The 72089-nt window shown below is 43.4% G+C and overlaps 2 protein-coding genes across 3 annotated transcripts in view; both read right to left on the bottom strand.

The window, feature by feature from the left end:
* SRPRB (SRP receptor subunit beta) overlaps positions 1-7248 on the bottom strand; it is a 31400-nt gene extending 24152 nt beyond the window's left edge. Inside the window, exons 1-4 of one of the 2 annotated variants that reach the window (XM_082460998.1) lie at positions 7016-7248; positions 6376-6470; positions 5449-5526; positions 2516-2598 (exon numbers count right to left, since the gene is read on the bottom strand). In XM_082460998.1, the coding sequence (XP_082317124.1) occupies positions 2516-2598; positions 5449-5526; positions 6376-6470; positions 7016-7184 (425 nt within the window). In that variant the 5' untranslated portion in view covers positions 7185-7248. The remainder of the gene's footprint in view (positions 1-2515; positions 2599-5448; positions 5527-6375; positions 6471-7015) is intronic. The other variant, XM_082460999.1, reaches the window with a different exon arrangement.
* A 4535-nt stretch (positions 7249-11783) lies between these two features.
* LOC309660416 (serotransferrin-like) lies at positions 11784-42830 on the bottom strand. The gene is made up of 17 exons (XM_082460997.1): positions 42723-42830; positions 40587-40756; positions 34647-34755; positions 33692-33868; positions 32805-32952; positions 31951-32006; positions 31246-31424; positions 30340-30517; positions 28970-29124; positions 26920-27010; positions 26282-26320; positions 24792-24950; positions 21994-22138; positions 20762-20826; positions 17031-17215; positions 15639-15828; positions 11784-11971 (listed from the first exon to the last, which is right to left on the bottom strand). Exons 1-17 carry the CDS (start codon positions 42763-42765, stop codon positions 11937-11939), a joined length of 2124 nt encoding a protein of 707 aa, XP_082317123.1. The 5' UTR covers positions 42766-42830; the 3' UTR covers positions 11784-11936.
* Positions 42831-72089: the final 29259 nt, after the last annotated feature.

Here is a 72089-nt window from a genome sequence, read left to right as displayed (position 1 = left end):
TAGAGTCAAGATGTCAGTTCTTCCCAACTTCATTTATAGACTCGATGCAATCCCAATCAAAATCTTGGCAACTTATTTGTGGATATTGACAAACTGATTCTGAAGTTTATACAGAGAGGCAAAAGACCCAGAATAGCCAACACAATACTGAAGAAGAACAAAGTTGGAGAACTGATGTTACCAACTTACTATGAAACTATAGTAACAAAGATAGCATGGTATTGGTGAGAGAACAGATCAATAGAACAGAGTCCGGAAAGAGACCCTCATATATACAGTCAAGTGATCTTTGATGGAGGAGCAAAGGCAACAAATGAAGCAAAGATAGTGTTTTCAACAAATAGTGCTGGAACAGCTAGACATCCACATGCAAAAAAATGAATCTAGATACAGAACTTACACCTTTCACAAAAATTAACTTAAAATGGATCACACACCTAAACATAAACCAAAACTACAAAACTCCTAGGAGATAACACTGGAGAAAACCTAGATGATCTTGGGTTTGACAATGACTTTTTAGATACAATACAATCCATGAAAAGAATCCATGGTAAACTGGACTTCAGTAAAGATAAAAATTTCTGCTCTACAAAAATCAACATCAAGAGAATGAGAAAACAAGCCACAGACTGGGAGAAAATATCTGCAAAAGATATATCTGATAAGGACTGTTACCCAAAATATATAAAAGAACTCTTGAAACTCAACAGTAAGAAAACAAACAACCTAATTAAAAAATGGGTCAAAGATCTTTACAGACACCTCACCAAACAAGATTTAAATAACTTATAAATAGAAAATATAAAAAGATGCTCCACATCATATGTCATCAGGGAAATGCAAATTAAAACAACAATTAGCTACCACTACATACCCATTAGAATGGCAAAACCCAGAACACTGACAACACTAAATGCTGGTCAGGATGCAGAGTGACTGAACTCTCATTCATCGCTGGTGGGAATGCAAAATGGTACAGCCGCTTTGGAAGAGAGTTTGGCAATTTCTCACAAAACTAAACATACTCTTACTATATGATTCTGCTATTGTGCTCCTTGATATTTACCCCAAAACTTATGGGTACACAAAAACCAGCTTTATTCAGAACTGCCAAAATTTGGAGGCAACCGAGATGTCCTTCAATAGGTAAATGGATAAATAAACTGTGGTACATCTAAACAATGGCATATTATTCAGTACTACAAAGAAATAAGCTATCAAACAATGAAAACACATGGAAGAAACTTAAATGCATATTACTAAGTGAAAGAAGCCAACATGAAAAGGCTACATACTGTATGTTTCCAACTATATGAAATTCTGAAAAAGGCAAAACTATGGAGACAATAAAAAGATGAGTGGTTGTGAGGGGTTAGGGGAGAGAAGGATGAACTGGCAGAGAATTTTTAGGGCAGTGAAACTACTCTCTAAGATACTATAATGGTGAATACATATCATTGTACATTTCTTCAGATTCCTAGAATGTACAACACCAAGAGTGAATCTTAATGTAAAATACAGACTGAGCAATTATGATGTGTCAATTTAGGTACATCAATTGTAACAAATGAACCACTGGGGTGAAGGATGCTGATAGTAGGGGAGGTTAGACATGTGTAGGGGCAGGGTTATATGGGAAATCTCTGTACCTTCTGTTCAATTTTGCTGTGAACCTAAAACTCTCTAAAAATAGTCTTTTTTTTTTTAAAATCAAGTAACAGTCTCAACTATGACAGATTGCTCATCACCACCACCTTGTGGGCCAAGAAGCAACAACAAAATACAAAACAAGATACCTTCAAAAATAAGGAAAGAAAACAACTACCTCATTCCATCAACCCAGATTCCATCAATTAAAACACACATTATTTCAGGTTCAACTAAGAAAGAAAATACTGCCAATTAAACTATGACACCATTAACTATAAGTGGCATTTCAACTTCATAGATATTAAAATGTGTCTTAAAATAAATGAAATGTGGTATTTTGATTTTCCTCAAGCTCCTACCAGTGTTAGAGACTAAACAAGAATAAAGCATCTTAAGCTGAAGCACAAGAAATTTAGGAAATAAGAGTCAGTAATACTAGGACAATACTAAAAGAAATATGAAAATATTCTTCTGTACTTTTCAGGAGTCAATTTTAGATAATTTAAGGATAGAAATATATAATGTTGGATTTTAATATCTTCTCAGATGCCACCTAGCTTTAAAATTCTTTCTTCAGATTTTAATAGTTCTACACATTATTAAATTTGTCCTCAGAGTAAATGAAAAATTTACTGACATCATAATAAGGGTAAACACTTTCTGAACACTCTGAGAAATATTTTCAAATATTATCTCATATAATCCAAGTGAAGGTGGGCTTGCAACCCAGAAATGCTGACCCCAGGGTCCATGCTCTTTCCACTCCAGGATATCAGGCTGCCTCCAGAATACCACGAGAGCAAACAACATGGTTGGCCTTGATATACAGATTTCAGACAAGCCCTTCCCACTTCCTACTTACCTGGCTGAAGCCTTAAACCGCTCTAAGAACTGAAGTCTCAAGCTCTCATGGCCAGGGAGGTCAATCAAGGTCAGGCTAGTGCCCTAAGGATGCCAGCAATAATATTAATGTTTCAGTCCAGATTCATATTTACAACATAAATCTTTCATATCAGATCGCAGATATCAGAATGGTACCCAATTAATGAATCAAAAAAGGTCACTGTAACTGATTAATGAATCAAACAAATGTTCACAGAGCATCCTCTATTTATAAATCATGGAGTGAAGGCTCTGGAGATTTAACAATGGACAAAAACATGGTCCTGCCCTAACAGAGCTTATAATATAATCAGAAAGGTCAACACAATGTAAAATTACATGTAAATGTAAAATTACAACTTTGATCAATGTTTTGAGGGTATGTGAGGAACCTGACCCTGTATGGGGAAGTCAGGAAAGTCCACCTGAGGCTGGGAAATATACCAGTATGAATAAAAGCAAAAACATGTGAAAAACAGTAATAAATATTCACAAACTAAATAATATAAGAACCTACATTTTATCATATAACATGTTACCACTGCAGGGATCCCCAACCTTTATAAAAACAAAACATTCTTTTATATTTCTACTGCAATCTAATTTTAAAATATACGTCCACTAGACACACCATTTATTTGTTCCAACTCTGTCAATATTTTTTGTCAATTCTTGATCCAGGTGACAATCACTGAACAGGGCGGGGTTGTGCCGCTACGGAGCAGACTGATTAAGTGCCCACTTACATGCTATTCATGCCAGGCCTTCATTCTTGAGCTCAGGCTCAATGCAGATGTGGTTATGCTCAATCCTAAGACTCTTGGGTATAGCCCCGGTACATTTATCAGACCCGTGGATCATTTCTCATATGTTCTACCTTCTCCACAGCCAGCCTCAACCACTATTCAGCAGGAGGGAGTCAGCATCATGCACAGATCTGACATAATTACAGCTGGATACACTGTGACCCGTCACTTAGTCTGTTTAATCTTTTATAGGTAATATACAAAGTATATTAGCCTTTTTTCTATTTTTATACTGGTAGTGTAGGTAGGGACCTCAGGTTGGGACCCCCTATCACATTTCATAATCAGCACCACAACACATACTATAAACAATCCATAAGGTACATTACTAAATACGTTACTATTTTGAGAGACTAAATGTAAAACATAAGGAGGGTGGGAAAAGAAGTAAAAAAGAAGGGAGGGATGTTTTACATATTCAATAGAAACATGCAAGTCTTATTTGTAATGTTAAGTTTTCTGATAGCTGTATTAAAAAAGTAAAAAGAAATAGGTAAAATTTTTAAAATATGTATTACATGACCCAATATATCTAAATTAGCTTTTTAACATATAAAAAAAATTGAAGAAATTGATATTTTACATTCTTTTTTTCATCCCAAGTCTTCAAGATCTGATGTATATTTTATACTTATAGCATCCCTCAATTTGGACTGGTCACATTTCAGGTGCTCAACAGTCACACACGATCAGTGGCTACTCTGTTGGAAAGTACAGGTCTAAAGCATACCCTGGAATACCCCACTTAAAATATCTAGTACAAGTGCCCCAAGAATTAAAGATCTCCCAAATCTGAAATTTCAAAATCTGAATCCTTGGGAGTTTAAAAAGGTCTGAGTCAGAAACAGTGCCATTATTGAAAAAAGAAAAAAATACCTCTAAGACATTTAAAAGGATGTCTCTTTATCTTTGCTTACAATGTTTAATAATGGAGGTACCAGAAAAGGGCAGGGTGGGGGTGGAGAAGACCCAAGGAGAAGGAGAAAAAGTCTCTAAAATCACCATTCTAATTCATCCATCTATACATCTAATGCCTCCAACCAGTCACCCACCCACCTTCCTTCCACTCACTCACTCACTCACTCACTACTTATTAAGCATTATAATTGGCTTGGCAGTCACTATCTACATTCTGGGGCCATACAGGTACATAAAAAGTCCTTCTCACGATTCCTTATTGGTGTTTAAATATACTCATGTATACTCCATAAGATATCCACTGCAACAGTTTGTAAAAGCAAGATTGTAACAACCAAAAAACTAAATGTCTGTTAATAGGGCTCTTATTAAATAAAAACTCAACATTAGTTGACAGGAGTAAAAGCCTTCTGATTATACTGTCTTCACATTCAACTGTGATCATGTACTACTTTTCCATGTGTACCTTTAAGATTTTTCTGTCATGTCTCAAAAGTAAAGGCTTTAAGAAAGGAAAAAAAAAAATGTATGGTACAGCCACATAATGGAGTACTATGCAGGTCATAAATCAACCTGGTAGTACTATGTATACAAATGAGGAAGAAAAAATGAAAACAAATCCAAGCTGTATCAGTTATATTGTTAAATTAAAACAAAAACAAAAACAAAAACAAACGGGAGGGGGGAGAACACAGTGTTAAAAAAGAAAAAAGTAAAGATATACAGATATGTTTGTATAGCATAGACAATCTGGAAGGCTATACAGGAAAATGGTAAGTTACTACCTCCAAGGAAAAGACTTGTAAGGAGGGATAGGAAAGGCAAAATTACTTTTCACCAAATATCCTTTTTAACCTTTTGAATTTTTGCCCCATATACATGTACTAAAGAAAAAGGCTTAATTCTCACTCTTAAGAACTCATGGTAAAGTTGGAATGAAGACACAGAAACAAAAACTAATAAATAATCAATCAGTGTGCATAAGGTACAACAAAGCAGGGGAGGGCATGATTAAGTCCACTGCTTGGATGGTCAAAAGAAGAATTTGTCACATGCACAATATTTATCCATAAAAATAAGCTATGAACGTACCTATGCCCTCAGACTAATTTATCCTAGAAATGTCTTTTCCTGACACACCAAAGTAAAGTAAAACTGTCAGACTCCCCACATTCTAGGAACCTCTTACCCTGTTATTGTTGACTCTGTAGACAGCAGAGCTGTCAGTGATGGAAGTCTGAGTGTCTCTGTAAAGGCCTGTTAACAACTGTAAAACAAAACAAAACAAAACACAATATGAGGGAGATCAGAGTAAACATATAAATAGCAAACCTAAAGAAAGTAACTTTGCTCTAACTCTCCTAGGTGTAAGGTCAAATAAACGAATGTTGCTTGCAATAGCTGAAAAGGACCATATTATTTTTTTTTCTTTCTTTGCCTGTAGAAAAATCTTATTAATTGCAAACTTCATTCCCCTCTCCTTAACGAGAGGAGGGGGTAACTATTATTTTTAAACTATTATTTTCAAATAATAGTTTCAAATGGTTAGTGGCCAAATTTACTGACCTTCCATAAACATTTACAATCATCAAAGTGGAAGGGAAATAATTTATACTCTCAAAAAGAAGAGTAATAAGAAGAAAATCTCTGCTACTCTCTGTAGCAAAAACCAAACATTTAAAAATACTACAGGGACTCAAAATAAATATTAGTGAAAAGAAGCCTAAGTAGCCAATAGGCAGAAGAAGAATCACCCTTTAAAAAAAGTTTCTTTGACAAAGTCTCAGAAGAATTATACACTGTATACAGATTACTGCCCTCTATCTCTTCAGCTGTTCTGGCAGCCTTAGCCATGACATGAAAGCAGTTAGTATATAAGACCCTTAAATGGGATAAGGGTTAAATGTCAGTATCTGGCAAGCACAAGAGAATAGAAATGGTCAAGAAATTCCAGTTTAAGCGTTTTTCAAGAGTCTTTTCGTCCTACCAAGTGATTCAAGAATTAACTCCCCAATTTGTCAGCACAGCTTCTTTTGCAAAGTACACCTCACAGGAATAATGGGGTGCCCTAAAATTTCCTATCAAGTTTAAGAGAGGTGTAAATCAAAGCATTTACTCTGACAAAAAGCAGTGTTTTCCCGGAGTCACAAAGGCCAACAAGAAGAACAGCTCTTTGACTGCTCCTTCTGCTCCGGATGAACTTCCAGAACACTGTGGAATAGAGAAAAACAACCAAAATTATGCCTTGATTATCAACAATATGCATGTATGGTTGGGCTATGGGAAATTAAGTCTACCACAGAACACTTCATTCACCTGGAACTTACTTCCATTGTTATTACCACCATTATAATCACTATTGTTTTAGGGACTCCGCTGAGTGCCAGCCACTATCAACTGTCAATTTTTCGGCAGCTGCACCCCCTACACCGACGGTGTACTCCTCAAGCGCAATCTTGCTTATTAGCTTTGTATCCCCAGCGCCCAGCTCGCAAACATAGGATGCTCAAACTTGGAGCGACGACCATTTGAGTCTTAGCAAGAGCAGTGGAAGGGAGAGAACGGCGCGCTCAGGCAGAACAGGGGCTAGTAACGCTGCGCTGCTCCTGCTGCTTCAGGCAGGAGGGCAGGTTGGTATAAGGGGTGAGTCCCCCTCTCTAGACGCCCCCCCGGTGCCATGTCCGTTCCGCGTCCGCGGTCTGCACAAGCCCAGTCCAAGCTCAGATCCCCGCCAGCCCTGCACCCGCCATATCTACCGGCCGCCTCTTTACCCAGCGTCAGCAGCACCGCGACGAGCGCCACCACGACTGACAGCAGCGTCGGGTCCCTCTGCCGCAGTTCCTGCCGCAAGGAGTCCAGGTAGAGCTGGAAGGCGCCCCCGACACTGCCGCCATTCCCCATCCGCCGGGAGTCCGCGGAAGCCATGGCTGAGATCTTGCTAACCGGCACCGCAAAAGCAACGTGGCCCTCGGCTCTGCGCAAGCGTGCGAAGCGGAGCATCACGGGAGTGGTAGTTCCTAAGTTATATTTCCTCCCTCGGAGGCCGGGATCCCGAAGGTCCTGATGGTAGTTGTAGTTCTCTTGGACACTGCGCTCCCGCCGGAAGACTGAGCTCTGCTAGACACAGGTATGAGTGACATGCTCATCCTTTAAGATATGAGTCAGATGTCGCCGCTTTTTTCATGGTTGTTGAAAAAATGATGGATGAATAAAATGAATGGCTCAAGAAATCTCTGCTGAGGATCTCTAGTCGCTCCCTTCGTGAGGTGAGGTGTCTTGTGAGGAACTCAAGCATTACACAAACATTTCATCGGAAAATCACGTGGCACGAGGTGTGACAGAAGATGTAAGGTGCGGTATGGGAATGCAGAAAACGACAGGAACTGAGCCATGAAGGATGAGTTAGCCTCTGCAGGCGGAACAGGACAAAAGGTGCTCTGTGCAGAAGAAAAGAGCAATTCAGTGTCCCTACACTGTAAATCGAGGTCTGCAACTGAGATACCTACGTTAAGGGAAGCAGCCAGGAAAGTCAATGGGACGGGCAGGGCCTGTTGAAAACTGTCACTCCTGCCCTAAGGGGGCAGCCACCACTCTGCTGGGCAGGTATGTGGGAGCAAGGTGGCCAGTTCTTCAGTTTTTCAAGAGAAGCCAGAAAGAAAGGTTTTTAAGGGAAATTTTCCACTTTTTAAATTTCAGCAAATAATGAAAACTTGTAGCCCAAATAAAACACCTCATCGGGTCAGAAGTAGCCGGCCTAGGGGCTGCCAGTTTTCAGTCTCTGTCATTAAGCAGGTGTCATTTCAGCAGAGGTGGCAGGAGATGAAGCAGGAAATGTTGGCAAAAACCAGACATGAAGGGACTGTGTGCTATGCTGAGGAACCTAGACTTTACCTAGCGTGCAATAAGAAGTTTCAGTTGGGAGTGAAATAGATGACTGGCAGATCAGTGGAGAACTATGGTTTGACAGAGAAAAGACTGGAGGCAGGGAGACCAGCCGGGGCTGTTGCAGTGTTTTGGCAAATGATGCACAGGGTCTGAACCAGGGAAATGTGGAAAGTGGAAAGGAGGGCACAGACATGAGAGATATTTAGAAGGAAAATATATAGGATTTAGTGATTAATTGGATAAGCTGAGTTAAGGAGAAGGAGAGCTATCAAGACTGCATCTGAAGCACTTGGTGTGTGTTGCTGGGAAGATCAAAGTGCTTAACGTGAATTAGAGAACTCAGTTGAAGGGTCTTTGGAGCTGGGGACATAGCCAGGATGAAAACTGCCTCTCTTTTGTGTATATGGAGTTTCCAGTGCCTCTGGGAGGTCTGAAATCGTATATCAAGCAGGTGATACAGTAAACAAATGTGAAGTCAGCAATAAGTGCTAGATTTTCATTTGGAAGTCATATGTAAACAAGCGGTCATTAAATTGTAGAGAGCATGAGGAATGAGGAGGAGAGGGAACTCCACAAAGAAGCCTAAGAAGGGAGGGTCAGCGACACAGGAGTAAAACGTGTCCTGGAAGTGGTCAGCAGCATCTCTGCAGCAGAGGTTGAAGGGTTGAGTGAAAAGGGAGCTCAGGAGGAACAGTGGGGAGGGGCGGGGGGAGACGAGGTAATGAGGCTAATTGCTCACATTAATGAGTGGTTGCTAGAGCCAGGCACTGTTCTAAATACTTTAAATTTATTAATTTGTTTAATCCTCACAATGACCCACTATCCCAATTTTACAGAGGGCAAACTGAGACCGGGGTTGAGTAACCTACCCACTGATTCCAGGCAGTTGGGCTCCTTTATGCTTGACTATATGCTCTAACACATTAAAATTCATTTTCCAGGCATTTCATTGATAAAGGTAGGCAACAGGGACTCCAGATTAAGGAAGGATGTTTAGGATGGGAGGTTAAAGTTAGTAAACCAACTACTATATTTTAAATTAGCATTATGAATTAAAACTGTCAGAACTGACAGTAATCTTACCACATTCTATTTCTTTTCTTTCTTATGGTCCTGATCCCTGCTCTGTATCCAGCACCCAACACACACACGCGCGCGCGCGCGCGCGCGCACACACACACACACACACACACACACAAACACACACACACACACACGGTTCCTTTATAATAACTTCTGTTGGAGACTTAAAATGCAGGGAAGGAGGAAGGGCCAGGCACGGAGAACACCTACCAGAAATGTCCTCAGTGTATAGGGATTTTTAGTCAGAGCTATGTGAGTGAACAAGTGCCGTGTTGGTGGTGAAATTTGGGAATGAGGAAGCAGGGGTTTGATAAGACATGGTCATACTGTTTTTCAGTTTGTCTCCTGGGTATTATGAAGGCAGAAGAAATGTGCACACCTTCCACCCTCGTGTTAGAAGGTGGCGCTGCCATTCTCAGTAATGAGAGCAGGAGAGAATGGCGTCGGAGGCTTCCTGTCCTCTCACGTCTCCGCCTCAGGGACTCCGCAGGCTCCCAGGAGCTCTGTGGGGATGGACGTCAAGGAAGGACGTGCAGACACTGACTGCTGCTGGCTGAAAGTGCTCTGCTCCCTGATTCTAACAGCAGATGGAGAGTTACAACAAAACCAACATAGACAATTGTTTCTTCTCTTCCATTAACTAAAATGTCTCATTCACTGGACGCATTTTTCTCTCCTGTTCCCAGCAGCTCCAAATCACAATGGAACCTATCTCAGACTCAAGGACACCAATCATGTGATTCCCTACTCGGGCTTATCTCTGTAACTCTGTTTCTTTGAAAAAATGGAGGATTTTTTTAAAAAGAATTAAAATGAGACATTTATTATATTAAAAACTCAATATAATAATGAAAGATCAAAGAAGAAAGACACAAATCACCTTAGTTTTTATACAAATAGTATCTGGTGAACATGATTTCAGACATTTCTCTGTACAGATATACTGACAAGAAGGCAGTCTAGAGGGAGGAATAAATAAAAATAGACAAATTATTTTTGTTGGCTCATTGCAATAAGACAGACCACACGCCAGAGGAATGGTGGGGCATCTCACCAAACAAAGGAAAAGAAAGAATTATTATAGGATTTGAGGTCAGGGTGGAGTTTAGGTGGATATTACATAAAGCAGAGTGTTGCTAGACTCAAAGCAAAGCAGGGCTGTATGTAAAAAGGTGAACATCAGGTCTGGTCTGCAAAGTGGACCCAGGGTCTGTTTCCTTGGTTACTAGAAAGTTGAGAGATGTGGAGTGTTGTGTTCAGAACGCCCTACCTGCAGCTGTTCCCCAGAGTGTAAATAGAGGAGTTAGTTAGGAAACAAAGGGGCAAACTGGAGAGTTGTTTAGAAGGCAAAATCAGCAGAACTTGCTGACATTGGATGTGGAATGAGGGGAAAGAGTGAATTGAAATTTGACTCCTCAGTTTATGACTCCTGTGAGTGGGTAGCAGACCATGTCTTTACCCAGTATGAAATATATGGAAACAATAGTTGGATTAGGGAAGCAGGAGAGGGAAGGAGTAAGATGATCACCTCACTTTTCTGTCTGTTGGGCTTCCAATTGCTGTGCGAACTCGACCGTATAGATGCACAGGCAGGAGGAGGTGTGAGTGTGGGATGCTGGAAGCAGGGGTGAGCACAATAGATGTAGATGCCCAGGAGTCATTCTCATTGCTTACGGAGGGCCTGGAAAAGCACTGGATCAAGAGAAGAACCCCGGGAAGATTACCTTACTTTTCAAAACTGGTAGGAGGAGCCCACAGTAAGACCACAAGAGGACAGAGAGGTAGGAAGCAAAGCGAAGAGCTGCTGTGTCAGAGAAGCTGGGAGAGGGTTCCAAGGAAGGGTGAGTGGTCAGCCATATCAAGTTAGTAAACAGACTCAAGGATGAAAGAACAAATTGGTTTTCACCAATTTGGTGGCTGGCAGGTGGGTGGTAACCTTGACCCGAGTAGCTGCAGGGATGTGAGTGGAGCAGAAGACTGATTTCTCTGTGTTCAGCCATTAATAACCAGTGAGGGGTGGGAAGAATAAGGCTCCACCTTTCAGGAGCTCCACTCAGAATGGGAGGAGACAGGGCAGTGACTGCCATGGGAGGCGGGATCAAGCGATGATTTTTAGCAAGAAGAGTTTCCAGTGATTCACTTTTCCAAGCAGTAAGAGTCAGGACCTCACGTATACCTGATGAAATTTATGAAAAATATTTTAAATGTGTAAATCGTCTATATTCTTTTTCTGTACTGCCTTGAATGCTCCATCTCAATACTTACTCTGCATCCTCCTTCCTTCCCCTTCCCCAGCAACACACACACACACACACACACACACACACACACATACGCACACACACGCACACAACACACACACAGCCTTATACACTTGATTATATTATAATGACCATGCAGACCCCTTTTAGAAAGAATTCCTACTTGGACTGTACCCAGGAGGTATGGCTATGGGAAAGAGCAAATGAATCTTGAGCTCTGAAGGAAGGGCTAGTTGCACATGTATTTAGTCCTTCCAGACCAAACATTTAGGGAAAAAATGAAGTTTTTAAAAGATAAAACCAATAATAGCTTTTATTTTTATTTTGTCCCACAGAGGTGCCACCACCAAACTGAAGGCAACCAAACCACTCAGACCAGCAAAACCAGGGGAAGCTATGGGTCCGGTGAGCTCCCATCTCCATCAGGTGGTGGCCCCACTCTTGGATTTTAAACTTTGTGGAAATTGCAGACTTCCAGGAGTTCTGTGGGGACAGAGCAGAGGGGTAGGACAGTTAATATCTACCTATATTTATTTTCTGTTAAGTGAATCAGCAGTTAAGCCTGATACAAAAGTGCTCAGACCCGTTGCCCTGCTCTTCTGATGGAGGGGCCTGGCCATCCTCCTAGTGGCCTCCTGCTCCTGCCTGCACAGCTCCTGTGCCTACAGCGGGCAGTGTCTCACACCAAGGATGGTAACAGGATTTCCCTGCCCTACATCATCCCCCATCTTGTGTCCTACGGGCAGGGCTCACACGCCTGAGTCCATGTGGCTGGAACGAGCCTGGGAGGACTGTCCTCCCTGATCCAAGTGAGGAACTAACATAACGAGATGCACTAAGCACCCAGCACGTGCCAGTTTCCGTCCTGGGAGCTGGAGATGGAGAAGGGTACAGCAGGGCCAGAGTCTCCGCCCCCTCACAGACTATGTAGGTTAGGTAAATACAACCTGGGTACTCAGAACAGTGGCCATGGATCCTTCCTTATACCAGAATTATGTGGGCAGCTGTTAAAATGCAGAAACCCTGAACCTGGCACAGACTTGCTGAATCAGTATCCCCAGGGCCTGGGAATCAGTATCTTCAGGACTGTGGCTTACGGACCTGCACTCTGCAGTTGAAGAATAACCTCCCTATAGCTACATGGTATTCTCCCACATCTTCCAAATGATTCCAAGTCATTAAATGATGTCCAACATAGCTATAGTACAAAGGTGTGTTTTACTGTATTCTAATTCTTAGAAAACTGGTGTTCTAGATAAGTACAGGCATACCTCATTTTATTGTGCTTCGCTTTATTGCATTTCACAGATGTTGTGTTTTTTACAAATTGAAGGTTTGTGGTAACCCTGCATCAAGCAAGTCTACTGGCGTCATTTTCCCAATAACATTTGCTAACTTCATGTCTCTGTGTCACATTTTGGTAATTCTTGAAATATTTCAGACTTTTTCATTATTATTATATATTTGTTACGGTGATCTGTGGTCAGTAATCTTTGGTGTTACTATTGTTAATTGTTTTGGGGCACCACAAGCCATGCCCATTAAGATGGCAAACTTAATCGATAAATGTTGTGTGTGTTCTGACTGCTCCACCAGCACAACAATATTGAAATTAGGCCAGTTAATAACCCTACACTGGCCTCTAAATGTTCAAGTGAAAGGAAGAGTTGCACATCTCTCACTTTAAATCAAAAGCTAGATGTGATTAAGCTTAGTGAGGAAGGCCTCTCCAAAGCCAAGCTGGGCGTCTTGTGCCAAACACTTAGCCAAGTTGTGGACACAAAGGAAAAGTTCTTGAAGGAAGTTAAAATGCTGCTCCAGTGGACACAGAAATGATAAGAAACAGCCTTATTCCTGATATGGAGAAAGTTTTAGTGGCCTAGATAAAGGATCAAACCAGCCACAACATTCCCTTAAGCTAAAGCCTAATCCAGAGCAAGACCCTAACTCTCTTCAGTTCTGTGAAGGCTGAGAGAGGTGAGGAAGCTGCAGGAGAAATGTCTGAAGCCAGCAGAGGTTGGTTCATGAGGTTTAAGGAAAGAAGCCATCTCCATAACATAAAAGTGCAAAGTGAAGCAGCAAGTGCTGATGTAGAAGCTACAGCAGGTTACACAGAAGACCTACCTAAGATAGTTAATGAAGGTGGCTACACTAAACAACAGATTTTCCATGTAGACAAAACAGCCTTCTATTGGAAGAAGATGCCATCTAGGACTTTCATAGCTAGAGAGGAGAAGTCAATGCCTGGCTTCAAAGGTTCAAAGGACAGGCTGACTCTCTTGTTAGGGGCTAATGACTTGAAGTTGAAGCCAATGCTCATTTACCATTTCAAAAATCCTAGGGCCCTTAAGAATTATGCTCAGTCTCCTCTCATGTGCTCTATAAAGGGAACAACAAAGCCTGGATGACAGCACATCTGTTTACAATATGGTTTACTGAATATTTTAAGCCCACTATTGAGACCTACTGCTCAGAAAAAAAGATTCCTTTCAAAATAGGACTGCTCACTGACAATGTACCTGGTAACCCAAGAGCTCTGATGGAGATGTACAAGATTAGTGTTGTTTTCATGCCTGCTAACACAACATCCATTCTGCAGCCCATGGATCAAGGAGTCATTCTGACTCTCAAGTCTCATTATGAAAGAAATATATTCCATAAGGCTATAGCTGCCATAGATAGTGATTCCTCTGATGGGTCTGGGCAAAGTCAAATGAAAACCTTCTGGAAAGGATTCCTCATTCTAGATGCCATTAAGAACATTTGTGATTCATGGAGAAAGGTCAAAATATCATCATGAACAGGAGTTTGAAAGAAGTTGATTCCAACCCTCATAGGTGACTATAAGGGGTTCAAAACTTCAGTGGAGGAAGTAACTGCAGATGTGGTGGAAATAGCAAGAGACCTAGAATTAGAAGAGGAGCCTGAAGATGTGACTGACTTGCTGCAATCTCATGATAAAACTTTAATGAATAAGGAGTTGCTTCTCATGGATGAGCAAAGAGAGTGGTTTCTTGGGATGAAGTCTACTCATGGTGAAGATGCTGTGAAGATTGTTGAAATGACAACAAAGGATTTAGAATAAACTTAGTTGACAAACTAATGGCAGGGCTTGAGAGGATGGAACTCCAATTTTGAAAGAAGTTCTGCTGTGGGTAAAATGCTATCAAACAGCATTGCATTCTACAGAGAAATCGTTCATAAAAGAAGAGTCAGTTGATGGGGCAAACTTAATTGTCATCTTATTTTAAGAAATTGCCAGTCACCTCAGCCTTCAGCAACCACCACCCTGATCAGTCAGCAGCCATCACCATCGAGGTAAGACCCTCCACCAGCAAAGAGATTATGACTTGCTGAAGGCTCAGATGATGGTTAGCATTTTTTAGCAATAAAGTATTTTTTAACAAAGGTACGTACATTGTTAGACACTTTTTAGACATAATGCTATTGCACACTTTATACTGTAGTATAAACATAACTTTTATATGCTCTGGAAAACCAAAACCTTCATATGTCTTGCTTTATTGCAATATTCCTTTATTGCAATAGTCTGAAACTGAACCTGCAATCTCTCTGAGGTATGCCTGTGGTGTGCATGGCAACTTGAGAGTTACTGGAACTTACCATCGTTCAAGCTCTCAAGAGCAGCACCATGTAAAAGAACTCTCTGCGATGCTGGAAATGTTCTCTTTGCTCATCTATGTGGAGACACGTGTATCTATTGAGTGCTTGAATTATGGCTGGTATGACTGAGGAACTAAATTTAAAATTTTGTTTAATACTAATACAAATTTAAATACCCACATGTAGCTACAGGCTACCATTTTGAGCAAGGCAGCACTGTATAAAAAGGTGTTTAGAGCAGAGCAATTGGCATGGGCACATAACTCTCTTCCTCTTCTTAGTAATAGCATGGAATTCTACATGTCCAGGCAGTCACTACCTCAGTGCCTTCAGCCCGTGTCCCCTTACGATCTGCCCATGCAAGTTAGCCTTTCATTCATGCTGGGATTGCATTGTTCCCTCAGCATTTCATCTGTCCGTTGGTCATCTCCTGGGGACTGCAGCCCGCTCCTCCTTTTGTATCCAGCACCCAGAACCCCGCACATGTTCGCTTTGCAGATTCCCCAATGCTGTTCCTCTTACTCACTTGAGGTTGAGCATTGTCTCAGGTTAGCCACAGCTGTGACATACGCATTTCCTAAGTAGGTTTCATACGTTTTTGCGTTCTGAAGTGGAGCCAAACATTTAGTGTCACTCCTGAACAGAAGGTCCTTGGTTTCTGAGTGGAACAAACAAAAACTGCTCGAGCAGTCACTTCCATGTTTTCCAAATTCATCCTGTCAAATGGACAGAAAGTGCATGAGGACCTGTGGCAAAGAGCTGCTGGGAACACATGGATGGGATGGAGGAGACTGGAAGCTGGGAACCAGCCCTGGGAAGAAAGGGAAGCTGCAGAGGATGCCTCAGGATCTTTCCACATCCATCACCTGGCATTCATACAATTATGGACCACAAATCTATGCTTGCATGAGGCCTCAAAGTCCTCTGTAGGGTCCATCCTGTTCCCATCTCCTTGGGGAAGTCCCTGCCTCCCGCCCACTGCTGAATTCTCTGATCTCTCTTCCTCACTTCATTGGCCATGGTCTTGGGGGCGGCTTCCAGGAAATGAGAGGGCAGAAGCATGTCCCTTTTAAGTATTATAGTCAAAGAAAATATTAAATATGAGCAACCCAGTGAGGAGTGGTACAGATAGCTGTTAAAAGTTCATATTTGACTGCATCTTTGATCCTATCTTGATAAGAGGCTCAACTCCTCCAGGCCTTCTAAGATTATAAGTGAAATAATGATTACAGAAAGTTTAGCATTCCATCCAGCACTTAGGAAATGTTCATTAAATACTAATTATTAGTACCATTTACCTTCAGAGGACTCACAAAGGTATGCTATCTTAATTTTTAAAAGAAGAAAACCAATGGTGGATCAACAGACAGGAAGCTGTCCCTGAGGGGAGGGTGGTGTTTGTGGGTGGAGGGGTCTTTAGGATTAAAATACTCAGGCAGTCTCTCTCCCCACAAGGCCAGCCCTGGGTTGGTTATTTTCCGCAGAGGACAAGTTCCCTCAGGGTAGGTTCCTGGGTTCTTCTGCCTGTTGGAATGGTTCTTAGTCTGCCTAAGCAAGAGAAACACAGTCCACATTTCATGACTTGTATCTAGAACGGCTGGGAAATAGGATCAGTCACCTTCATTTTAAAAAAGGCAGAAGTGGGGAAAATGAGGGTACCACAGAGCAAGGTCAGAGTCGAGCTGGAAGGCAGGTACTTGGACCCTGGGACACGTGCATCAGATGGGGTCTGATCTCTAGTGAGCAGAAGATATAAGCAGAGCGAGGCCTGGGAGATCCAGTTCCACAATCCATGCCCTCCCAGTTCTAACTTCCAGGAAAAGAATGCTGGGGTACGGGCTGGGACTCAGCTGGGAAATCCCCAAATAATCCACACGCACCCAAGAAGAAAGGGTTGGAGGCCCTGTCTGTGCCATACCTGCTGTGCGTCTAATATTTCGCGAACACAGGCTGCCTTATCTTCCCGTGAGACCACAGCATGATTCGGGGCTTGGGCCAGGAAGCAATCACTAGCCTCCTCCACAGACTTCCTGGTTCCGTCGGTGCACAGCAGCTCAAAATCATCCTCCTGCAGTGTTTTTGCCCACTCTTCAGGGTTATTTCCTGGGTACAGAAAAGGTGGGTCAGCCACAGTTTTGATCAAGGCACACCTCACTGGGGAGATGTGACCAACCCACTGGCGTGTGGAGGGCCTGGACCCAGTGGCCAGCAGGGGTTACAGTAATGTGGAGAGGAAGAGAGTTACCAGGAATTCCCAGAGACCACTCCTTTCAATCTGCCCACCCAGCCAGGGGAGGGTGAACCACATTCTACGGATGCTGTTCAAAATGATCTTCATTTCTACTAAATTCCAAAGCATTTGGATCTCCTGCTCCAGTGTAGAAAGAACGTGACCCTCTAAGCAGGTTTGTGCTATACCATCTGGCACTAGCAAGCAAAAGAACTTTCCCCAGAGGCCCTTTTGGAAGGGCCAAAGGTTTCACTTTTATGAGTGAAATCTGGCTCACTCATACTAGTTCTATGTGGAATGCACGCATGCCTCTGTGCATACAGGTCCATATCCTGTTCTCAGCCCCTTGCTTCATCTTTTCTGTATTCTCTCTGAAAAAAGAACATCTCACCCATTCTCAAGGTTTAAGGTCCTTCCTCCTAAGGCAATTCTCAGATAAGTTTTCCCAGTTTTTGCTTCTCTCCTAAAATACAGGATTGCAGTCTTTTTCTTAATTTAATTTTCTCATTTAATTGAAAAACTAATATATGAATGCAGTATTTTAAAAGTTTAAATTTATATATAGAGTAAAAATATCCCTTTTCCTACACTCTCCAAAGGTACACTTTCGGTTTTTATAGAAAACTCCAAATTGCCTGCCTTTCCTCCCACCAGTACCTGCACATATCTTTGCTCACATGTTAACATTTCTCCTTTCTTTTCTTACCCATCCCTCCAACTCAACACCTTCCAAGTGAAATCCATCCTTATTCTCTCCAAACCCATTCTGTTCTACTTAGTACTTTAAGCATTTATTCAGTACCATGTTCTCAGCCTTCTGCAAGACACAATCTTATTGGAGGGGGGAAATAGCACACATACCAAAATCAAAAATGCAGGGCACAGATAATAACATTTTGTATTTTGTGTAACACTCTCTAAACGCTGTGTGAGCTAGGGAACCAGCACAGTGAGAGCACATTAACTCAGGAAGGCTAGCTGGAGAAGGCAAGGTTTCAGGTGTGTCCTGTAACATGTGTAGGCCTGAGAGGAGGAGAGAGGAACGCTTCTCTGTGAGGGGATGGAGGGCTCCGGCAAGACTCACGGACAGGTACGTGCCCGGTGTTCCTATTGGGTGGAGGAGAACAGCCCCACTGGAACAGAGTCTTGGGGAGTCAGGCTAAACTTGCTCAGATCCTCAAGGCCCTGAGTGTGGGATGGAGTGTGGTACTTAGGTAGGAAGAAAAGTGGGTCTATGAGAACTTATGAATGGAAATCAATGTTAATGTGTGAGCCTGAAATAGGACAACTAGGAAAAATGAGATGGGAGGTGATTTGGTCTGGGTTAGGAGCAGTGGGCATCCAGAAGGGCATGATAAAAAATTTTCTTTCCACTACAAATAATGCTTGTTTACTGCAGCTGATTTGTAAAATGCTACATAGTTTAAGGAAGAAGACTTTGAAACCCAGTATAATCCCACAGCATTCACCTTCAACATTGGTGCATTACTTCTAGTCTCTTTTCTAGACTCATATGATGTGCAGACACATATCTACATAATTAGATCATACAGTCTCTATGCCTTTGTATCCTGGTTCTTCCATATCACAACATACCATAGAATTTAATGAAGACATACATATTCCGAAGAAACAAAAAACATACTGACTGAGAAATGAATCTAGGCTCGACTGGCAGGGCATATAATAAAGACCTCCATGGGGACAGAGGCTGTGTGAAGAGGACTGGGTTTTGAGAGAAGGATGAGGAGTTTGGTTTTATACAGGTTGAGGTTGCAGTGCCAGTGTACTTTGTACATAAAAATGACCACAGGGCAAACAGAGATCCTGGGATGTTATTTAGATGGGAGGTGGGCCTCCTCTATAAATTCCCCTCAGGAGGTAAGGCTTTTGGAGTCTTTGCAAAGAGAGTTGCGGCCTCGAGAGGGGAGCCCTACTTGGAAGGGTACAAAGAGAAATCAAGGGATGACAAAGAACCAGCCTAGGGTAACACTCAGGTAGCAGGAAAAAGGACAGCCCTTAAAGGAAAAAGCAAAAGTAACAGGAGGGAAGAAAGAAAAATTAGCCAAACCAATTATTCCTTCAAGTAAGTACTTAGCAACTTCTGTGTGCCATGTACTGTGGTTGGTGTTGGGATGTAAGAAGAGGAAAAAAGAGCTCCCTGTGGCCACAGTTTATTACAGAATGTGATGAATTCAATAATAAGAGCAATATGGACAGAGGATTCTGTTGTGGGATGGAGGTGTGCCATTGGGGAAGGCGTCTTAGAGGAGTTGGTCCTGCACTAGTTCATTCTAAATGAGTTGTTGGAAAAATCTGAGGTTGGGTAAAGGGACATGACGGAGGGAGGGAAGTAATAGCTGCCTGGACTCTAGGTGGGGATTATAAGCAGTTAGTGATAGAGATTGGGCAGGTAGAATACTCATTCTTGCTGACATTTTTTAAATTTTTGTCTTGTTTGTTAATGTCATGGCCATCTAATATTCACCCACTAGTTTTAATACCCATTGATGATCCTTGCTTGAATCGATTATTACTATCTTGGTTGCCAAATGATAGTTTTTTAACTTCATAATTATTTCTGCATCTGTAATTAGCATTCTACAATAAGGAAGATGTTCCCCTTATACTCATTTGTTTAATCAGGATGGACTTATGCGTTCCTATTTTATTCAATGGGTTATTATTTCTTACTACTATTATTATTTCTTTTAAAGCTCAAAATGTCCCAGATTTGGCCAGAGGAGGGCTTTCGCAATGGTTCCTATGTGCTTTGATACGTCCCATCTCTCTGAGCTCTTCAGCATGATGTTCCAGGTTCACCTTATACCTTTCCTGCCCCAGCCACAGAATCAGCTATTTTTCCAAGGAGCCTTGGTTCCTTCTATTGGGGAATGGTTCTAGAAGCCAAGGTCTTGGTGCTCATTCCTACAGGGGTGCCACTGTCTGTATGTTTTTTCCAGTGGACCTATAATATATTTAAATATATATTGGACCTAGAAATATGAGAAATAGTTATAAAGGACCTTTTGGGGATAACTCACAGAATTTGAATAGGGACTGTGGACGTGATGTGTATTAAATCCATGTTAGTATAAATTTCCTGATCTTGCTAATTGTAATGTAGGTATGTGAGAGAAAGTCCTGGTTCTTAGGAAATGTGCACTGAAGTATTTAGGGGAAAGGAGGCACAGTGCCTGCACCTGTAGGAAGGTTCCTGGGAGAGACTCAGGGCCACTGGGAAGCCCATGGTCCTTACCATTCTGCCTATCCAAGCGAACACTTCTCTCTTCACCGAACAAACAGGTTGAGAATCAGAGCTCTGGACCCTGACAGAGTCCATAACACTTCCACAAAGACATCCTGAACACAAGTGAACCAGCGACCCTGATTTATGGGGACAAAGGTTATGCACGTACCACCAGTGTTCTCTTTGACAGTCTGGTCCTTCACAAAGGCCACGTCTCCCTTCTCAACCAGACACCTGCAGAGTCCCAGACAGGGAGAGAGAAGAAAAGAGGTCAGAGACACATCTGTCATTCAGAAAGGCCACCTTATAGATCCAGGGCTGGCCATCTGATATCAGCAATTGTGATTCCCATTTGATCACTAATCTATTGTCACTGATCTTACATATTACTAATGCAAGTAATAAAAAGAAAACAAAACCTCTGATATGCTTTGTAGTTATACAATCTCACTTCTACACACTAAATTCTAAATTCTGGCCCAGTTTCTCCAACAGAGCTACGTCTGTTTCCTAGCTTCAACACAGATATTAGAGGGGCAGTTTTCCCGCAGGGTGATTCCTTACTCACAGTCTCCTTGTAAAATTGGAAACTTGTGGGCTGTGAATTGTTCTTACTCTAACTCACAAGCTGGTTATACCTGGAAAATTGGCATAATCTTTGTTTTTCCTTCCCTAGTGAGAATTTTAGTTACAATACCACCATCATTGTGAAGTTGAGGGATTCATGAACTACTAAGTGACACAGGCCCAAGTCAGACAGGATAGTTAAAAACTAATAAGGTCGTAAAGTGCACAGGTGTCTCTTTAAAAATGATAAAGACTCCATGAGCTAGAAATGTAACCAAAGATGTAGAAATCATGTACTTTACTTTTGTATTGATATATTTCCATGGTTGTAGGTTCCCCCAGAGGTGAATGGAAGAGCGTGAGCCAGATGCTTGACTCCTGTGTTTATTCAATTATGGTAGGGTTTCCTCACCTGGCACTAGTGACATTAGGGGCCGGATAATTCTTTGTTATAGGGTGCTGTCCTACGCATGTAGGATGTTTAGCAGCCTCTCCCAGTTAGATGCCAGTAGCACTCCCCAACTCCACTGATAATCAAAAACATCTCCAGACACTGCCAAATGTCCCCTGAGGGGCAAATCACCCCCCGCTGAGAACTTCTGACCTGTACCATACTGCCAGTCTTTGCTGTCTATGACAGCCAGGTCTGGAGACCATGTCCTGGAGGGACCTGGATGCCTCTTCTCACAGGTTTCTACTTATGTTTGTAAATGTGACACCCTAACATGCAGGACTAATGGGATAGGAATGTAAGAATCTCACCTGCGTTCCTAAAAAGGAATCTCGTCAGGGCTGGGATTACTATTATTTTTGTATCAGGATTATAATACTCACCTGAAAGCCCCTGAATAGCCATAGTATCTCTCATAGTTATTGGGAAGACACTCCCTTCCCGGAAAACCTTCTGAGCCAATGCACAGAGCACAGAGACTGGAATTTCGTGGAGACCCAGGGGCACAGCCTTCACTGAAAAATTTATCTGTGCAGAAGGATAAGAGAAAGTCAGCTTTTCCTGAGTCAATGTCAGTGGCCTTTACCTAACACATCACAGGTGTGTATGGCCCAGGATAGGTAGAACATACTCGTTATGTGACCTGCCATCAACTCAGGACCTGCCAGGGTATAGGCTTTGAAAGGAAACTTAATTGAGGCTGGGAACCATTACAAGTCAGGTGGAGGGGATTCCATCAGCATCCCAATAGTGTCTCACTCACCTAAAGAGAGAGATGGGATGGAGATGATATGAAAGTTGACTAAAAGGGGTAAAATTGAAGGTCTCACTCCCTGAGTTGTGCCACTTGTTTTTGGTGTTTCTTTTCTCTGATATTTATTAGAAGAGCCTTTAACAGAACTTAGAACTCCAAGCTTGAGAAAGTGCTGGGGAATTTCACACACAGTTCAGCTGCTCTCCCATAGCTGTAAAACTGCCAGGAGCCTCAGGAGAGCAGAAGTGCTGCCCTTGCTGGTGGGCAACAGGACTCCTGAATGTCACCTCAGCCACACCTTGCTTCCTGTCAAACTGGTGGCGCAGAACATGGCAGTGCAGAAATGTGATTGCATCTCCAAATCCGCCCCCCTCACACACACACACACACACACACACACACACACACACACACACACACACACACACAAGACTTGCCTGGTTCATAACTGTCTTTAGAGGCCCTCCTAGAAGTAGCTACACATATTTGGAGGTGGCACGGAGGAAGTACTCAGGAAGTTAAAGAAAATAAGAACCATGGGAAAACATGTCCATGGTGAAATTACACACAGATTTTAGGAGGTAGAACTAAGCTCACACCTGAAGATATTCAGGGGACACAGAGAATAAACTGATTTCCACCCCTTTGAAGGGGCCTAGGAGCTGAGCCGTCACTTGGTGAGACTGCCAAGATCTTAAAGAGACCCGAGGACCCCTCATACCACGTTGCCCAGAAAGCCCCATGGCAGGGCTTGTAGCTGTCTACCCAATGGCCATTTCCCCTTGCTTCTTCACAACTAAGATCAAGGTTTTTTTTCTTTTAATTTTTTCTTCATTAATTTTTTATTGAGATATAATTGACATATAACATTATATTAATTTCAGGAGTACAACATGTTTCGCTACTGTGACTATATTGTGAAATGATCACCACAATAGGTCTAGTTAACATCCATCACCATACAGGGTTAAAAGAATTTTTTTCTTTTGGCTAGGACTTCCAAACTATGTTGCATAAAAGTGGCAACAGTGGGAGTCCTTGTCTTGTGCCTGACCTTAGAGGGAATGCTTTCAGCTTTTCACTGTTGCGTATGATGTTAGCTGTGGGTTTGTCATATGTGGCCTTTATTATGTTGAGGTATATTCCCTCTATGCCTACTTTCTGGAGAGTTGATGAATTTTATCAAAAGCTTTTTCTGTATCTATTGAGATGATCATATGATCTTTTTCTTCGATTTGTTAGTGTGGTGTATCACATTAAAAATTTTTTTTCTTGTGATGAGAACTTTTAAGAGCTACTCTCTTAGCAACTTTGAAATGTGCAGTACAGCATTAACTATAGTCACCATGATGTACATTACATCCCCATGACTTTTATTTATTTTATAACCAAAGTTCATACCTTTTGACTACATTCACCCAATTTGCCCACCCCCAACCCCTGCCTCTGGCAACCGCCGATCTGCTCTCTGTGTCTATGAGCTCGGGTTGTTTTGTTTTATTTTTGTTTAGATCCCACATATAAATGAGAACATACGGTATTTGTCTTTCTCTGCCTGACTTATTTCACATAGTGCCCTCAGGGTCCATCCATGGTGTTGCAAGTGGCAAGATTTCTTTCTTTTTTATGACTGAATGATATCCTATTGTATATATATAAACCACAATTTCTTTATCCATTCATTCATGATGGACACTTAGGTTCTTTCCGTGTCATGGCTGTTGTAAATAATGCTGCAGTGAACGTGTGGGTGCATATCTTTTTGAGTTAGTATTTTTGTTTTCTTCTCGTAAATACCCAGAAGTGAAATTGTTGGATCATATGGTAGTTCTATTTTTAATTTTTTGAACAAAAATCTAGTTTTATTTGGGACAGAAACATGCCCAAATAAACGATGACATTTTTCAGCCTCTCTTACAGCTAAATGTAACTATGTCTCTAAGTTCAGGGCAATGAGAAGTTATCTGAAGTAATTGGGCTGGAGTTCCTGAATAACTCCTTTAACAAGGTGGCACATACTTCAAGTGCCCTTTCTCCTTATTCCTTGAGGTTGCCTGGATCGTGGATATAATGGCAACCATGAGTGACCTTGAAGATGGAGGCCTCATGCTGAGAATGGTGCAGCAGGAAGAGAGAGGAGCCTGGGTTTCTAATGACAGTACCAGCCATGGACTGCTGTCTCTGGTCTTTTTCATGAGAGAGAAAAGTAAACGCATATTCACTTAAGCCATTATGTGCAACTGAAAAGAACCATTGTGATCCACCTCCCAGCCCTACCATTCCTTTTAGATATTTCCTTGAAGTTCACTAAACCAAATTGTATTATCATAGAGCCAGGGCCACAGCATCTTGTACGATACCACACTCTTCCCAGTACACCTCTTCCCACCTGGCCCTGACAACAGCACCTTCCCAGAGCTCACTCACCAAATTCACAGTGGTTAATCTTCTCGTAGAGCAGACCCATGGGGATGTTCCAGCCAGCGGTTCTGTCTACTGCAGTGTGGCAGGACTTCCAGCCTTTCAGATTGTTCCAGTTGAGATCAGGATCTGACGATTTCTTAACCACAGCCACAGCATAGTACCCTGCAAGAAAGACACCCAAAAAGGGAGTATTAACACCCCTGGGCTCTCCAGAGTGTCTAAACCTGCCATCTCCCTAAGGAGTAGAATTATCCCAAACCATTCCTTCTCTCTTTGAAAAGGTCTTCCCAATAACTGACTGAGGGGGGATACAAGTCATTCCAGGAGGTGGAGATTAATCTGAACTTAAAAAACAAAATAGTAAGAATACATAACCATCAGAGCAATGGCTGGTGTATAACCCTTCCCCAAATGCATGAAGCTACTGACATAAACCAGCAACTCACCCTCCACTGTGGAATAGTAGAGGAATGGATACTGAAGGGTACATTAGGAAAGAGTAGTAAATGAGCAATAAACCACAGGGATATTCTGGCCAGATAATTTGTGATAAGGAGAATACAGGTTTGCACCACAATAAATATGCAAAGTGGAAACTGTCAAAATCAAGTTAGCTGCCATGATTAGCAGCAAATACACGCTGATCTTTAAAACTGGTAATAGAAAGAATATCAACTCATGATTTCAGTTTTCCAATTTAATTAATTCAGGAAATTGTTTCCAACAGAAAAGACACAAATCTTATTGTTCATGGAATAAGAATGATTCTATTTTCGGCTGAAGAGCTTGGTTCCTAGTGTGATGGGGAGAGGCTGAAGGTTGTAACTGGGAAAAGTGATGAGGACAGACTTGCACACTAATGGCTGGAAATGACCTGCAGGGACTTGAGTGTGGGCCCCAGAGCCCACTTTGATAAGATTTCCTGTCTTGCTCCTGCCACATCTTTCCAGATCCACCCCAAGCCAGATCCCTGGGTGAGAGCCAGGTTGGCCTGGGTGCCTGGGCCTAGCCCTGGCTGGGAGGCTGGGCAATCACATGCCCCTAGACATCTGCCGGTATGAGCCTCTCCCTTCAGCCCTGCCAGGCACGTATCAGCAAGGCTCCTGGGCTGGTGCTAACTCTCATCTAAAACTTTACTGGCCTCATGCAATGCGAGGCAGTCAGGAGTGGTGGGGAGGGCGTGTATTTGCTTGCTGGATGTCGGAGTCTAGACAACTTGTAATCTCTCTGAGCTGTTGGTCCTCTTATGCATCCTTAGAGGACAACAAGACATACCTTATAGGATTAAATGAAAATTCCCAGGTGCAAGTCATAGCAAGTGTAAAAAAGTAATCATCATTGCCAGTTACTCTACTTCCATGATTCCTTTGCATTCCAAAAATTGGTCTCTTATCTACATTTGATTTGAATTTAAACTTACCTTACCCTTTCCCAAAAGCAATGGGAATTTATCTTAAACTCATGAGGTTACGAGGTTACCAATCTCAACTCACCACTCTCTGGTGTGACTTTACAATCTTCGCCCTCATTTTCTGTAGAGGAGAAAACGAAGAAGTCATTAAATACTCATTTATAGATTGGAAATCGTCTTTACCATGTGCAACTCAGAATTAAAAGAGCCAGGAAAACTATCTACATATCACCAGTTCCCAAAAGGTCCAGGCTGTCTGGATTATGCAAGTTCACTTTAGCTCCCTGGCCTCTGGAATTTAGTCCAAAATTGTACATTTCAAGTTTCGCACTCTATCTATCCTGTGGCCACAGTGGTCTCTGCCAACTGTACTTGAATCCCTGCACCAGGGCAACAGGAGAAGTGTGAGCTTTGGAAGCAAGAAGACCTGCCAGGAATCCCAACTGAGAATCTAGATGTCCTCTGCAGAGGGGTCACTTTTAGCTAGAACTTCCCAGTGCAAAGCCTCCAACTCCCTTGTGGAAGGTATGATAGAAGATCCCATCCTTCAAGATAACTGTTGGGGACTAGAGATGAGGGAGCCCAGAGCCTAGGAAGTAGGAGGTGCTCAGTAAGCAAGAGCTTTATGGCCCATGTGGCATAAATCAGGCTGTGATTTTCCATTTCCTTTCTCCATGGTGCAGGGGAAATGAAACACTGAGAGAAGCCCCTTCCACTTACTGTAGTTCTCTGCTAGGACAGGTACCAGACCACATTTGCCTGCTATGTAGATGTGGCCTCCATCCAAGCTCATGGCATCAGCTTCTCCTTTCTGCAAAGACAGAGCACATCACAGCAGGTGAAAAGAGACCATCTTCTGTCCCACATGCCCTTCAAGCTGTTTCCTTGAAGCAGCCTTGCCAGCACAGGTCATGAAGGCCCAGGGAGACAGAAGGTGCTGGTACTGGACTCCCAAAGGATCAGTCAGGCACACCCAACATAGAAAATAAAATGTACTCCCATTTTCACCCAAACCATGATGAGCTGATGATCAACTCTGGGTGCTTTGTTTAGTTTCTTCAGGAGGAAAGACCCACATTCAGTCCCGCTGTCCTCTCATAGGGCACACTGTCCCAGAGACGCTCTCACAACACCTTTCTGACACCAAGAATTCTCATTTGTAAGACAAATGAGTGGAGTCAGAGACTCAGGGCGGTGTCTGTGGCATAGAGTGCCTCCTGATGGGGGCCCCAGACCTGAATCTCGGCCACATTGTCTGGGTGCTACCTTGGTGCTTGGCCAATACAAGATCTTTAATGAATGAGTCAAATAAACTCAAATGATCTGTTAGATATAATGATCTAATAGAGCTAATAAGCCCCAAATTTCAGAAATGCTTAAATTCAACAAGACTGCCAAGCTTCCCATTGGGCTTAGAAATATACTTTTGAGGAACATTCCCTAAAGGAATAATCAGATATGTGGGAAAGTATTTGGGCAAAATGTGTAAGTGGGCAAAAGCATGCAAGTGTGATTCATAATATCAATAAGATAGGACCAAACTTAATGCTCAATAGCAAGGAAATGGCTCAACAAATTGTAGCACATCCACACTCTGGAATAGCTATCAACATTAAGCTATCAACATGTTTTCATGGAAACAACCTAAATGTCCATTGACAGATGAGTGGATAAAGAAGATGTGGTACATATATACAATGGAATAATACTCAGCCATAAAAGAGAATGAAATAATGCCATTTGCAGCAACATGGATTGACCTAGAGATTATCATACTAAGTGAAGTGAGTCAGAAAGAGAAAGACAGATACCATATGATATCACTTATATGTGGAATCTAAAATATGACGCAAATGAATTTATCTACGAAACAGAAGTAGACTCACAGACATAGAGAACAGACTTGTGGTTGCCAAGGTGGAGGGGGCTGGGGAAGGAATGGGTTGGGAGTTTGGGGTTAGCAGATGCAAACTATTATACATAGAATAGATAAACAACAAGGTCCCACTGTATAGCACAGGCAACTATATTCAACATCCTATAATAAACCATAAGGGAAAATAAAAATAAAAATTTAAATTTAAAAAAAAGAAAAAAGAAAAGAAAGAAATGAAAGAGAAAGTCCCCCATAAACTTGGTCCCCAGACATACCACTGTAAACAGAATAGGGTATATTCTTTCAAAAATAAACTAAAATATATTTTAAAATATATTTTTAAAAATCATGTTTTCAGAGAATGACTTGTGACAAGGGAAAAGCTCCCTAGATACGATTAGGTGAGAAAAGAGAGTAAATTGTATGTATGATATGAGCCCAGTTAACAGGATTTTCTCTGAGTTATAAGGTTACAATTAGTTTTTATGTATTTTCTTCTTTATATCCTCCAGTTTTTCAACATTATCTAAAAGCAAATATGGAATGCTCTTGTGATCAACAAGGCTAAACTTCTACCTGCTTGCACAATAACATGACCCTGTCACACTTGTCTCACTTGCCATGGCACACCATGGGTTTCAGGCACACCCACACTCAGGTCCAGCCTCCCCAAGCAGACACAGCTCAGATTGCCCTCCACCGGGTGCTAACACTAGGAGGAAAGAAGCCCTAAGGAGCCCTTCAGCTCCAGAAGCTCAAAGGTCCTGAGGCTCCGGTGGGGCTGGTCTCCCACAGTGAGGGCAAGGTTCCTTGGAACCCGGCTTTTTGTGTCATTCCCAGGAGCACTCACTCACCCTTGGGGACGGGTGGGCAACAGTGGCAGGAGTGACGTACCATTATCTTGGCGATGCATTCTTCAGTGCTCTCCGCTGATTCACACTCTATTTTCCCGTCACTGTTCACACTCCACATATCACACTTGACCCTCTCCAGGTGGTGCACTGCACACCACTTCACCTTCTTGCATTCACCCTTTGAGGTGCTCGGGCCTAGGACATAAGGAAGAGAACCAGAGATTAGAAGAGGTCCAGATGTTGCCTGCTGGTTATGCTGCTGTCTTCATGAAAATGCTGGGATTTTTCAGCAATACACAAACAGATCCCATTCAAGGAATTAATCTCTTAGAAATCAAAGGTAATAACAGTCTCTTAGTTGGCTTCTTATCATTTAGATTTAACTTAAAATTGTTTCTTATGAGAAGTCAACTTTCCTCCCAGCCCCAAGGCGCTCTATCACTTCAGGCTGGGTTTTTTTTTTTTTTGTCCCTCTTTGTTTAGAAATAGCACTTAACCATCTGAGCTGTTGTTATATATTTATTCATTATTTATTGTCTGTTCCCTGCAGGAGAACATAAGCTTGGCCAGGGCAAGGGTCATGCCTGTCTTGTTCTCCATGGCACCCTTAGTGCCTGCCTCATGGTCAGCGCAATAAATGTTGGCTGAATAAATGGACACCTACCCAACTTTCAGACCCAGCTCAAGAGGCACTTCCTCAGGGAAGCCTTACCTCAATTCCGGGACCTGTCTTTCTTTGTTTTGCACTCTTCTAGAGCCATGATATTTTGTTCTGGGTTTTTGTTTTTGTTTTCCTTCTTCTGAGGAAATCTCTCATTTTTAATTGATCATTCAATAGAGTGACTATTCCTTCAACATTTGTCTTCCCCACTGGGCTGAAGGTTCCATGACAGCAGAATTTAATATATCTTTGACTCACCATTGTATGCCCAGCACGTTGCACAGTTTATAGATAGGTGGTCAATACATGTCTGTTGAATGAATGAATGTTCAAACACATCCCCAATGACCCAAGGAAATTCAGAAGCAGGATCGACCTGTCTAAAGCTCCAGCTTCACCATGGCACATGTTGACCATAGCATTGGCTTCAGATGTGCACGTTTGTAGCAATTTCATTCTATTTGACTTACTTCGTGCCAGGCTAACTGGCTTCACTAAGTGGGTAGGGTAGCCTTGATTTATACAAGGGAAACAGTGCTGGTATCAATACAAATCATTTTAAGCATGAATTTCCTTTAATGCCCTTTGGCGATGCCATTTAGCATCCATCTAACACTGGGCTGCACAGGCAGGGCAGATAAGGGATTGTTGGGACAGGTGTTCAATACCTGGGAAGACTCTATTGCTGGTGCCCACCCTCACCAGTTTTCCAAGCTCCTAGAGCCACACAATCCTTCCTAAACACTTACGTGTATCTTCTCTTAGATTCCGAAGAGCAGTGACATACTCATATCCCAGGTACAGCCAGGAGTCCATCTTTGGGGGAATCTTTAAAAACCCATTGGCCGAGTCCTTAAACAGCAGGTCCTTCCCATGAGGGGAGCTGAAGAGCTGGAAGTCTTCAGAGGTACCTCTGCCAAAATGTTCCTGTTTGTGGTAAAAACACAGATCTGAATGGCTACCGCAACAAGGGATGCTGCAAAATGGGACTGAAGAAAATTTTAAAACTCAGGAAACTAAATTAAAAAGTGAAATTTTCAAGATGCCAGGAGAGAGGGCAGTCGGACCTGTTCTTTCCCACCCAGCAACTTCTCCATTCACAGCCCTCTTGGGCCATATAACGAACGCCCAATTTCACTGAACGTGTTTCTGTGCCTGTCTCCCTGGCTGGATGACAGCTCACTGAGCGCAAGAAACACATCTCCTTCAGAGGCTGACACTGTGTGGTTGCCTTGATGGACAGATGGACAGATGGGAGGGCCGGATAAGAGAAAGTTGGCTCAGTTCTGGCGTTCTGCTGCTCTAGGGCAGGAAAGCTGGCTGTGTGTGCAGCTCCCTTGCAGTCAGGCTGAAGGACCTTGGAAGAGAGATCATTTCCTTTCCAACGGGAGAGATATGGAATAGAGCAAGAAGGAGCAGCTTCATGTCATTGGTCCAGAATGTAAGGGTCTGACAGATGATAACGCAGGACTAGGCTCTGTGCAACTCCAAGAAGGCTTTGCTGGGTGCTTTCATACAAGTGAATGGTGTGTGGCATGGTCCCCACTGTATCCTGAACACAGAAGGGCTTCTACAGTGGCAAGAAGCGAGTGCAGGAAAATGCCCCAAATCCAAGCAGGAACTGCTAAGCAGGAAAGAGGACGGGGATTCGATACCTGGGCCAGGTTAAGAAGCTCCCAGATCAAGTCCTCCTTGCCGCCCATGCTTCGGGCCACGACGGCATGGGAAGGGACCCGGGCCAGGTGGCACCTCTCGAACTCGTCCACAGACCCCCGGGTGTTGTCCCTGCAGAGCAGCTCATACTCGTCCTTGTCAGCCTCGTCAGGCAGGTTCTCTGGGGGAGGGAAGCCCGCATGAGCCGACGGCAGGCAGAGCATGAGGTGTGGTGCCCCTTCCGCTCCCTTGCAACCCCACTGAATCATAAACTGTGTGAGCTGAGAAGCCTAGAGTAAACATTGAGAGCCAGAAGAAAACTGACTTGCTCAAGATCCCACAGCCAGTTTACAGGTAAAGCTTCTGATGTCCAGTGCAGGGGTGACTGCCCACACCCCACAAGAGGTCTCATCTCAGCAGGCTGACTACAGGCCAAGGTCAGCCAGACCTGCTCCCAATCCTTTGCTATTGCAACACTGACCAGGAGGACGGGTCCCAGTGTCTAGGAAGTTGAACGATAGGATGAGGCCCAGGAGTCCAGGCGGGGACCCCACAGGCACACGCCTCTGTGCAGGTAAACACCCCAGCAGTGAGAAAGGAGGAACACACTATGCTCACGTCTGACTACTGAGCATGAAGAAGAAGGCAGGAAGAAAAGGAAGGCCTTCTGCTTGAAGGGACCTGCAGATTCTTCTCCTACCACCTACCCAATACTGTGGTGTGCTTGACAAAGGCCACGTCCCCAGCGTCATCCATCAGACACCTGTGGGGAGGAGACACATTAGGAGGGTTCCTGCAGGGCTGGCCCTTCTCCTCAGGTTGAGGGTCTGACCACACTGTCCAGCCTTGGGAAAAGGGCAGCGCCTGGGGGAGGCCTCTACAAAGACCCACAGCTGAGGGAGCACCATGGGGCGCTGATACCCAGGGTACCATGGACATGGGGGGGTGAGCTCACAGGAGCTGGGGGACCCTCACCGTGTGCCCCAAAGCATCAAAAAGGCACTAAAGATATTTCAATGAGAAAAGCATTTTCAAACTTCTGGTGGAGGATAAAGGCATAGTGTCTCTTGAGGGAGGAAAGGTGCCCTTGGCTGGCTCTAAAACTTTAGAGTATAACCAAGGGAGAAGAGGGAGCAAGAAATCAGCCACATGAGCTGCCTGCACAGGGATGGTGAGAGGAGACAAGAGAGAGGCCAGCGCATTGAACGGCCGACGCTGCTGCAATGGAGAGCAGAGGGCCCGTCACTGAAGAGCAGCTTGGACACTAGGGCCGTGCCTGTCATTTCAGGCTCTGCCTAGTCCTGTGAGAGAACTCTGGGGAAACAGAAGGAGGAGCCCCAGGAGAGGGGCTTCCTTGTCAATGTCACGTGAAGAGAGTACGCACTGGCCTGGCCTGGCCTGGGGAGTCCCAGCTGTGTCACTGAGTCCCTGTGTCACTGAGGCGATTAGGCCCCCTGATGCCCCTTTGCAGACTGGGCTCTGCTGTGGGCCAGGGAAGATTTCCAGCCAAGGACACTGGACACTTAGGAGCCCGGATGGAGCAGGAGCCGGTCTCACTCACTTGAAGGCCCCTGAGTAGCCGAAGTACGGTTCATGGTTGGAGCAGGCGCACTTGTCCGGCCCTTTCCCCGCGCACAGTTGGCACAGTTTGGGGAAGGACGACTGATCCACACAGGGGACGCAGCTGCCCGCGAAGAAACTGGCCGCTGCTGCTCAACACGGAGACACAGAAGCACAGGGCGTGAGCCAGCCTGGCCAGAGGCACTTACAGCTCCCAGCCTAGGCTCATGATGGGACAGAGAGACCCAGACAAAACCAGCACCCCCAGACCCAGTTTGCCTTTACAAGTGTTCACTCTTCAAGATTAAGGGTTTCCAAAAAGGGGTGAGTTTAACCCCTTTCCTCCCTCCTCCCTCCCCAAGAACCAGGCTTGTGCCAGCCACCCTCCAAGGCCAGGTCACCGTCAGTCCCCCTCCCTGCCTTGTCAGACTGGAACAGCTCAGAGAGAGGTCTCTGGGATCCATGCCTGAGAGATGGAGGACCCGCCTGGAGAGGTGCATGCCAAGTTCATGGCCAGCAGATGGCCACCAGGGAAAGCTCCAGCAGAATGGGAAAAGCATCAGCCACAGACAGGAAAGCACCCCAGGGAAGTGAACAGTGGGGCCCAGCAACCTTGGCCCTGACTGAAGCCCTCTGTTCCCTTCCCCCCACTCCTCAGGACAGCCTCTGGTGGGGTGTCAGGAGCTCAGAGATAAAAGGACTTGTGACAGCCCTTAATGGCTGCTGGTGCAGCAGACCTGCCAGTTTAAAGCTGTTTAACCTCCCACCTCCACTCCCAGAGTCATCACACATCATCACCTGATCATGTCTCAGTGACGCCAGTGTGGCCCACGTGGGCATCTGACGAAGAGATGCCTCCTGAGGGCACTCACCCTCCTGCCTGCTTACCTCTCTGAAGAGATTCCTGTGGCTCAGGCAAGTCCCAGTAAAGTAAGCCCATGGGGATGTTCCACCCAGCAGATCTGCCGAGGCCTGTGTGGCAGGACTTCTTGCCTTTGAGGTCTTTCAGATAGAAGTCAGTGCTCTTCTTCACCACGGCCACAGCGTAATAGTGAGTTTTCGGATCTGCAAAGGGAGAGCGTGGATGAAAGACTCTCAAACTGGGCCCCAGGGAAGCACTGCTCATCACTACTGGGCTCCTGAGTAGGGAAGGGGAATCCAGAGGTAACATTTATGTTGGGTTGGCTTCTAAAGAGGGAAGGATCAGAAAAACCTTCCTAGGCTTACAGGGGAAAGAAAGGACCACAGAGGAGACATTTGTAATAACCCTCCAGGCAAACCCAGGAGCAAGAAGCCATGTGTACACATGCACCAATGCTCTCGCCTACCCAGGCCTTGCAGGGAGTATCTGCCTACAACTACCAAGACAAGCTCCCCTGGAAACTGGAACTGTGGCAACAGAGGCCACATTCCTGACTTTCTCTAAGTATTTTTGTCCCTCACACAGGCCCAGGGACAGTGGAGTTGCTCTCAGAAGTGATGCAAAGCTGTCAGGGCTCCAAGTTCGTGCTCCTGTGTGGTCTCTCCCCTGCGTGTGGCACCTGTGGTTCTTGGAGAACTTCTCTTTCCAGATTTAAACCCCAGTGGTTCAGCTCAGATTGCACACAGCCTGCCCAGGAGGTCAGTGTCCTGAGCACCAGTCCCCAACCAGCCCAAAGCTCCCAGAGGCCTTGAGTTGCGGCTATGGTGGTTGATAGGGCCTCTCATTCCCCACTCACTGCCCCCTGGGGAAAGCTCATCAGTAGCTAATCTCCATTACCTGCCTGAATGAGACAAGACTCAGCGTCTACCAGGAGAGAACAAGGGCCACAAACACCTTCCTGGGTCCCCGGGGAGAACTTACTATCCTTTGGGCCATAGAACTCTGCCACTACAGGCTTCAGGTTGTAGGGCTTCAGGCCTGCCTCAAATACCAAACCACCATCCAGCGTCACAGCATCTGCTTCATTATCCTGAAAGAGAGCAGACCAGAGTCTGATGAAGCCCTTATTCTGAGCAAGGCTGGGTGGTGCTCCTTGGATCTGGGGCCAGAAGAAGCCTCAGTTTGGCCAATAGCTAACTGCACAACACCACAAGCTTCAGTGAACTCTACCTCCCTGGTGAGGGGATTTGGCCACCATATTCCTTAACTCCTGCAAAGAGAAAGAATGGATCATTTTTCTCTTTTCCCTGGTGAGGCGTCCAGCTGCTTGCCCAGAAAACTGTCGTGATTTTTCAAGACTGACCTAAATTACAGAGGCTTTACCAGCAGGCCTCTTGGGGGAAAGCTGCCCCCCCAACACCAGACTGGGTGCACAGTCCATGCACCACAGGCTCTGAAGGGGCTGCAGTCAAGGACTCAGGTCCCTCTGCCTGGCCGTGCTGTTACACATATTTACATTTCAAGTTCAGGTCCTTTCATTTGGTGACCTCTTTATTTTGGGCCTTCTGCTGAGATCTTCCTCAGATGCCTCTGTGGAGAATTCTCTATGGGGAAGGGGAGCCTTGAAGACATCCTTCTCCACTCTGATTCAGTACTCACTACTTTTCCTTCCTGTCCTGGGTCCATATAACTGCAGGAGTCTTTTGTTCAGGGACCGGTGCTTTCTCTGGCTTTAACTTCTAGCTTATACTCTGAACTGAGTGTTAAATGCTAATTATTACTTCCATTATGGCTGATTGTTCATTTAATCAACTATGCAGACACCATTGTCCAACTCAGCTCCATTTTACCCATTAAAAAATAGAGGCCCGGAAAGTTTAAGTCATCTCCCCAGGCCACATAGCTAGTAAGTCATGGAGCTGGGATTTGAATCCACGTAGTGTGGGTTCATTTCTCCCATTTACTGTTACTTGCTGGGTTTTTTGTTTTCATTTTTAGTTTTTGCTTCCACTAATTCTCATCTTTCACTTGGTTCACTATAACCAATATTATAGATACCTTCCCACTAGGTCTAGAATTTATTTTCTTTTGAAGTGAGAAGCACCATCTTTTATATACACACTTCATAACATACTTTTATTGCTTTTTTTCTTGCTTCAAATATCTTTAATCAAAATGATTTTTCTTGAAGCCCTTGCTAGTACTCCATAAATAGTTCTTACGGATTAAATTACAAGGCAGGAACTATAGCTCTATGATCTGTGTCATGTTATAGATAAATAATAAGGTAATAGTATTTCTAAATGAGATAAAATAATAATGTAAGCCAAACCATATATTTGTCTAGCTGAAACTTTTCTTTCAATAGTTGGAATTGTTTTTGTTGTTTTATTGTAATTAAATAACAACATAAAATTTATCATTTAACCATTTTTAAGAGTACATTTCAGTGCCATTAAATACATTCACAATGGTGAAGGACTCTTTTATTCCACAACTAGACTCCATATATGAAACAATCTTTATGGCTTTCTTGGTATCTCAAAGGGTAGGTGACACCTCCAGAGACTGTCCCCACCCGCCCCACACACCACAGAATAAAAATAAATGAGTAAACAAATAAGAGCTTATCCTAGAGCAGTGAGGTTGGGGCTTTCTTGGCCCAGACGCCAGGATCCTGGGCAGGAATCATTGGGGCCTCAGGGACTCAGGAACCAAGGAGCCAAGGCCTAACTCATGGAGTCCACGAGAGCAACAGGGATTCTGAAGGGAAACTGAACCAGCAGGGAGGGGCAGGATTAAAGTCAAGCATGACTTCCCAGGTGCAGATAACCAAACCCAAAAGAAGGTAAGCCACAATGCATAGGCATCAGCAGGAACAGCAGACTTGGGCTCTCAAGGGTTGTGGATGTTGGAATGGTCAGAAACAATGGAGAAGAGCTATATACGTGCTTTGTGCACAAAGTGAAGGCTACAATCACAGAGATAAGCATAGAAAGGAAATTATCAGGAATAAAAAAGAAAAACTGTTTAAACTGGTACTTCTAGAAGCAAAAAATATAACTTTTGAAATTAAAAAAAAGTGAATGAATGGGCAACAAGTTGATTAGACATGTTTAACTTGAGAATTAGGAAACTGGAGGCTATACCTGAAGAATTCAGCCCGGATGCTGCCAAAAAGAGGTGCAGAGACTGAAACTATGAAAGAGAGATTAAAAGATATGGATGCTAGAATAAAGAAGGCCTAACGTGTTTTCTTGGAATCCTAGAATTAAAAAAAAAAAAAAAAAAAAGGAACTAAAGAAAAGGCAGTATTTAAAGAGATAATGGCAGCAAATTTTCCAGAACTGGTGAAAAGCATGATTCCACAGATCCAACATACTCTAAGCAAGATAAGTAACAAGATTTCTACAACTGGAAATATCATAGCGAATCTATGGAACATCATCAACCAAGGACATGAAATCTCAAAGTTTTCCAGAGAGATGATTGAAGGAATAATAGGATGATATCAGACTTCTCAACGACTACAGTGGAAGTCAGGAGACAATGGAATAGTATTTTTAAATAGTGTAAAAATATCGAACTAGAATTATACATTCAGCAAAATTACCATTCAAGAATAAGGGGGAGATTAAAGCATTTTCAGAGAAAACAAACAAGCAAGCAATGGAGAGAGTTTAACACCAAGATACTGACTCTAAAGTATCACCAAAAGAACACATTTCAAGAGGAAAACATGTCCCAGAAGGATGGTCTGAAATATAAGAAGGAATAGTAGGGAGTTCCCTGGTGGTCTAGTGGTTAGGATTCAGTGTTTTCACTGCCGCAGCCTGGATTCGATCCCTGGTTGGGGAACTGAGATCCTGCAAGCCACGTAGCTCAGCCAAAAATTTTTTTAAAACTTAAAAAAAAAAAAAAGAAGGAAGGGTAAACAGATCAAATGGCAAAAATGTAGACAAATCCAAATTTCTCTCTCTGCCTCTCTCTCTCTCTCTCTCTGTCTCCTTCCCTCTTTCTGAAATTTTGGGTGCATACACAAACTTACACATGCACACACTCACACACACACACACATATATAAATATATATTTATATAGTATTTATGTATACTGTCAACAAATATGTGAAGTATCTACATTCCAGGGTTCAGAAAAGACAGACATAAAATATCAAATAGTAATATCTACACAGGGAAGAGCGAAGTCTGAGCTACTATATTCCAGAGTTCTTTTGCTGTTTCAGAAGGACGTGAGGGTCAAGATTATTTTACTATTAACATTTTGTTAAGCTAAAATTGTACAGTAAAAATTTAAGGGAAGTCATTAAAGTATATAAATTGTTTAAATTTACTTTCAGTAGGGGGAAAGGTGGAATAAAGGGAAAACAATCCAAATGAACAAACTCAATTTTTATAAATCAGAAAAGGAAAAATCAGAAATCAGGGGGAAAGCAGGACTAAGAGAAATCAAAAAGTAAAATGGCAGAAATAATTACAAATTTATCAATAATAAAAATAATAATTTGGGTTTCCCTGGTGGCTCAGTGGTTAAGAATCCGCCTGCCAATGCAGGGGACACGGGTTCGAGCCCTGGTCCGGGAAGATCCCACATGCCGTGGAGCAACTAAGCCCACGCGCCACAACTACTGAGCCTGCACTCTAGAGCCTGCGAGCCACAACTACTGAGCCCGCGTGCCACAACTACTGAAGCCCACGTGCCTAGAGTCTGTGCTCCGCAACAAGAGAAGCCACCTCAGTGAGAAGCCCACGCACCACAATGAAGAGTAGCCCCTGCTCGCCAAAACTAGAGAGAGCCGGTGCGCAGCAATGAAGACCCAACGCGGCCAACAAAGGAAATAAATAAATAAATAAATTTATTTAAAAACAATAATTTATTAATGGTCTAAATTTACCACATAAAATAAATAAGATTGTCAGATTTCATTAATAAACAAAATCCAGCAATATACAATTTTCAAAAGACACACCTGAAAGATAAGCACACAGAAAGTTGAAAATGAAGGAACGGAAAGAGATATAGGAAGAGGATACTAACCAAAAGAAAGTTGATGTAGTATGCTAATATCAGAAAAATAGAGTTTAGTTAAGAAGCACTGCCAGAGATAGTGATTTTTTTCATAATAATAAAATATCAAATTCACCAAGAATGATATGGGTTATGCTCTCATACACTGCTGGTGAGAGTGGCAATTGGAATAACCACATTGGATTTGCTTAAAAACCAAATACATTTGGCATTGTCTTCAAAGTCAAATACTCACATATCCCATGGCACAGAAACTCTGCACCTACATGTATATTAAAGAGAAACTAGTAATTCTTGTGTCCCAGGAGATTTGTATAAAAATATTCCACAAACACTGATTAGAATAACAAAAAACTGGGAAAAATCCAAATGCCTTGTGACCAGAAAAGAAAACATAAATTGTGGTATACTAACACAATGGACTTTTGTAGCGCTCTGAAAATGAATGAACAATAGCGATATTCAACAACGTGCATGAAAACTTAGCATAATATTGAGGAGGGAAAAGCAAGTATGAGAAGACAACACATAGCGATGGCATGTTTATAAAATATTTTAAGAAGCAAAACTATACAATCATCCACACATACCTATATGTCTTAAATTAAAATAAAAGGCAAGAAAGTTTTAGGATTCTGTTTGCGCTGGATGGGGAAACACACAGTAGTTGTAAGTAGGGCCAGTGGCTTACACTACCCCAAGTGGTGTTGTTCCCATAGACTCCAATGCTGCCACACAGTAGTCCTAGAAATAAGCTATTGGCAATGATGAAGTTTTGAGAACCTCTGGTGGGTTTGTGGATAATATTACTTTATATTATTAACATATTTTAAAACAAAGAGGGGTATGCATACACCAAAGCTGAAATTATGTCATAAATCAAGAGTCATAATTAAGCAATGATAGTAACTGAGGTTCAATAAACACACACACACACACAACAGACCAGTTGTTTATACCAAATCACTGATTCCTTGAGTTAATCATGCTCCATCTGGCTGCGTCTACCTCTCCCACCTCATTCCTCCTTCCAGTCTCCTGCTTGCTCTGCTCCAGTCACCCTAGCTTCCCTACAGAAACTCAAACAAGCCCAGCTCTCCCCTGTCTCAGGCCCTTTGCACATGCTATGGTTCACTACCTGGAGTATTCTACCATAGCTTTTGTCAGGCTTACCCATGCTTATCACTGGGGTCTCAGGTTCATTGCTTCCTCTCAGGGAGATTGTCCCTGACACCCAGGCCAAAGCAAGTTTCCTCTGAAAGTTCTGTTTCTTTCCCTCCATTGTACATGACACAATTTGAAATTTCATGTCCACTTGTTTGCATGTTTTTCTTCTCTCCTGACTAGACTGTAAACTCCTCAAAAGTAAGGAGCATGTGTGTTTAAATTCACTACTGCAGCTCCATTGCCCAGCACAGGGTCTGACACACGTTCAAATGTGCAGGAACGATGTTAAAGGAGTGAAGAGTATTTTGGAAAACGTAGAAGTCAAAAGGATCAGCTATCAACTGCAATCATGACTATGTATTCCTCTTCCCTGTGTGTACCATTCATCTACTTCTTGTGATGCATCAGGAACCTCCAAGATAGTGTTACATGGTCATTTTGATAGCATGTATTCTTGTTTTCTTCTCTGAGTTCAGAGAATCTAGTGGCTCAAAATAGTCCCCTTTCAGAGCATGTTAGATTTTGCTTTAAGACTCATTAAAGGTGACTGCTCCTATTTCCATTTCTAAAGTGATTTTACTAGCACTAGGGGCTGACTGCCCCACACAGCAGCCTCCTACCTGTGAGTACAGAATGATTCCAAAACGACAGGAGAAAGAGAAAGTATGAAGTTTCTTCCGCTCTCCTTTAGGCAGCCACTACTTACCATGATGGCCTTGATGCAATCGATGTAGGAGGTCTTCTTCACACAGGAGACAAAAGGACCAGTGTCAAAGACTTTATTCATATTTTCGCGGAAACTGGAGCACTTACTGGCCTCATGACTCGAAACGGTGCACCATCTCACAGTTTTCTCAGGGGTAGCCAGACACAGCCCTAGGGGAGAGAGGCCAGAGGTCCCTGTACCAGTGGGAGAGACAGCAGCACCCTCTGGAGGGTCGTGAAGTCTACTTCCCTACATCCTGTCCACTCCCACTCCTGTCCGTGAACAACAAGGGACACAGTTTCCACTGCATTCTGAGTCTGGGGATGAGCGACAGGCACCCTAATGGCCTCTTAGTTTCCCACTGACCAGCCTGTGCTGGCCAGAGTGATGCCGACTTGACTATCAGCTCTCAGTTGGAGACAATGAGCTGCTCCTCTGTGTTCTCTGAGCCTCCTTCATTCACCTCATGACCCGTGGCCTGCCATGGAATACAAGCTTCAGGATACACAGGGGATTTTTAGCTACGTCAAGATGTTGGCTCAATGCTACAACTCTGGGAAGCCACCAGGGTAGGAATTACATCATCCAGTAATTAGTATCTTTTAGAGATGAGGGAACTGGGCTCAGAGAGTGATGCTTTACCCTAGGTTACCCAGCCTGTTAGTAGCTGAGAATTGGCCTAGAAATCAGGTCTCCAGACTTTGGTCTCTGCCCAGGGAACAAAAGAAGATAACATTCTGAGTTGTTTTCCATGTGCTTGGCCAGTACATAGGGGTACATGATTGATGAGGCAATAAGTTTGCCTGTGATGCTCATCTGTCATCCTCTGTTCCAAGAATAACTAGAAACTCCACATATTCAATGTTTCTCTCTGTTTCCAATGACCCCTCCCTCAATTTTACCATTAGGCTTTTTGGCTGCCACTACGAGAAGCTAAAGCCAGCCATGTCTGTAGCAATTAATCCATGGGGTTGCAGATGTGTTGTCCCCATGATATGAGCATTTGGCACTGTCCCCAAAGCCCTCTGTCATCTCCACTCTGTGGATCAACAGCACAGGGCTGGCTCAAGGAAGTGGATGAATATTCACAATGCACAAAGCAAGAGAGGGGGAGGGAACAGTTCTCCAGGATAGAAAAAGAGGGGCCACAGGACACCTATCCCCCAACCACCTTTTATCCCACCTCTGCCCATGGGATATCAAGGGAGGCAACAAGGAGTCAGTGGCAGACTCTCCCCAAAACCACTCCTCCAGGCCCTCCCCAAACTGCCCCTCCTGAGATCCCAAAGGCAGGAATTTGTCCTCAGTCATGCATTTACCTTTCATAGCCCTGTGAGATTCTCTGAGGTTAGGGTGGGGGGCTGGGCGGGTAGGCAAAGGCAAGTAAGGTGGGTTGACTCTCAAGGGTTAACTTTTTCAGGAACGACAAGTAACTAAACACAGAAGGCTCCAAAGGTAATATAAATGTACCACGAGTGGCCAGCAAAAGTTAGAGGACAAAGGGGGCCTAACAGTGACAGGCCCCGAAGCACAGATGTGTGCAGCAAAGTCCACTGCACTAGTGCCTGGATCCGCGGCCTCATTTACTCTCACGGGACCTTCCCAGGCCAGGCTGTAATACCCTCCTCACTGCTGGGGACCCAAAAAGTTTGGCTTCAAATCCCATGCTCCGAACCCTTCGACTGCCCTGCCTCATTAGTGGGACATGGTCAGCACCAAGGGCACCCATGGGACATCAGACTATCAGTGGAGGTGGGACCAGATCTGGGGAGGCCTCGAATGCCGTCCTAAGCAGTTCGGACTTGATTGAGACCGCAGCAGAGGGATTTGATAAACCGTGATGGAAGTGCTCTAATTTATTGTGTTCCGCTACTACAAGGTTTTCTAGACACGAGGAGGAAGCAAGGAGGGGGTGAAAAGGTGGCAGAGGCACAGGCAGGACCAGAAGGTGCGGGCAAGCGCAGAGCTGTCCCTGAGGCAGTGCTGAAGCAGGTGCAAGGGTGCGGCGGGGAGAAGCGAAGGAAAGGTCCGGGCTTCCAGCTCCAGCGCGGAGCCCAGGGATGGTGTAGCGGGCTCCGGTATGCAGGGGGCGCCCGGGCCGGCGACTCTGCGGGCCTTCCCAGCGGCTGCACTCACCCAGGACCGCGCAGGCTAGCAGAGCGCGGACGGCGAGCCTCATCCTCCCGGGTCTGCGAAGCGGAGTGCCGAGCACAGACGGACCGGCTTCTGGGCCACTTCCCTGCGCCCTGCGCCCCTTTATCCCCCGCGGGGCTGGCCAAGCACAATCTTTGACCCTCTTTGTTTGTGCAGCCCGCTTGCCCAATCGCCCCTCAGCCCTCCCCCTTCATTCCTCGCTCAGGCTGATCACCTCATTTCCTGACCTCTGGGACAGACCATGGATGGAATCCAACACAAAAATGCTGATTGGAAGGGAATTAAAGAAAAATCACCCCGTTGTTAACGCGCGCTTGCTCTGTGCCAGGAGCAGAGCTGCTGCGGAAAGAGGCGGGGGTGGCTCTGCTTCTGAATCCCAGGGTGCCACAGCTGGTCCTGAACCAACCTATGTGCTCATTCTACAGATGGAAGAAGGAAGGGAACTGCCCCAAACGCACACCAGAACAGGAGAATGACAGGTAGAGACCTTCCTGGGAGAGGGTGTGAGAGAAGAATAAGGCTGACCACAAATCAAAGACAACAGGCTCAACCTCTTTCACTTGTTCCCAGGTGTATCCAGAAGTCCTGCTCCTTCTTGGGCCCTTAAAGCCCCACGGAGGAGCTGTCCCTCCCCATATGTCCTCCTGAGCACAGGATCCTGGACTGGTATCCTTCCTTCCCTTCATGCAGCCTGCTGGACACCTAGGCTAGGGACAGAGTCACAGGAGAGACAATGTCTCTCCCACGAGAAGCTGCCCTGGAATGTGATCAAGACTCTGTGACACTCAGGACAAGTGACACATGAACACAAAGAAAGGGACCCAGGAGAGGACGTGGCCTGATCTCAATGCCCTGGGTCATCCCTGACTCCCTCCAGAAAAGTGGTCTCCAAACCATTTTGACTGCCCATCCTTATCCGGAAAAATAGTGAGGCTGTACATTGTGTATATATATATATGTATATACACTTTTAAAACTAATATTGTGTATATTTCAATCATGAAATGAATAGAAAATTTGTAAACAATGAGACAAAGATGAAACACTCATTTTTAAATGTCTCTCTATATACTCTGCCTTATACACAATGAAAAATATCTCAAGGCAAAATGTACACTTAGGGAAGGGGCAAGGTTCCTGATAGTAGATGTAAATCCATATTCCAGAGAGTCATCAAGATAATTTTAGGGTTTTCTTAAGTTACTTATCCAACCCAATCAGATTATCATTGTTTTTGGTTTTATTTACACTAATTTACACCAGACTTAGAAGATATCTCAGTAGTGCCATTTTATTTTAGTTCACCTGTGTTTGTGATATCGGAATCATCTTCTAGGTCTAGTTTCTTTGCAGGAATCTTTCTAAGGCACTCATGCATTTTGTGAGATCTGATGAGTTAAATCATGTTACTCAATATGTACATCCATTTTACTGGGCATATGCAAACCACAAAATGTGGAACCACAAAAGCCAAAAGTAAAGGACAGTTCAGGGAGTCACAGCCTTCCAGCATCCCCTTCCCCACCCCACCCCTTGTGAGGCTTTCCCCATCTTCCCTCAGGAACCTCAAAGGCCCTCCATGACGTGCGTCTGCCTGCCTTGCAAATCAGGTGGGAGGCAGTGCCAATTCTCATATGAAACAAGAGTGAGTGTTAACTTATTCATCTTTTGCATGAGGAGTAAATATAATCGGAAGCTAGCATAAACTCCCCACGCCCCAATAGATTGTCTCATGTACAAGGGGCTACACATGCCCCATTTCAGAGAGCGCTACTTTAGCAGGGACTTTCTGTTTACAGGGGGGACATAAGACAAGCCTGGCCCTCCAAATCCCTGCCTCACCGTGAAGAAAAGTGGCGGCTGCTGCCCTTGTGTCCCTGCCTTTGTGGACCCTCCGGCTCAAGCCATGGGAAACCCAGAATCTTGGCAGAAGGGGCGAATTCCTGCTGCCTACTGCAGCAGGCATTAGGGAGTGGCCTGCCCTCATGGGGCACCTTGAGGTACAGAGAGGAGGATGGAGGGGGAAAGTCAGGGGCAGGGCTGGCTGGGAGAGACTCCACAGAGCAGGATACCCACACTCAGCTCATGTCTTCTACAGGTCCTGCAGTGAGCTTGCAGAGTCTGCCCAGAAGCAGGAAGGAGAGTTGTCGAATGTTGAGCTAATCCACGAACACACAGGAGCTCAGTGGAGGGCATGCGAGGCAGATGGACCTTGATCCTCCCCCCTGGGCCCCTTCTGCACTCACACAGTGAGCCTTCCCTGAGGCAGCTCCTCCAGGGACAGACCTACAGCCTGGCCTGGGCCCTCAGAGGGAGCACTCTGGCCAGGCTGAACCCTCTCTGGGCCAGCCAAGCCCATGCCTTGCCTCAGTGGAGCCCTCTGAGTCTGAGCCCAAGACATGCATGGGAGGAAGTACAGAGCCCACGTGACCTGAAGAAGGGCCAGACGAGACATGGAGAACAGGATCCCACACCATCTACTCACAAGAGCCTTGGTTCTTGCTCAGGAGGACAGGATAGAGGCCTGTGTCTGCCACTCCTAGGAGGCAGGGGTGAGGCCAGCTGTGGGTGTACATGAGTGCATGACCCTGGTTGTATGGCTGTGCCCACATCTATAATGTGTATGGGGGTGTGTGGTGGTGAGAGGTGAAACTGTCAGTGTCCTGTGTCCTTGGTGGCCCATGACACTTGTCCCTGTGCTCTCCCTTATGGTGTTTAATTCTTTACTAGAAACACTCTGGAGTCAGGAAACTCATTGTCCCTCTTTTACAGCTTAATGATGGCTAATACTTGCTGAGAGATTCACTGGGCCCTCACCACAGCCCTCTGAGATTGGTGCATTAGAATCCTCGTTTTACAGGTGAGATGAGGACACTGAGGCCCTGAAGGGCTATTAACTTGTCCAAGGTCAGCTGGCGAGCCAGGTGCAAAATCAGGCTGTCTGGTTCCAGAGCATATGTACCCATCCACCAGGGACACTGCCTCTCCCGTGAAACAGGGACACACACAGAGGCCAAGAGCCTTGTCTGGGTTCACACTGAGAGAGAAACAGACCAGAGGCCTCCAGGACTGCCATTTCTCCACAGACACACAGCCCCTGTTTTCTGCTGCAGAGGGGCTTGTCTCTGGGAGAGGTGTGGGTGCCCCAACTGCAGCACCTCAGGCATGCACTGGCTTGTCATGCTCAGATGGAAGGAAAGGATCATGTTTTCAGCTGTTCCACATGCCAGGCACTGTTCTGTGGCAAGACCTTGTGATCTTGACTAACTGCCTAAGGAGATAAGATCAGTCCCCCATTTTTTAGATGTGAACATTACAGTAGAATGACAGGTCCTCATTCACAGAGCTCTGGGACCTGAACTCAAATCTGCTAAGTCCCAGTCTTCTCTACACCACAGCTGCCTTCTTGATATTGATCTTCTCTCCTTTTGTTTTTTTAATATTGATCTTGTCTCCTTTTTTTATATTGATCATCTCTCCTTTTTTTTCTATATTGATCTTCTCTTTGTCCAGAGAGGAGGGGAGAAAGGGAGGAAGGGATGGAGGAGAGAGAGAGAGAGAGAAGAGAACTTCCAGTTACAAATGAATCTAAGTCATGATCCAAATCTTCCACCATAAGCTGAATAAAACTCTTAAATTTCAACAGGATTGGCCCTCTTGTTGAAAGAGGTGGACTTGTGTGCACATGGAGGGAGGTTGGGTAGCTGACCTAAAGGAGATGGCATGAAGGCATTGGTCCTCTGGACCAATATTTATTTCTAAATGTTGCCTCATTTACAAAGAAGCAGAGCAAACAAAGGGCCTCTGTCTGCTTGAACCCGTCCCTCCTCCCCCTCTCCCTCAGTGCTCTCTGCCCAACACCAAGGCTTCTCCTCTGAAAGACCTGCCTGTGGTCATTGGGAAGGTGGGATCAGGTAGCCTGAGAACTACACTCGTAGACTCCTTATCCTGCAGACCTGCCAGCTCAGGCATGTGTGGCGTGATAGTTGGTAACAAAGAGCAGAGTCTTTTTAGGAAAATGCCAGGTAATTTGTAATGTCATACACCACCACCTCTGTCTCCCTCTTAGTTCTACCCCTCAGAAGTCCCTGAACAATGGATGGTTCTTGGGTTTCTATTCTTTCCCCAGGGGAGCTCATAAAAATATCCTTTTCATGAAGAATAGTCCAGGACCAGATAGCTTCACAGATCAATTCTACCAAACACTAAAGAAGAATTCTTCTTACACACACTCTTCCAGGTAACAGAAAAAGAAGGAACACTCCTTGACTAAATTTTTAAGGCAAGTACAGCAAAACCAAAAACTGTCAAGGATATCATGAGAAAGATAAAAAAAATTCTTTTTATGACTATAGATGCAAAAATCCTAAGCAATATATTAGCAAATTGAATCCAGCAACATCTAAGAGGGATACTAAATCATTACCAAGTTGAGTTTATTCCAGGAATGCAAGTTATCTTTTAAAAAAAAAAAAACAATCAGTGTAATTGATCACATTAACAGAATAAAGGAGAAAAGTTATATGACCATCAGTGGGTAGAGGAACAGCATTTGGTAAAATCCAACAACCATTCATTTTAAAACCCTCTTAGCAAACTTATTCTAGGAAGTTTGCTTAATCTGATAAAGAGTATGTACATGTGTGTGTGAAATATACATAAAAGAAATATATATGTAAATATACATAAGAAATGTATATGTGAAACCATCATATTCAGTGGTGAAATGGTGAATGAAAGTTTTCCCTTTGAGATCAAGGAAAAGATCAGAAGGTCTATTATTATCATTTCTATTCAACATTTTTACTTGCAGCCCTACCTGCTACAAGTCTGATAGGTATACCTGCAAGTCTGCTCAGGTATGAAAAAGATATAATATATAAAAGGATGGAAAAGGAAAAGATAAAACTCTTATTTTCACTAATGATATGATTGAAAATGTATAAATTCTAAAAAAAACTAGATTAAGTATTAGAAAAATAAATGTTAGGCAATGTTGCTGGATACAAGATAAATTTACAAAAATCAATTATATTTCTAGATTAAAAATTTTTTTAATGAAAATGCTATTTAAAGTAGTATAAGAATCACAAATGTCCAGGAATAAGTCTATCAAAAGATGTCTAAAATTTTTACACACCAAACTGTAAAATATTGATGAGAAATATTAAAGAAACTTTAAGTTAATGAAAGGCTATACACAGAAAATGGAGTGGTGACTCAATATTATAAAGATGTCAGTTCTCCTCAAATTATAATATATAGGTTCAATGAACTCCCAATCTAACTCCTAATAAGTTTTTAATATTTTTTAGTGGGAATTGACAATATAATTCTAAAGTTTATAAGGAAATGCAAAAGACCTTAAATAGACATTTGTTTGGTTGTGTAAGTTGTAGCATTCCAAGATTAGAACAAAATGCATTTGATTTTTCTAAACTTTTCTGCCTAACTCTAAGTACTGACATCTGAAATATAATTGTCATGTCTATCCAATTCAGGTGTTCATTATCAATAAAATTACCTAAGTGCTTTCTATAACTTGATTTTGGACTAGTACTATGAATAAAAATTATATACAGTCCACTAAATAAGTATTTGTAGACATACATCCACCACAGTTGGTATATAATTTAGTTCTTATGTTTATTCCAATTCTTTAACATTAAAAAACAAATTAAACTCTTCACTAGCTGTGGTTTAAGGTCTATTTCAGATTCCTCTTCTCTTCCAGATTCCTCTTCTCTTCCTCCTCCTTCTTTTACATAGATATATGAAATTTTCAAATATACACATAAGTAGAGAAAATGATGTAATACACTCCCATGTACACCTTACCCAACTTCATCAATTGTCAAAATTTTGTCAATATTATTTCATCCATCCTTCCACTTCCCCATTTTTTTCTGGAATAACAGACAGTGCATTACTTCACCCACAAAAGTGTGCATCTCTAACAGCTAAGGAATTTTTAATATATAACCGTAATGCATTTATCACACCTGTCAAAAATGAACAATTATTCCATATTATTATCTAATTCCCAGTTAATATGCCAGTTTACCTGGTTGTCAAAAAATTTTATTACCTCGTTCAAATTAGAACCTAAAACAAGATCCAGACATTGAATTGGTTATATATCTTAAATCTCTTCCACTCTTTTTTTTTACCCTTTATGCTATTTACTTGTTGAAGAAACTGCATCATTTGTCCTTTGGAATTTCCAACATTCTGGATTTGGCTGGTGTGATTTAACATGTTATTTTGCATTTAACAGCATTTTACAGAAAGTCCCTCAATTTGGGTCTGTCTGAAATTGCTTCATGATTTGATTCAGGGTGTGCATTTTTGACAGTAACATCACAGAAGTGAGGCTGGGTTCTCAGAGTATTGCATTAGAAGGAACACAATAGTAATTTGTCCCATTATCACTTCTGTTACCTTTATTTGTTTGGTTAAGGTGGTGTCTGACAGGTTTCTACACTGTAAATTTTCCTTTGTAATTAATGAGTAGTCTGTGCGGAGACACTTTGAGACTACTTAATATTTTGTTCCTCATTAGACTTTCATCCTCCAGTTTTAGCATCCATTGATGATTCTTGCCTGAATCATTATTACTATATTGGTTGCCAAATAGTGATTTTTCTGATTATATCATTCCTTGTGCATTTATCAATTGCCATTCTAAAATAGACAAGTACTTCTCTTTCTCCATTTATTTATTGATTTCCTTTTATTTGTTTTTATCAGCATGGGCTTGGGGGTTTCTTTTATATTCAGTGGGTTATAATACTTTACTATTATTCTTTTTTTTCCATTTTTTATTGTGGTAAAAAAACACATAACATGAAATTTATCATCTTAGCCATTTTAAAGTATACAGTTCAGTGATATTAAGTACATTCATATTGCTGTGTAAATTGTCACCACCATCCATCTCCAGAACTCTTTTCATCTTGCAAAATTGAAACTCTACACCCAGTAAACAATAATTCCTCATTTTCCCTTACCCCCAGCCCCTGGCAACCACTTCTCTACTTTCTATCTCTATGATTTTGACTACACTAAGTGCTTCATTTAAGTGGAATCATACACTATTTGCCTTTTGTGATGTCTTACTTCACTTACCATAATATCCTCGTTTCATCCATGTTGTAGCACATGTCAATAATTTCCTTCTTTTTTAAGGCTGAATAATATTCCATTGTATGTACATACCATATTTGCTTATCCATTCATCTAGCAATGGGCACTTGGGTTGCTTCCACATTTTAGCTCTTGCAAATAATACTTCTATAAACCATGGGTGTATAAATATCTCTATGAGACCCTGCTTTCAATTCTTTTGGGTATATACTAAGAAGTGAATTTCTGGATCATATGGTAACTCTACATCTAATTTTTTTTGAGAAATCTCCATACTGTTTTCCACAATGGCTGTACATTCCCACCAACAGGGTTTTAATTAATCCACATCCTCACCAACACTTACTAGTTTCTGGTTTTTAGTAGCCATTCCAATGAGTATGTGGTATCTTAATGTAGATTTAATTTGCATTTCTCTAATGATTAGTGATGTTGAGCATCTTTTCATGTGCCTATTTACCATTCATATAATTTCTTTTCAAAAAAATTCAAGTTCTTTTCCCATTTTTGAATTCGTTGTTTGTTTTTCTCTTGTTGAGTTTTAGGAATTTTCTATATATTCTAGATATTAATCCCTTAACAGATATCTAATATGGAAATGTTTTCTCCCATTCTGTGGGTTACCTTTCACTGTTCATAGTATCTTTTGATGCACAAAAGTTTTAATTTTCATAAACTTCAATCTGTCTATTTTTGTTTTGGTTACCTGTGCCTTGATGTCACATCCAAGAAATCACTGCCAAATCCAATGTCATCAAGCTTCTTCCCTATGTTTTCTTCTAAGAGTTTTATACTTTTAGGTCTTAAGTTTAGGTCTTTAAATAATGTTGAGTTAATTTTTTATGGTATTAGGTGAGCGTCCAACTTCATTCTTTTCCATGTGTATACCCAGTTTTCTTAGCACAATTTGTCAAAAAGACTATCCTTTCACCTATTGAATGATTTGAACCCCTTTGTGGATATATGTCAGTGATTATTTATGGGCTTTCTATTCTATTCCTTTGATCTATGTGTCTGTCTTTATGCCAGCACCATACTCTTTTGAAATCTGTAACATATAATGTTATGTTTGTTGGTATGTTTTGAAATCAGGAAATGTCAGTCCTCCAGCTTTGTTTTTATTCAAAAGTGTTTTGCCTATTCAGGATCACTTGAGATTCCATATGAATTTTAGGACTTTTTCCTATTTCTGAGAAAAAAAAAAGTCATTGGGGTTTTGATAGGAATTGCATTTAATCTGTAGATTATTTGGGGTTGTATTGACATCATAACAACGTTAAGTTTTCTAATCAATAAACTTGGAAGGTCTTTACATTTATGTCTTCTTTAACTTCTTTTAGCAATGTTTTGTAGTTTTCACTGTACAAAACTTTTACCTCTTTTGTTAAGATAATTCCTAAGCATCTTTTTGAAGCTATCATGAATGGAATTGTCTTCTTAAATTCCTTTTTGGGTTGTTCATTGTCAGTATATAGAAAAGCAACTGGTTTTGTGGATTGATTATGTGTCTTGTTACTTTGTTGAATTTGTTAATTTTTTTCTTTTTTTGGTGGAATCATTAGGGTTTTCTACATCTAAGATCAGATCATCTGCAAACAGAAAAAATTCTACTTTTTCCTTTCCACTTGGATGAGTTTATTTTTATTTCTCGCCTAATTGTTCTGGGTGGAACTTTCACTACTGTGTTGAACAAAAGTGGTAAAAGTGAGTATCCTTGCCTTGTTCCTGATCTTAGAGGAAAAGCTTTCAGTCTTTCACCATTGAGTATGATTTATGCTGTGGGTTTTTCCATGTATGGATTTTATTATGCTGAGGTACTTTCCTTCTATTCCTAGTTTGTTGAGTGATTTTTTTCAATGAAAGACTTGAATTTTGTCAAACTCTTTTTCTGCCTCAATTTAGATGGTCACATGGAGTTTTTCCTTCATCCTGTTAATGTGATGTATTACACTGATTGATTTTCATATGTAGAACTATCCTTGCATCCCAGAAATAAATTCCATTTGGTCATTGTGTATAATCCTTTCAATATGCTGCTGAATTCAGTTTGCTAGTATTTTGTTGAGGATTTAAAAATCAGTCTTCATAGTGATATTCGTCTATAGTTTTCCTGTAGTGATCTTGTCTGGCTTTAGTATCAGGGTAATTCTGGCCTCATAAAATGAGTTAAGAACTGTGCCCTCTTATTCTATTTTTTTTGGAAAAGTTTAAGAAGGATTAGTTTTACTTCTTTCAGTGTTTGGTAGAATTCACCAGTGAAGCCATCAGGTCCAGAGCTTTTTTTTTTTTTTTTTTTTTCTGGGAGACTTTTGTTTACTCATTCAATCTCCTTACTAGATAAAGGCTTATTGAGATTTTCTATTTCTTTGTGATTTAGTCTTGATAGGTTTTGTGTTTCAAGGGATTTGTCCATTTCATTTATGCTATTAGATTTGTTGGTATACTACTGTTTATATTACTGTCTTAAAATCCCTTTTATTTCTGTAGAATCAGTAGAAATGTCCCCACTTTCATTTCTTATTTTAGTAATTTGAGGCTTCTGTTTTTCTTTCTGTTTTTCTTCAATCAAGCTAAAAGTTTGTCAATTTCATTGATCTTTTTGAAGAACCAAATTTTGGGTGTATTGATTTTTCTCTAGGTTTTCTATTTTATTCTCCGATTGCATTTATCTTTAGTCTTTATTATTTCCTTCCTTTTGCTAGCTTTGAGTTTAGTTTGTATTCTTTTCCTAGTTTCTTAAGTTGTGACATTAAGCTGTTGATTTGAGATCTTTCTTCTTTTTTATGTAAGCATTTTTAGCTATAAATTTCCCCCTTAGCACTGCTTTTGCTGTGTCCCATAAGTTTGGTATGTTGTGTCTTCATTTGGATTCATATCTAAGTATTTTCTAGTTTCACTTGTGATTTCTTCTTTGATCCATTGGTTGTTTAAGAGTGTATTGTTTAACATCCACAAATTTGTGAATTTTCCATTTTTCCTTTTATTGTTGGTTTTTAACTTCATTCCGTTCTGGTCAGACAAGATACTTTATATTATATCTATCTTTTAGAATCTATTGAGACTTAATGTGTGGCCTAACATATGATCTATCCTGAAAAGAATGTGTATTTGCACTTAAAAGGAATGTGTATTCTGTTGTTATTGGTTGGAGTGTTCTGTATATGTCTGTTTGATCTAGCTGATTTAATGAGCTGTTGAAGTCCTCTATTTCCATGCTTATCTTCTATCTGGTTATTCTGTCCATTATTGAGAGTGGGATATTGATGTCTCCAACTGTTACTGTAGAACGGTCTATTTCTCCCTTCAATTCTGACAATTTTTGCTTTATATATTTTGATGGTCTATTGTTAGGTTGGTAAATGTTTGTAATTATTATATCTTTTTGCTGTATTGAAATCTTTACTAATATATAATGTTCTTCTTTGTCTTTTATAAGCTTTTTTGATTTAAAGTCTATTTTTTCTGATATTATTATAGCCAATCCTGTTCTCTTTTGGTTACTATTTGGATGGAATATTTTCTTCCATCATTTCACATTCAATCTATTTGTGTCTTTGGATAAAAGTAAGTCTCTTGTAGACAATGTGTTATTACATCATGTTTTTTTCCATTCTGCTAATTTCTGTCTTTTGACTAGAGAGTTTAATCCATTTACATTGAAAGTAATTGCTGATAAGGAGGGACTTCTGTCATAGTACTATTTGTTTTCTACATGCCATACAGCATTTTCTGTTCATTTCCAGCATTACTGTCTTCTCTTGTGTTTAGTTGATTTTTTTTTTTGGTAGTGAAATATTTTAATTTCCTTCTCATTTCCTTTTGTGTGTATTCTATAGCTATTTTTCATGTGGTTACTATGGAGATTACATCTTAAAGTTATAACACTCTAAGTTGAATTTATACCACCTTAACTTGAATAACATACAAAAACTGCTTGTTTACAGCTCCATTCCCCACCCCTTTCAATTGCTGATTTCATAAAATTACATCTTTATACATTGTGTCTCAAAACATAAGCTAATAATTTTTTATGCATTAGTCTTATATATGTAGAAAACAAAATGTGGAATTATAAACCCTTGTTACAATAATACTAGCTTTTATAATCACTCATGTATTTTCCTTTACTGTGATCTTTATTTCTGCATAAGGCTTCAAGTTATTGTCTAGTGTCCTTTGATTTCTTTCTCTTTTTAATTAATTATTTGTTTATTTTTGGCTCTGTTGGGTTTTGTTGCTGTGTGCAGGCCTTCTCTGGTTGCAGCGAGTGGGGGTTACTCTTCCTTGCAGTGCGTGGGCTTCTCATTGCAGTGGCTTCTCTTGTTGCGGAGCACAGGCTCTAGGCACATGAGCTTCAGTAGTTGTGGCTTGCAGGCTCTAGAGTGCAGGTTCAGTAGTTGTGGCACACAGGCTTAGTTGCTCCGCGGCATGTGGGATCTTCCTGGACTAGGGCTTGAACCCATGTCCCCTGCATTGGCAGGCAGATTCTTAACCACTGCATCGCCAGGGAACCCCGTGTCATTTGATTTCAACCTGCAAAACTACCTTTAGTATTTCTTGCAGGGCAGGTCTAGTGGTAACAAATGTCCCCAGCTTTTGTTTATCTGGGAAAGTCTTAATTTCTCCCTCACTTTTGAAGAACAATTTTGCCAGACATAGGATTCTTGATTGATAGTGTTTTTTTTTTTTTTAGCACCTTAAATGTATCAGCCCACGGTCTTCTGTCCTCCAAAGTTTTGTTTTTAAATATTTATTTATATATTTGGCTGCGCTGGGTCTTAGATGGGGTATGCAGGATCTTCATTGCCCATGCGGGATCTTTGTTGTGACATGTGGGCTCTTAATTGTAGCATGTAGGATCTACTTCCCTGACCAGGGATTGAACACAGGTCCCCTGCACTGGGAGTGCAGAGTTTTAACCACTGGACCACCAGGGAAGTGGTGGTCCTCCAAAATTTTTGAAGAGGGGTTTGTTAATAATCTTGTTGAAGATCCCTTGTATGTCAAGAGTTGCTTCTTTCTTTCTGCATTCAAGATTTTTTTTTGTCTCTACTTTTGGCAGTTTGGTTATAATATGTCTTGGTGTGGGTCCTGAGTTCATCTTACTTGGTGTTCATTGAGCTTCTTGGATTTATATTCACGTCTTTCATCAAACCTGGGAAATTTTTGACCATTATTTTTTCAAATATTCTCTCTACCTCTTTCTATTCTCCTTCTGGGACCCCACAATGTATATGTTATTTTGCATTATGAAGACACACTGGTCCCTTATTCTCTGTTCACTTTTGCTCCATATTTTTTCTTTTTGCTCTTCAGACTCAATAATTTCAATTGTCCTGTCTTTCAGTTCACTGATTCTTCTCCCTGTTCAAAAATGCCTTTGAATTCCTCTAATGAATTTTTATTTCAGTTATTATACTTTTAGCTTCAGAATTTCTTTTAGGTTTTCTATCTCTTTACTTATATTTCCATTTTTATTATACATCATTTTTTTGTTTGCTTACTTTCTGCACATATCCTTTTAGTTCTCTCTCTGAGCATTTTTGAAACAGTTGTTTTAAAGTCTTCATCTGGTAGACCCATCATCAGGTCTTTTTCAGGAACAGTTTCTGTTGATTTTTTTCTCTTTTGAATGGTCCATACGTTTCTGTTTCTTTGTATGCCTTGTTTTGTTGCTGTTGTTGAAAACTGGACATTTGAATCTAACAATATAGTAACTCTGGAAATCAGATTCTCCTTCTTCCTCAGGGTTTGTAGTTTTGTTTTGTTTTGTTTTCTATTGCTGTAGACTACCTCTGTGCCAAGGATCAGTTGAAGTACAAACTTAAGGTCTTTTCAGTTATTTTTGATCCTGCTCCTTTCCCTGGGTATGCACAATGACTTTCTAATTTCTCTTGAATATGCAGTTACTTTTTAATGCCCTAGTCTTTTTTTTTTTTTTTTTTTTTTTGCCCTAGTCTTAAATGTCTCACCTTCAAAAGGGAGAAAAAGAAAAAAGTGAGGGGGTTGGTAAAAAGGTATTGGCCCTTTAAACCCTCTGGAAGTCAGAGGAGGAGGGTCTTGCAACAAAGAGGAGAAGTGCCATAACAATGGCTTCCCTCCTCTGTAGCTGCACCTCGACGTTCAGAAGCCGCAATCAGTGACCATAACACAGATCCCTAATACTTCATAACAGGATCCTTATTGCCCACCTTGGATCCCACAAGCTGTGTGCAAGCTGCTCCAGGAATACATGCACAGCTGCCTGATGCGGGGCATGGGGGAGGGAGATGGGTAGCCACTGCTAGGCTAAGAACTGAAATTGACTGAAATTAATGGCAATTTACCCTTTAAACATTCCCCTGGAAGTTGGAAGCCTTCAATGGATGCCAACATTCAAAAATACTTACATCAAACAGATTCTACCAGTGTAATTGTTGTTTGAGCGGGAGGACTGAGTCTTGGTGTTTTATACTCTGCCATCTTCCCAGTACCCTCCTCCTCATTTATTTTGATGATTAGATTGTTGTGGCCCTTTACACTTGCTCCTGTGTATTTATTACAAGCCCCATAATTTTTTAGGCATTTCACTTTCTGGCAGAATAAGACATTCAGGCCTATCTCCTACTTTCCCTATACTAGCTGTGGAATCTCTGTTTCAGGAATCTCATTTCTCTAAGAAACTTTATCCTTTTAGTATAGAATGGTATTTAGGAACCAAAATATGGGTGCTAGGTGTGGTAACTGCTTTGGAGAGAAATTGATACTAGGATCTTTCAACATATGTATAGATGATATAGATATAGATATATAGATATAGAGCTCCATAATAACACACATCTACATCCGTCTCTCCCTCCCTGCCTCCCTCCCCCTCTCTCTCTCTCTCCAACCATGAGTTCACACTGATTCCTCCAATTCAAGTTGAACATCACAGCAAATCTTTTAGTTTTCTCCCTCCCCATATTTGCAACTCCCTTCTTCCTGACAGTGAGAAAGCTGGATCTTGATATTCTCAATATTTTTAGCTCTTTGTTCCATTCCCCTGTATATTATCAATCTCCTGATAATGCTGCCTCTTTGGCCCCAGTCCCTCAGACTTCACTCCCCCTGGCCACCTCAAGGAAAGGAAATGAAGGAGAACAAATAAGTATTTTTTAACTGAAGAGAAGAACAAAAAGGGAAGAGAAAGAGAAAAGCAGAGAAAAGGAAAAGGAAGAGGAGCTTTTTACCTGTCTCCACAGTCACACAGTAAACTGTGAAGGGCAGAGAGCAGGATTGTGTGCAGAATGAGGAAAAACTGAACAGAGATGGTTAACATTTTTTACCATTAAACAAAGCTCTGGGCTCCTTTTCCTCAACACCATCATTCTTCTATAATGTACTGGGAGAGACTAGCTGGTGTTTGTTCTTGTTTCAAAAGCCAGAGATGTCCATTCTGCAAGCAAAAGAACCTCCTAATAAAACTCTCTCCTTATCAGTATAATGTTCAACCTAACCTGGCTGTATCTGACCTCTAGGCCAATAGGTGCAGAGGCCACTGACCCTGGAGCTAAGTGGACTATGGAAACTGTCATGTGTAAAGGAACAAAAGTCCCTGATCAAAGGCAGGTGTGCAGGAAAAGTTGGTCTTCTCTGGCATGCTCTTGGCAGGGCACTCGGACAGGTCTGGCAAAGATGGGAAGAGAGTTAGAGGTCAGGGCTGGGGCACAGTTTAGAGCTCCATGGCAGGGTTGATTTCAGGCAAAATTGTGAAACAGGCAGGATCTGTCCCAGGATGGAACATCTGTTCAAAAGCCCCTCTGGCAATTGACTTCTCCCAGGCCACACAGCGGGATACTATGGAGGGGACAGGAAGGCTGGGGAATTCTGAGAGCCTGGTATAAAGTGGGCCAGGACACCAGGGTGTCAAGGAGTCTTCATTTTAAAATGAAAGAAGGATCTCAGGTAGAGGAATCTGCTCCCAGAAGTGGAGTTAATTTCCAGATTTGTATTTGGAAATCACCTGTCCAGTGCTAAGCAGGAATGTTGTGGTGATAGGAGGAACATTAAGTAAACGTGAGAAAAGATCACAACTGCAAAGACTTGGACAAGAGGAGAACCTGGCCCTGGTTCTCCTTGACTGTGGACACCACTATATCTAGTGTGATTTGGTCATTTGCTTCTACACATTTACTTCTATTCAGTAAGACTTTCAGCTGTTTAGTGAATTAGGCGAGTTACTTAACTCTCACTGCCTTTTGTTTACCACCTAGAAAATGAGAATAATAATACCTACTTCATAGGGTTATTATGAGAACTAAATTAGCAATTAAAGTAAATCACCTTGTACAGTACCCAGCACATTATTCTCCTTCTTATCTTTATTTATGTCATGACCAATATCTTCCCCTTCAATTCCCGTGTGCACAGTGTTGTGACCCCAGCTCCTGAGTCACACCACATCAGGGAGCCCTGCAAGCATGCTCACCACTAGATCCTAGACAATGCATCATAAAGAATATAGCAAGCAGATGCTTCAAAAATTTTTTCACCTTATGCTAGTTACCTATGCACGCTTTTTATTCACCAGTCCATTCTTGAGAACAGTTACTGGGTATTATCATGTGCAATCTGTAGAATAAAATGGGTATGAAATTGGAGTCAGAGACTCCTCGTTTTGAATCATAGGCCACTTAGAAGATACATGATGCTGGACAAGTTACTTACCTATTCCTAGCATGTTTTCTCTTTAATAATAGGAATATGAGAACTTCTTGGGTCATTTCGAAGATTACTTACAGTGCTATTAAAGTGCTAGTCCTGCCTGACATGTAGCAGTCACCAATAGATGGTAATGCTATCATTATTATGGAACACTCAGCACAGACTGAGTACTAACAGCACATTCAGTGAATTAACGAAGTGACCCCACATAATTTCTTTATGGCACCGTCCATTGCTAATGGGCCCGTCAGCAAAACACACCCTGCAAGACCATCTAGTACAATGATCTCATTTTATAGAGAGAAAAACTGAAGCCCAGCCAGAGGACATAACTGGTAGGGTGCCCAGCAGACAAAGCCAGAACCCAGGACTTTGGACTCAGTATCCTGAGCTATCCCCACCATCCTGTGACATGTTTTCTTGAAAGGTGTCATTCATAATGCCTTCTAAGCCATTTAGGGATTTCACTTCCCCTGCTCTTTCACCAAGAGGAGCCAAGTCCTGAGATCTTCAGGCGGGCCCATGAGGAGTGGCTGGTTAAGCTGGGCAGAGTCTAGTGCTCCTGCGGCAAAACAAACAGAGCGCAGATTCCTCTACTGCCCTGACAGCAAATGCCATTGTTTGATGTCCCTGCTCTGCTTGGGAAGAGGATAGCAAAGTCCACCTGGTTTCTCAGCTGTTTCAAAGTAAACCTTTGATCTATACAGATTTGTAGACAATTGGTGTCAACTCTTGGTTTTTACAATTGAATTATCCTACCCTTTTAGTTGTCCTAAATGTTCCACAGTTAGGCCTTTTACATAAATATATGCAACTTGTCTATATGTGCAACAAGACTTATTAGCCCCACAGGGTAGTATATGCCTGAAAATAGATTAAGTAGCCTCTATCCCCACCCCTCCACCCCAGGGGAAAGTGGTGTGAGGTTGCAGAAGAATCAGTGGACTGGAGCTATGAATACACAAATATTATACACCAAGGGGTGTGTGTGTGTGTGTGTGTGTGTGTGTGTTATGATGGTGAGAGTCCCAGGATTTTATTAATACTCAAAGGGGTCCATCAGTACCCCAAACATGTTGAAATTCTAAACATTTATTATCTGCTCTGGTCTTTTTTCCAAGTCTTAGAATTGGGAGAAAGTAGAAGTAGAGTGCTTGATAGCTTTTCCCCAGACAGAGAGAAGTCCCTGTTGGATCAGGATCTTCAGGCTCCTGCCTCAAATCTATTCCACTCAAGACGGCAAGGGTGGCTCTCCTGGTAGGGGAAACTGGTGGCAGAGACTCAAGCCCATCAGAGGCAATAGTCTCTGAGGCTTCAGGCAACAGAGACTGAGGACTCTCTAGCAGGTGAAACTCTAGAAGAGACTCTTCCTAGAAGCCCCAGTTTGAAGGATAAGCATGCCTGTGGCTTCCTAGGGGTATCCTGTAGGGAGACAGCCTAGGACGAGATGTGAAAATACCTTTCGCAAGAAGGACAAAAGGACCTGGAGCAGTCTGGAGCAAGAGACTGCTGAACGTGGAATCAAATTTGTGTAGGAAAGGGAAAACAAGGATGAAGTAAAAGGAAGGTCTAGACCAAAGTGGACAAGGGAATAAAACAAAAAAACCCAAGAAAGCAAGCTACTATGTTTTTGAATAATGCACAAAACAACAGAAAACGGAGCTCTGTAAAGTTACAAAATCGTTCCTGAAAATAGCCTTAGTCTAAAAGTTCAGGAAAGCAAATTTCACCTAAAATTCAGTAACCAAAAGTACCGCGGTCAAATCCTAACTCAGGCCCTAGCACTGTCCTAACTAGGTCTCAGACAGTACACCTAAATCAGACCCAGACACTGTCCCTAAGCAAGGCCCTGACACTACTCCTAACTCAGTCCCTTACACTGTACCTAACAAAGTCTCTGATGCTAGGCCTAACTCAGGCCCTGAAACCATCTGTAACTAAGGCCCTGCTGCCATCACTATCAAAAGTCCTGACATTATCCTGAGCTAATATCCTGACCTATGTCTTTCCAAGGTCCTGAAACGGTCCCAAAGTAAGCCCTGATGCTGTCCCTAAGTGAAGACCTGAGGCTGTCCCTAACTCAGGCCCTGAAGCTTTCCTTAACTGAAGCCTTGAAGCTGTGACTAATTCAGGCCCTGATCATGTACCTAACGAAGACCTTAATGCTGATCCAGCAAAGAGGCTGATGCTGCTCCAAAGTCATGCCCTGACAGTGTGCCCAGCTAAGGGCCTGATGCTAAGCCTCACTCAGGCCCTGTCGCTCTCCCTAAGTCAGGCCCTGACACTGTCACTAACTAAGGCCCTGACTCTACTCCTAATTCAGTCCCGTACATTGTATCTAACAAAGGCACTGATGCTAGTCGTAACTCAGGGCCTGACACTGTCTCTAACTAAGGGCTGCTGCCATCAACATCTAAAGTCCTGACATTATCCGGAGCTAATAACCTGACCCATGTCTTACCAAGGTCCTGAAACTGTCCCAAAGTAAGCCCTGACGCTGTCCCTAAGTGAGGCCCTGAAGCTTTCCCTAACTAACTCAGGCCTTGATGCTGTGACTAACTCAGACCCTGATCATGTCTTTAACTAAGACCCTAAGGCTGATCCAACAGAGGCCCTGATGCTGCTCCTAAGTCATGCCCCGATAGTGTCCCCCACTAAGTGTCTGATGCTAGGCCTCACTCAGACCCTAACGCTCTCCTTAAATCATGCTCTGATGCTGTCCCTACCTGAAGCCCTAACACTGGTTCTGAATAAGGCCCTGAGAGTCTCCGTAATAAAGGTCTTCACACTACCCTTAGGTCATTTCCTGACACTATCCCTAGATGTTAAACTGACACGGTCACTAGCTAATGTCCTGCCTCTTATGCTAACTGAAGCCCTTAGGCCGTGCCTACCTCAGGCACTGAATTTAGTCCCAAGACCATGAAACTGTCCCGAACGAAGGCCTAGATGCTCGCCCTACATCCGGCCCTGACACTGTCCCTAACTAAGGCCCTAACACTATTGCTAACTGAGGATCTGACACTGGACCTATCAGAGGCCCGCTACTCCTAACTAACGCCTTGAAACTTTCCCTAACGTAGGCGCTGCTACCATCAATATCTAAAGTCCTGACATTATCCTGAGCTAATATCCTGACCCATGTGTTACCAAGGTCCTGAAACTCTCCCAAAGTTAGCCCTGACACTGTCCCTAAGTGAGGCCCTGCGGCTGTCCCTCACAGAGGTCCTGATAATGTCTTTAACTAAACTCTAATGCTGATCTTACAGAGACCCTTATGTTGATCCTATGTCATGCCCTGACGCTGTCCGTAGCTAAGGCCCTGACTCTAGGCATCACTCAGGCCCTGTCGCTCTCCCTAAGTCAGGCTAAGACTCTGTCCCTACCTGAAGCCCTGACACTGGGCCTAAATGAGGCACTGATGCTCTAATTAGCTATGGTCTGACACTATCCCTGGATCATTTCCTGACACTATCCCTAGATCTTAACCTAAACTTGTCTTTAGCTATTGTCGAGCCTCTTACGCTAACTAAATCCCTGATGCTGTCTCTAACTAAGAGCCTGAAATTAGTCCCGAGGCCGTCAACCTGTCCCTAACTGAGGTTGGAGGCTCCTCCTAACTGAGGCGCTGACACTGTCCCTAACTAAAGCCCTGACACTACACCTAACTCAGTCCCTGACACTGTACTTTACAAGGGCTCTGATGCTAGTCCTAACTCAGGCCCTGACAATGTCTCTAAGTAAGGCTCAGAATTTGCCCCTAATATAGGCCCTGCTGTCAGCAATAACTAAAAACTGGACACTAGCCTGAGTTAATATCCTGACATATTTCGAACCAAGGTCATGACACTGTCCCTAAGAAAGCCCTGTCGCTGTCCCTATGTTAAGAACTGAGGCTGTCCCTAACTCAGGCCCTGAAGCTTTCCCTAACTCAGGCCTTGAAGCTGTGACTAAGTCAGACCCTGATCATATCTGTAACAAAGACGCTAAGGCTGATCCAACAGAGGCGCTGATTCTGTTCCTAAGTCATGCCCTGACAGTGTCCTCAGCTAAGGGCCTGACGCTAGGCCTCACTCAGGCCCTGTCGCTCTCCCTAAGTCAGGCTCTGATGCTGTCCCTACCTGAAGCCCTGACGCTGGTTCTAAATAAGGATCTGATACTCTCAGTAGCTAAGGTTTTGACACTATGCTTAGGTCCTTTCCTGACATTATCCCTAGACCATAACCTGACCCTGTCCCTAGCAAATGTCGTGCCTCTTATGCTAACTACAGCCCTGCTGCTGTCCTTAACTAAGGGCCTAAAATTACTCTCGAGGCTGTGACCCTGACCGTACCTAAGGCCTCGATGTTCGTCCTAATTCAGGGCCTGACACTGTCCCTAACTAAGGCCCTGCTGCCGTCAATATCTAAAGTCCTGACACTATCCTGAGATAATTTCTTGACCCATCTCTTACCAAGGCCCTGAAACTGTCAATAAGGAAGCCCTAATGCTGTCTCTAAGTGAGGCCTTGAGGCTGTCCCTAACAGAGGCCCTGATAATATCTTTAACATAGCCCCTGAGGCTGATCCTACCGTGGCTCTTATGCTGTTCCTAAATCATGCCCTGACACTGTCTCTAGCTAAGGCCCTGACGCTAGGCCTCACTCAGGCCCTGTCCCACTCCCTAAGTCAGGCTCTGACGCTGTTCCTACCCGAAGCCCTGACACTCACTGCTCCTAAATTAGGTCCTGATGTGCTAAGTAACTAAGGTCTTGACACTATCCCTAGGTCATTTCCTGACACTCTCCCTAGACCTTAACCTAACCTTCTCTTTAGCTAATGTCGAGATTAGCTAAAGAGATTCTTTAGAACGAGATTCTTTCATCTTCTGAATAGAGTTTTCTTCAAAACATAATTTTTATAGTGTTACTAACTTTAAACAAAATGTACTCAACTGCTGTGGAATATTCCTTCATAGGAGCGTGCATGGTTCACTTCTGCATCTGCTTGTGGTGGTGTTCAGGTTGCTTTCAGCTGTAGATCCCCTTATGCTAGCTAAATCCCTGATTCTGTCCCTAAATGAGGCCCTGAATTTACGTCCGAGGCCATGAACCTTTCCCTAACTGAGGCCTGGAAGCTCGTCCTAATGCAGGCCCTGACACTGTCCCTAACTAAGGCTCTGACACTACACCTAACTCAGTCACTGACACTGTACCTAACAAAGGCTCTGATGCTAGTCCTAACTTAGGCCCTGACACTGCCTCTAACTAAGGCCCTGCTGCCGTCAATATCTGAACACCTGATATTGTCCTGAGCTAATAGCCTGACCCATGTCTTACCAAGGTCCTGAAACTTTCCCAAAGTAAGCCCTGACGCTGTCCCTAAGTGAGGCCTTGAGGCTATCCCTAACGGAGGCCCTGATAATAGCTTTAACCAAGACCCTAATGCTGATCCTACAGAGGTCTTTATGCTGCTCCTAAGTCATGCCCTGATACTGTCCCTTACTCAGGCCCTAAAGATAGGCCTCACTTAGGCCCTGTTACTGTACCTTAGTTAGGCTCTGATGCTGTCCATACATCAAGCCCTGGCACTGGTCCTGATTAAGGCCCTCACGCTGCTGCTAACTAAGGCCCTGATGCTCTCAATAACTAAGGTCTTCTCGTTATCCCTTGGTCATTTCCTTTCAGTATCTCTGGCCTGGGACCTGACTCTGTCCCGAGATAATCTCCTGCATCTTATGCTATCTGAAGCCGTAATGCTCTCCCTAACTAAGGCCGTGACTACTCCTAACTAAGGCCATGACACTGAATCTAACAAAGGCCCGGAATCTGTCCTTAATATAGGCCCTGCTGCCAGCAAGAACTAAAATCCTGACACTCTCCTGAGCTAATATCCTGACTCATTTCTAACCAAGGTCCTGACACTGTCCCTAAGAAAGCCCTGTCGCTGTCTTTAAGTGAAGACCTGAGGCTGTCTGTAACTCAGACCCTGAAGCTTTCCCTAACTGAGGCCTTGACGCTGGGACTAACTAGGGCTCCGGTCATGTCTTTAACTAAGAGCCTAAAGCTGATCCAACAAAGGCACTGATGCTGCTCCTAAGTCATTCCCTGACAGTGTCCCCAGCTAAGGGCCTGACATTAGGCCTCACTCAGACCCTGTCGCTCTCCCTAAGTCAGGCCCTGATGCTGTCCCTACCTGAAGCCCTTACACTGCTTCTGAATAAGTCCCTGAGAGTCTCAGTAACAAAGGTCTTCACACTATCCTTAGGTCATTTCCTGACACGATTCCAAGCCTTTACCCTAACCCTGTCCCGAGCTAATGTCCTACATCTTATGCTAACTAAAGACCTTATGCTGTGCCTAATCCAGGCACTGAATTTAGTCCCAAGGCCGCTAGACTGTCCCTAACTCGGCTCGATGCCCTTATCGTCACAATGTTCCATGACCACTGTCATCACAATGCTCCACGCCCTTGTCATCACAATGCTCCATAACCCCTGTCATCACAATGCTCCATGACTTTTGTCATCGCAATGCTACATGCCATTTTCATCACAATGCTCCATGCCCTAATCATCACAATGCTCCATGACCCCTTTCATCACAATGCTCCATGACCCTTGTCTAAAATGCTCCATGCCTGTGAAATCACAAAGCTCCATGCCCCCTGTCATCACAAGTCTCCATGACTCTTGTCATCACAATGCTTCATGGCCCTTGTCATTCAAAATGCCATATGACCACTGTCATCAAAATATTCCATGGCCCTTGTCATCACAATGCCCCGTGACCCCTGTCATCACAATGTTCCAGGCCCCCTGTCATCACAATGAGCCATGACCCCTTTCATCACAATGCTCCAGGTCCGTTTTCATCACAATGCTCCATGACCCCTGTCATCACAATGTTCCCTGGCCCTTGTCACCACAATTCTCCATGGCCCCTGTAATCACAGTGCTCCATGACAACGTTCATCACATTGCTCCAGGACCACTGTCATCATAATCCCACATGAGCCCTGTCATCACACTGCTCCATGGCCCTTGTCATCACAACGCTCCATGATCCTTGTAATCAAAATGCTCCTTGACCCTTTCATCACAATGTTACAGTACCCCTTTCTTCACAATGCTCCATGCCGCTGGTCACCACAATGCTCCATGACATCTGTCATCACAATGCTCCATGTCCCTTGTCATTAAAATGCTCCATGGCCCCTTTCATCACAATGCTGCATGATCCCTATAATCTCAATGCTCTAGGGTCCTCGTCATCACAAATCTCCACGCATTTGTCATTACAATGCTCCATGACCCCTGTCATCCCAACGCTCCTTAGCACTTTTCATCACAATGCTCCATGACCACTTTTATCAAAATGTTCCATGACCACTTTAATCACAATGCTCCATGACCACTTTCATCACAATGCCCCATGACCCCTGTAATCAAAATGCTCCATGGCCCTTGTCACCACAATGCTCCAGGACCCGTCATCACAATCCTCCATGGCCTTTGTCATCACAATGCTCCATGGCGCTTGTCATCACAATGATCCAGAGCCTTAGTGCTTGAGTTGGGAGTAGTATCATTGCCTCAGTTAGGGACACTGTCATTGCCTGAATTGGAAGTAGTGTCAGAGCCTTAGTTAGGGACAGCGCCAGGGCGAGTTGGGAGTTGTGCCAGTGCCTTAGTTAGGGACAGCGCCAGTGCTTGCGTTGGGAGTAGTGTCAGGGCCATAGTTAGGGACAGTGTCAGTGGCTGAGATGGGAATAGTGTCAGGGCCTTAGTTACGGACATTGTCAGTGCCTAAGTTGGGATTTTTGTCAGGGTCTTTATTATGGACAGTGTCAGGTCTTGAGTTAAGAGTAGTGTCAAGGCCTTAATTTGGAAGAGTGTCAGTGTCTCAGTTTGGAGTAGTGTCAGACCCTTAGTTAGGAACAGCGTCAGTGCCTGAGTTGGGAGTAGTGACATGGCCTAAGTTAGGGGCAGTGTCAGGGTCTGAGTTAGGAATAGTCTCAGGACCTTAGTTAGGGACAGTGTCAGTGACTGTGTTAGGAATAGTGTCAGGGCCTAAGTTAGGAGTAGTCTGAGACCGGTAGTTAGGAACAGTGTCAGGGCCTGAGTTGTGAGTAGTTTCAGGGCCTTAGTTAGAGAAAGTGTCAGTGCCGGAGTTGGGAGTTATGTCAGGGCCTTAGTTAGGGCCAGTGTCAGTGCCTGAGTCAGGAGTAGAGTCAGGGCCTATGTTAGGGACAGTGTCATTGCTTGAGATAGGAGTAGTGTCAGGGCCTTAGTTAGGAGTAGCATCAGTGCCTTCGTTAGGTATTGTATCAGCGCCTCAGTTAGGGATAGTTTCAGGGCCTTATTTAGGGACAGTGTTAGTGCCTGAGTTAGGAGTTCTGTCGGCCTTAGTTCGGGACCTTTTCAGGGCCTGAGTTAGGAGTAATGTCAGGGCCTTCCTTAAGTATTGTGTCAGCGCTTGAGTTAGGAATAGTGTCAGGGCCTTAGTTAGGGACATTGTCAGGGCATGATTTAGGAGTTGTGTTAGGGCGTGAGCTATGAATAGTGTCAGGGCCTTAGTTAGTGACAGTGTCAGAGCTGAGTTTGGAGTAGTATCAGGGCCTTAGTTAGAGGCAGTGTCAGGGCCTGAGTTTGGTGTATGTCAGGGCCTTAGTTAGGGACAGTGTCAGTGCCTGATTTAGGAGCAGTGTCAGAGGCTTTGTTAGGGACAGTGTCAGGGCCTGAGTTAAGAGTAGTGTCACAGCTTTAATTAGGACCAGTGTCAGGGCCTTAGTTAAGTCCAACATCAGCGCCTATGATAGGAAACAGATCAGGACCTGTGTTACAGGTAATGTCAGGGCCTTCTTTAAGAACAGTGTCAGGGCCTGAGTCCTGACTTACTCCTTACTCTCCGCACTAAGGACTTTGGACACTACTGCTAATTCAGGCCCTGATAATGTCCCTAACTAAGGCCCTGACACTTTCCCTGGCTAAGGCCCTGAACTTCTCCTAAGTCAGGCCCTGATATTGTCCCTAACAATGGCCCTGACACTACACCTAACTGAGGCCCCGACATGATACCTAACAAAGGCTTTGTTGCTAGTCCAAACTAAAGCCCTAAAATTGGTCCTAAATAAGGCCTTGACACTAATCCTAACTCAGGCCCTAAAACTGTCCCTAACTAAGGCCCTGATAGTATGCCTAACTCAGGCCCTCATAAGTGTCCTAACAATGGCTCTGATGCTAGTCCAAACTAAGGCCCTGAAATTGGTCCTAAATAAGGCCTTGACACTAATCCTAACTCAGGCCCTAAAACTGTCCCTAACTAAGGCCCTGATAGTATGCCTAACTCAGGCCCACATACGATTCCTAACAATGGCTCTGATGCTAGTCCAAACTAAGGCCCTGAAATTGGTCCTAAATAAGGCCTTGACACTAATCCTAACTCAGGCCCTAGCACTGTCCCTAACTAGGTCTCAGACAGTACACCTAAATCAGACCCTGACACTGTCCCTAAGCAAGGCCCTGACACTACTCCTAACTCAGTCCCTTACACGGTACCTAACAAAGTCTCTGATGCTAGGCCTAACTCAGGCCCTGAAACCGTCTGTAACTAAGGCCCTGCTGCCATCACTATCAAAAGTTCGGACATTATCCTGAGCTAATATCCTGACCTATGTCTTTCCAAGGTCCTGAAACGGTCCCAAAGTAAGCCCTGACGCTGTCCCTAAGTGAAGACCTGAGGCTGTCCCTAACTCAGGCCCTGAAGCTTTCCTTAACTGAAGCCTTGAAGCTGTGACTAATTCAGGCCCTGACCATGTACCTAACGAAGACCTTAATGCTGATCCAGCAAAGAGGCTGAAGCTGCTCCAAAGTCATGCCCTGACAGTGTGCCCAGCTAAGGGCCTGACGCTAGGCCTCACTCAGGCCCTGTCGCTCTCCCTAAGTCAGGCCCTGACACTGTCACTAACTAAGGCCCTGACTCTACTCCTAATTCAGTCCCGTACATTGTATCTAACAAAGGCTGTGATGCTAGTCGTAACTCAGGGCCTGACACTGTCTCTAACTAAGGGCTGCTGCCATCAACATCTAAAGTCCTGACATTATCCGGAGCTAATAACCTGACCCATGTCTTACCAAGGTCCTGAAACTGTCCCAAAGTAAGCCCTGACGCTGTCCCTAAGTGAGGCCCTGAAGCTTTCCCTAACTAACTCAGGCCTTGATGCTGTGACTAACTCAGACCCTGATCATGTCTTTAACTAAGACCCTAAGGCTGATCCAACAGAGGCCCTGATGCTGCTCCTAAGTCATGCCCCGATAGTGTCCCCCACTAAGGGTCTGATGCTAGGCCTCACTCAGACCCTAACGCTCTCCCTAAGTCAGGCTCTGATGCTGTCCCTACCTGAAGCCCTAACACTGGTTCTGAATAAGGCCCTGAGAGTCTCCGTAACAAAGGTCTTCACACTACCCTTAGGTCATTTCCTGACACTGTCCCTAGATGTTAAACTGACACGGAAACTAGCTAATGTCCTGCCTCTTATGCTAACTGAAGCCCTTAGGCCGTGCCTACCTCAGGCACTGAATTTAGTCCCAAGACCATGAAACTGTCCCGAACTAAGGCCTAGATGCTCGCCCTACATCCGGCCCTGACACTGTCCCTAACTAAGGCCCTAACACTATTGCTAACTGAGGATCTGACACTGGACCTATCAGAGGCCCGCTACTCCTAACTAACGCCTTGAAACTTTCCCTAACGTAGGCGCTGCTACCATCAATATCTAAAGTCCTGACATTATCCTGAGCTAATATCCTGACCCATGTGTTACCAAGGTCCTGAAACTCTCCCAAAGTTAGCCCTGACACTGTCCCTAAGTGAGGCCCTGCGGCTGTCCCTCACAGAGGTCCTGATAATGTCTTTAACTAAACTCTAATGCTGATCTTACAGAGACCCTTATGTTGATCCTATGTCATGCCCTGACGCTGTCCGTAGCTAAGGCCCTGACTCTAGGCATCACTCAGGCCCTGTCGCTCTCCCTAAGTCAGGCTAAGACTCTGTCCCTACCTGAAGCCCTGACACTGGGCCTAAATGAGGCACTGATGCTCTAATTAGCTATGGTCTGACACTATCCCTGGATCATTTCCTGACACTATCCCTAGATCTTAACCTAAACTTGTCTTTAGCTATTGTCGAGCCTCTTACGCTAACTAAATCCCTGATGCTGTCTCTAACTAAGAGCCTGAAATTAGTCCCGAGGCCGTCAACCTGTCCCTAACTGAGGTTGGAGGCTCCTCCTAACTGAGGCGCTGACACTGTCCCTAACTAAAGCCCTGACACTACACCTAACTCAGTCCCTGACACTGTACTTTACAAGGGCTCTGATGCTAGTCCTAACTCAGGCCCTGACAATGTCTCTAAGTAAGGCTCAGAATTTGCCCCTAATATAGGCCCTGCTGTCAGCAATAACTAAAAACTGGACACTAGCCTGAGTTAATATCCTGACATATTTCGAACCAAGGTCATGACACTGTCCCTAAGAAAGCCCTGTCGCTGTCCCTATGTTAAGAACTGAGGCTGTCCCTAACTCAGGCCCTGAAGCTTTCCCTAACTCAGGCCTTGAAGCTGTGACTAAGTCAGACCCTGATCATATCTGTAACAAAGACGCTAAGGCTGATCCAACAGAGGCGCTGATTCTGTTCCTAAGTCATGCCCTGACAGTGTCCTCAGCTAAGGGCCTGACGCTAGGCCTCACTCAGGCCCTGTCGCTCTCCCTAAGTCAGGCTCTGATGCTGTCCCTACCTGAAGCCCTGACGCTGGTTCTAAATAAGGATCTGATACTCTCAGTAGCTAAGGTTTTGACACTATGCTTAGGTCCTTTCCTGACATTATCCCTAGACCATAACCTGACCCTGTCCCTAGCAAATGTCGTGCCTCTTATGCTAACTACAGCCCTGCTGCTGTCCTTAACTAAGGGCCTAAAATTACTCTCGAGGCTGTGACCCTGACCGTACCTAAGGCCTCGATGTTCGTCCTAATTCAGGGCCTGACACTGTCCCTAACTAAGGCCCTGCTGCCGTCAATATCTAAAGTCCTGACACTATCCTGAGATAATTTCTTGACCCATCTCTTACCAAGGCCCTGAAACTGTCAATAAGGAAGCCCTAATGCTGTCTCTAAGTGAGGCCTTGAGGCTGTCCCTAACAGAGGCCCTGATAATATCTTTAACATAGCCCCTGAGGCTGATCCTACCGTGGCTCTTATGCTGTTCCTAAATCATGCCCTGACACTGTCTCTAGCTAAGGCCCTGACGCTAGGCCTCACTCAGGCCCTGTCCCACTCCCTAAGTCAGGCTCTGACGCTGTTCCTACCCGAAGCCCTGACACTCACTGCTCCTAAATTAGGTCCTGATGTGCTAAGTAACTAAGGTCTTGACACTATCCCTAGGTCATTTCCTGACACTCTCCCTAGACCTTAACCTAACCTTCTCTTTAGCTAATGTCGAGATTAGCTAAAGAGATTCTTTAGAACGAGATTCTTTCATCTTCTGAATAGAGTTTTCTTCAAAACATAATTTTTATAGTGTTACTAACTTTAAACAAAATGTACTCAACTGCTGTGGAATATTCCTTCATAGGAGCGTGCATGGTTCACTTCTGCATCTGCTTGTGGTGGTGTTCAGGTTGCTTTCAGCTGTAGATCCCCTTATGCTAGCTAAATCCCTGATTCTGTCCCTAAATGAGGCCCTGAATTTACGTCCGAGGCCATGAACCTGTCCCTAACTGAGGCCTGGAAGCTCGTCCTAATGCAGGCCCTGACACTGTCCCTAACTAAGGCTCTGACACTACACCTAACTCAGTCACTGACACTGTACCTAACAAAGGCTCTGATGCTAGTCCTAACTTAGGCCCTGACACTGCCTCTAACTAAGGCCCTGCTGCCGTCAATATCTGAACACCTGATATTGTCCTGAGCTAATAGCCTGACCCATGTCTTACCAAGGTCCTGAAACTTTCCCAAAGTAAGCCCTGACGCTGTCCCTAAGTGAGGCCTTGAGGCTATCCCTAACGGAGGCCCTGATAATAGCTTTAACCAAGACCCTAATGCTGATCCTACAGAGGTCTTTATGCTGCTCCTAAGTCATGCCCTGATACTGTCCCTTACTCAGGCCCTAAAATAGGCCTCACTTAGGCCCTGTTACTGTACCTTAGTTAGGCTCTGATGCTGTCCATACATCAAGCCCTGGCACTGGTCCTGATTAAGGCCCTCACGCTGCTGCTAACTAAGGCCCTGATGCTCTCAATAACTAAGGTCTTCTCGTTATCCCTTGGTCATTTCCTTTCAGTATCTCTGGCCTGGGACCTGACTCTGTCCCGAGATAATCTCCTGCATCTTATGCTATCTGAAGCCGTAATGCTCTCCCTAACTAAGGCCGTGACTACTCCTAACTAAGGCCATGACACTGAATCTAACAAAGGCCCGGAATCTGTCCTTAATATAGGCCCTGCTGCCAGCAAGAACTAAAATCCTGACACTCTCCTGAGCTA

Source organism: Balaenoptera physalus, assembly GCF_965194825.1.
Source record: "Balaenoptera physalus genome assembly, chromosome: 4".
In the NCBI taxonomy this organism is placed as follows: Eukaryota; Metazoa; Chordata; class Mammalia; order Artiodactyla; family Balaenopteridae; genus Balaenoptera; species Balaenoptera physalus.
The sequence above is the reverse complement of the archived record's forward strand: the minus strand, read 5'-3'. Positions and strand labels throughout refer to the sequence as shown.

Bases quoted from the DNA above. Each gene is read 5' to 3' on its own strand.
- LOC309660416 (XM_082460997.1), bottom strand. From the start codon at position 42,765: ATGAGGCTCGCCGTCCGCGCTCTGCTAGCCTGCGCGGTCCTGG. The intron at 40,757-42,722 runs GTGAGTGCAGCC...TCTCTCCCCTAG, and splicing joins GCTAGCCTGCGCGGTCCTGG to GGCTGTGTCTGGCTACCCCT. The intron at 26,321-26,919 runs GTAAGTGGAAGG...TCTCCTCTACAG, and splicing joins TGTCCTAGCAGAGAACTACA to AAAATGAGGGCGAAGATTGT.